Source organism: Rosa rugosa, chromosome 2 (genome assembly GCF_958449725.1).
Source record: "Rosa rugosa chromosome 2, drRosRugo1.1, whole genome shotgun sequence".
Lineage (NCBI taxonomy): Eukaryota > Viridiplantae > Streptophyta > Magnoliopsida > Rosales > Rosaceae > Rosa > Rosa rugosa.
This window is the reverse complement of record NC_084821.1, coordinates 4,929,391-4,990,338: the sequence shown is the minus strand read 5'-3', so window position 1 is coordinate 4,990,338 and position 60,948 is coordinate 4,929,391. Positions and strand designations below refer to the sequence as shown.

The 60,948-nt window shown below is 38.5% G+C and overlaps 3 protein-coding genes and 2 long non-coding RNA genes across 11 annotated transcripts; 2 read left to right on the top strand and 3 right to left on the bottom strand.

Annotated features, from left to right (window-relative positions):
• Positions 1-2,215: 2,215 nt before the first annotated feature.
• Positions 2,216-4,159, bottom strand: LOC133734492 (uncharacterized). The gene is made up of 2 exons (XR_009858346.1): positions 3,899-4,159; positions 2,216-2,624 (listed from the first exon to the last, which is right to left on the bottom strand). It is a non-coding gene; the product is annotated as an uncharacterized LOC133734492 (long non-coding RNA).
• An 803-nt stretch (positions 4,160-4,962) lies between these two features.
• LOC133732917 (uncharacterized) lies at positions 4,963-12,547 on the top strand. The gene is made up of 18 exons (XM_062160531.1): positions 4,963-5,100; positions 5,175-5,271; positions 5,371-5,424; positions 5,563-5,609; positions 5,690-5,723; positions 6,236-6,326; positions 6,754-6,845; positions 7,308-7,382; positions 7,816-7,907; positions 8,655-8,784; positions 9,702-9,791; positions 9,935-10,000; positions 10,282-10,373; positions 10,748-10,813; positions 10,914-10,977; positions 11,165-11,253; positions 11,445-11,571; positions 12,091-12,547. The coding sequence occupies exons 1-18, from the start codon at positions 5,039-5,041 to the stop codon at positions 12,133-12,135; spliced, it is 1,413 nt and encodes a 470-aa protein (XP_062016515.1). The 5' UTR covers positions 4,963-5,038; the 3' UTR covers positions 12,136-12,547.
• Positions 12,548-13,853: 1,306 nt separating this feature from the next.
• Positions 13,854-16,096, bottom strand: LOC133730110 (pentatricopeptide repeat-containing protein At3g22470, mitochondrial-like). The gene has a single exon (XM_062157778.1). The coding sequence runs from the start codon at positions 16,055-16,057 to the stop codon at positions 14,249-14,251; it is 1,809 nt and encodes a 602-aa protein (XP_062013762.1). The 5' UTR covers positions 16,058-16,096; the 3' UTR covers positions 13,854-14,248.
• Positions 16,097-28,767: 12,671 nt separating this feature from the next.
• LOC133730114 (uncharacterized) lies at positions 28,768-33,330 on the top strand. Of its 6 annotated transcripts, none has more exons than XR_009856602.1 (12): positions 28,768-29,227; positions 29,315-29,390; positions 29,554-29,661; positions 29,807-30,113; positions 30,626-30,806; positions 30,897-30,968; positions 31,211-31,321; positions 31,483-31,602; positions 31,759-31,902; positions 32,152-32,238; positions 32,695-32,889; positions 33,082-33,330. It is a non-coding gene; the product is annotated as an uncharacterized LOC133730114 (long non-coding RNA). The 6 variants fall into 6 exon arrangements; XR_009856604.1 differs by having other exon boundaries at positions 28,769-29,227; positions 30,626-30,744; positions 31,222-31,321; XR_009856601.1 differs by having other exon boundaries at positions 28,770-29,227; positions 30,626-30,744.
• A 5,706-nt stretch (positions 33,331-39,036) lies between these two features.
• Positions 39,037-43,205, bottom strand: LOC133730113 (pentatricopeptide repeat-containing protein At1g63330-like). 2 transcript variants are annotated; one of them, XM_062157779.1, is made up of 4 exons: positions 41,225-43,205; positions 40,645-40,794; positions 39,580-39,730; positions 39,037-39,344 (listed from the first exon to the last, which is right to left on the bottom strand). In XM_062157779.1, the coding sequence occupies exon 1, from the start codon at positions 43,097-43,099 to the stop codon at positions 41,324-41,326; it is 1,776 nt and encodes a 591-aa protein (XP_062013763.1). In that variant the 5' UTR covers positions 43,100-43,205; the 3' UTR covers positions 39,037-39,344; positions 39,580-39,730; positions 40,645-40,794; positions 41,225-41,323. The 2 variants fall into 2 exon arrangements, with proteins under 2 accessions (XP_062013763.1, XP_062013764.1); XM_062157780.1 differs by lacking the exon at positions 39,037-39,344 and having other exon boundaries at positions 39,439-39,730.
• Between the last annotated feature and the right edge of the window lie 17,743 nt (positions 43,206-60,948).

The window sequence follows — 60,948 nt, the reverse complement described above, 5'->3', positions numbered from 1 at the left end:
CAACTCAGCTCTTTGCATGGCCACCTCGGTTGCGAGAGTTGCTCCATCTTTGCGAAGACCTGCCATATCTGATGCTGTTTGCTTGGTATGATTCGCAAGAGCATCAATGATCTTTTTCTGCTGCTGACTCTGGGCATCTGCGATGCTTATAGCTTGAGCTTTTAATGTACTCTCAGTTTGCGACATCAGTTGCTTAGTTTCCATAGCTTGTTGGGAAATACGCTGGTTTATTTCGCGTAATATTCTATCTGTTTTCGCGTTCTCCCTTTTCAGATCAACAGCCATCTTCTTGCGATGGTTTTCAATGTTTTCTGAGATGATCGCGCATGCAACCTCGACGGTCACTCCCTCTGGAATAGGCTTCTCAACGAAATCCTCTGATTCTTCACCCTCCACCGTATTGGAGACAGGGGTAGCGACAGGCTCACTGGCCTGATTAGTGATGACAGTTTGATCCTCAGCAGCGGTCGAGTGACTCTCTCCCTGTTCAGTTGACATATCGGAGAATTGGGAACAAAGAGAGAATTTTTGAATGACTTGTTCTTCTGACAGACCACGACAATCCGCGCGAGGATGCGGTTTGTAACTGGAGGTCTTGTGTTTTGAGCAGTTAGCGTAGCCCTTTTTGTAAGGGTTTTCGCTTGACTTCCCAATGGCTAACGTTCACGAAGAGACACTTAGTTGGTCCCACTGGGCGTGCCAAAATGTTTGGCTCCAAAACCAGTTGGCTTGCAAACTGTCTCTTTTGAGCGAGTGATTGCGCAGGCGTGCCAGCACCGAGGGGTGCAGTCGTTGGGGCAGTCCCTTGACCTGACTTCTTCTTCAAGCGCTGTGGACGAGGAGAGCACCAACCTCGTCATAGGGTTCTTCTCTAGCCTTTCGGAAAAGGACTTTTGCCTTACGGATAAGGACTTTGGTTGTGGTCTCTTGCGTTCACCGAATCGATACTTAGTGTTCGTAGACTAAGCAGAGCAATCACTGGGAAGTTTGGAGAAAGCACGGGTTGCGCTAAAGCGTGACTTTAGCTTCGCTGGGTTGCGAGGGCGTTACCCTTGCTTCGCTGGCAGTAACGGTGGCGGTTGCGCTCGCAGTCGGCTCGCTGGGAGACCAGGACTGGAAGTACAGTCGCCGGGTTGGTCTGGTGATGCTGACAGTCGGCTCTGGGAGAGACTAGGACTGACGCACGGTCACCGGGTTTCAACAAGGTTGAAGGTTTGCTCCGGGGAGGCTTTGTAATCGCTAGGATTGATTGATATGAGAGAGGTCCTTAATTCGTCCTTGAAACCCGGTATATATACCTAGGGTTTTTGACTGCTCCTTGTTGTAGAAGGATTATTGATTGAAGTTTCCTAGTCAATCTCTGCTACTTGACTCCAATAAGGTTTCGTTTTCCTCATGGATTCCGGAATGGGCGAAGCTGTAACCCAAACCCCAGTAGACTTATTTTTGGGCCGCAGGTATCGGCCCACTGTGCTAGATCCACTAAAGGATATTGCCAAAATTACTTTTGGGCTCAAACAGCTGTAACACGAGCAACAAGGCAATGTTGTCTTGTCTGTGACACTGAGACAGTGAGTAATGATGCATTCTTGAAGCGATTGATAGAGTACTTTGAGGAGCATGGTGAGTATCTAAGTGCATCAGAGTATAGTAATGAATGAGCAACAGTACCTCGGCATCTACAAATTTGCTGTTTTTGGTGGCATAGCTCTGAGACCTCCCACTGCTTCTGCAGCAGAGGAAAATTTGTATTCTAATTAGAACAGATTCTATTCTTAAATCATATTTGTACCTAGTTTACTTTATCTTTTATTTTCTGTTCTCTAATTTTGATATGCTATACGTTTAGGGGCCACGTAGATAATAAAATTGCCTTGTCATTGGCGTTTAGATTGATCCTCACTTCCTCCTACAAGTTTCTTACGTGTCAACTCAGAACCAAGCAAAGATGAAGCAAAAAGATATTTTGATTCATTGTAAGGCGAATCAGAAGATTTCGTCTCTAACTACTGAGGGAAGAATGAACTAATCCTCTCCATCCTGAAGCCACTATAACTGATAAAAGATGAGTAAACTGGTCTCAACCAGCTCATACATGATCAGAAATGTGACCGAGGAGTTATGAAGTAGCAGTTGCCTCAAATCCCACTAAGCTAGTCTATTTTTATGCGACTAACAAGTTCCGAAATCTATCAAGTTTCTTCTCCTCAGTACAAACTACAAAAACAAACTTTATTATTTCTTCTCCTCAGTACAAACTATCAAGTTTCATCTAATCAGGATAAGACGATCAATTTAATAAGAATTTCATATTTCCCAACAGGTACATCCAACACAAATATCAGAAAAGAATTTAAGCTAACTAATCAACTTGTTCAAGTAACTGGTTGAATTAGTATCTCTCCTACTTTTACAGCAAACAAATAAAGTTCTCCTCCAGTTCCATATAATCCTTTTAAACAGGGGAAGTTCTGATTCAAGGGTCATGGATGCATCGTATATTTAGGGAATACCAGCGCTAGGATTGTATTCTGCACGGATGGCTCACTTTTAAAATATAACATGCATGGATGGCTCAAACTGGCAAGGGTTTTGCCTTCAGCAGACAGGAACTGTACCCTGACCTACATAAACAAAATGAAATTAGTCAAATAAAAATCATCCAATGGAAACAAAAATAGAGGACCATGATGAACAAAATTATAACTAGTATACATCCCACATATACAGAAAACAAGAAGGACCACAAAAAGTGAGAGATTAAAACCTCCCTCTAACTTTCAGATTCCTAGAACTCGAGTTTTTTGGTTTGCAATTCACATGGTATAAATGTAGAATGAACTAGCTTCCAATACCACATTATTTGTTTTTCCTTTAACTAGTGGCTTGAGGTCACACCATCCAGTTGAAAATGTGAGAAGAAGCAGTTGACATATTTACAGAGTCCAGAAGAGATTTAACTACGAAACTTTCTCTTGATTTAGTCCAGAGAAAAAAAAAAATCTTCACTGATTTGAAAAAAAAAATCTTATTAGATCCTTTCTTCCCACTGCTTCAACCTATCAACAACCTAACCACCCGATGTTGCAGCAAAAGATTTCATGATGATGGTAACTGGGGACTATATCTCCAAACCAGAGGCAGCATCACCATATTCTTTTGAAGAATCCATACTAATTACTCTCTGAGGGTGCCTACATAACATTGATTGACGACTGTGATACACCTTAGGTGTGTGCATGACTCAAAGATTTTGACTTTGATCACTTCACAAAAGGATGAAGGAAAAGAAACAAACCTATAAAAAGCCAGGACCAAAACCAGCTCGCTTCATGTTCTTTCCAAATGTAAACCACAAGCACGGACGGCTGCAGCATCAATCACACTTTTAGTAATAAAGCAGTCAAACAATTCTCAAAACAAAACAAAAATGGTGAAACCGATTCCACAAAGAGTCTGACCACTTAATCAAGTGGGTTAATGAGGCTTCCTATTCAATGATTCAATCCATTCCATGGACAAAAAGTATTGATTTTTTTTCAATTTCTTTTTACCAACTCCAGTCAATCGAATTTTGAGCAGGAATTCAAATCTGAAAACTAAACTAATTTCCATTTGCAACCAAAAATCAATACTTCCACATGAACAACCAAAATTAAGACAATGAAATCAGGACAAAAAGTATTGACCTTTTTTCAATTTCTTTTGGCCAACTCTATGTCCCAGGAAAATCAATACTTGCAAAAGAATACCAAAATTTCGACAATCAAATCGGAACACCAGCAATGAAATCATCAAAGAAAATATGATGGCTCCATGATTCACCAAACTGAAAAGAAAAAAGTAATTAAAAAAAAAAACCCTAAAATCGAGAGAGAGTAAAGTCTAAGAAAATTACTTTCAAGATAGACCAGTCTTATGATGATGAGGATGATTTCATTGCTGGTATATGGGAGGCTCTGAGGGAGGATAGAGAGTTGAGACGAGGGAGGAGGAATAACCCAAAGATTGAACGTGGAGTCTTGGTTGAGACTAAACTGGATTGGATAATGGGTTAAAAGAAAATGTTTTAATGGTTTGCTATTCTATCCATTAGATCAACTGAATTAAGATCCAACGGCTGGGATGGTTTGGTCCCGTTTTGTCCCTTTATTTTCGTCCCGCAGGTGAGCGGGCCTGTATTTTATCATGGCATTTAGAAAATTGTGAATGACTAATTCCAACAGTTCAGGATCGAAGGATCTTTGTGTCAAAGTAGAATTGTCTTTCCTTGATCATATTCACAAAGAAGTTAATACAGCATAATTTATTTTATTAATGTGCACGTTACTTAAATATTTTGTTATTTTTAATAGAAACGTTATTTACTGTATTGTAACTTGGAATGTTCAACTCCTAGTAAACAGTCTGATGCCAATCAACCAAATGTCCAACTGGTACTAGAAGTTGATGTGCACATATTTGAAGCCATGAAGGTTGACAAAGTAGCTAGACCAACTTCATTGCACTCAAGAGTTGCTCATCAAATCTTGCATCGGAGATGTACTGGATATTATGAAATTAACCATCGAAAAATTTTCGGTTTAACCTCCAAATGAAAGTATCCAATTCAAAGCACACGATAGCTGCAAGGTTTAGGTTTTTCTCAAGAAGAGATGAGATAATCTACAGACGTTTTGAATACTAAATAATGATTTTATTTTTTGAATATAACAACTTTGATTGGTAATTTTTTTATTAATAATGAATTTACTTGAAAATGTCTGAAAAATTGCCCAAATTTTAAGGTTATCTCTTAAATTGACAAAACAAAAAGAATTTGAAATTTCTCAAAAAAAAAAAAAAAATTGCAATGCAATCCAACACAAATTAAAAAGGGGAAATTTTATATAGGAGCATTCACGCTCCAAAGCGCGCGTTGATTGAACGAAGGCGGGAAAATCAAACCGCAACAATAAAAATGCAAACTTTAATCCCTAAACCCTAAATCCCCAAACGTTTTGCTCTGATACAAAATCGTCCCCAATTCTCATTTCTCATGGACAAATTCTTACTCCCTCTCAAACCCTCACCTCAACTTTCCACCAAACCCATTCGAAGGTAAGTACAAATCACGCGCCTTCCTTCAATTTTCACTTTGAAATTCCAAAACTGAAGTCTTTATTTTGTTTCAGGCGAAGATGGCATCGGAGCCTCATCGAATTGAACGGAAAGCTCGAACCCAAGTACCGGCATTCCGTCTCTGGTTTACTCATGCAATCCTATTCTGAGGTTCGTCACTTTTTCGGTTTTCCATTGATAGATTTTGTGAATTGGGAGCTGAATTCTGCAAGTGTGCCACTGATTTACTTGGTTTGATGTTTGATGCAGCTTAGGGCGTTTCGGCATTTGTACCACATCGACAGAAACCCGTGTCAAACCCATGTATGCATTGTTCCAAACCCAAGTTTTTTGATCAAATATTGTAACCACATTGTGTGTTTATCACATATTGTAGACCCAATCTTGTTATTACTAACAGTATTTCTGAAGTTTTATTCTTTTGTGGTGTTGGTTTGGTAGGTGAATCGGGTGGTGATTAATGGCGCTTACACACCCCCAAGTATAAAGTCAGTTATTTATTCTCATTGATGTTCATTTTGTTTCATATGTTGCGGAAAATATTGCTCATAGTGATTTTTTTTTTCAGGGAAGGAGTTTCTGCCCTGGATTTTGACAACAAGGTAAGTCCATGTTTTATGTTTGATATTTGCATTTCTGTGTGATTCCATCTATCAGAACTCGTTTAGATTGAACTTTTCCCTACTGGTGTTAGCTTTCTTAGATATAGTTATGCATTTGAAAGTGCATGGTGTCCCTTACAACCGGAGCTTGTACTATTCATTTGATTGCAGTGTTAGTTATTCGTAATTTCCAGCATATCTTTATCTCCAAGTGCCACTGATTTTCATGGACTTCTTTAACATTGACATACCGTCAAGATTCAAGTTACTCTGTTGTTATTTGGGGTGTTCTGAGAAAGATGGTTAATTCACCCTTAACTGAGAAGCTGTTTATATCCTTTCTAAAACCTTAATTTTCTGTGATTCAAATGAAACTTAGAGAGAATAGTCCCTATAACACTCATTCTACTGTTACTGTTCTATGTGTTTTGTTACTTTGTACTTTTCATTTTATCTTGTATTCTGACTTCCAACATTTTGTCATTTTTTCTCCTTTATAAACTTCATACTAGGGGATATACCTGGCATCTGTGACAAGATCGGGGTGCTTAACGGTGCATGATTTTGAAACTCTTTATTGCCAGAGTAATGAACCATTGCTACGTAAGTTCCTTCACTACAAATTATCCTTTTTTGGCATACCTTTGTAAAGATGGTCAGATATAACACCATTTAGGCTTTGCGACATGTTCAGAGTTTATTGAAAGGATGATGTGGATTTAGTCTGCTAAACATTGTACAAAATCCATGCACAAAACTAAGGGTTGCAATTTAAATGCATAACACATAGATTAGTACTCTGCGGGTTGTTCAGTAACTTCCTCTAATTACTTACTCAAACCAAACTTGAAGCTTGTATTTGTTGTTCAATGAAGGAAAACAGTACCATTTTGATTTGTAAAATAGAATTGTGCTTGGTTTTCCTCTAGTAGCGTATTCGGTTACTATTTCATTTCTGGTAGATTCAAATTCATCTTGTTCTTATTAAAACATCTTTTATATGTTCCTTTTGCCCTACACTTTCTGCTAGGTTTGGAAGAAGATGAAGCAAAACATGTGCTGCACCTTTCTTTACATCAACAACTAGACTTTGTCCGGTGGAATTGTGCCAACCAAGATGAGGTTTGAGTTCAATACAAGTTTTTCCATTTGTTTCAGATATAGTTAATCTAATAAATGCTGCTTAAGTGTGCTTAATTATTGGCAATTGTGAAATGTATAGATATAAAACCCGGCTGAATATTCTACTTTGCCACTCCTATATCTGTAATTTGTGTTCTCATGCTTAAGCATGCATGACTTTCATGCTATTAATTAATTTAAACTAATGATCAATGGGTTTACTACCCTGAATATGTGTTTATATTCTTGACTGAAATAGTTGTTCTCTTCTTTTTTTTTTCCTTCTTTTTTTTGAGCAAAAAAGAGTACTTTTGTAATTTCTTTTTTCTGCTGTTTAGATTGTAGAAACCCTTTGATCATGTTGGTTGATGCAGTGATGTTAAGATTAGTTTGTTTTATCTGATTTAGCTTTCTTTTTATCTCTTGTCTAACACCAATATTTGTCTAATTTGTTTCAATTAGGTTGTTTGCACATCTTTGAAAAGGAATGAAGTACTTATATTTGACATTAGTTATATATCTTCTACACCATCCGAAGTAAGTTTCTCTTCTTCTGTTATCATGCATGTTCTTTCAGTGTTGCACTCTATTATATTTTATGCACTGATTACCTCCACTGGGCATTCATTAGGCCATTGAGTCAATTTTCAATTGTGTTGTTAGATGCTTTCTTAGGTATTCATTGTACTTACAGGAATTTGACTTCAGAGTTATACAAACCCACACATGCACTCATTGACACATGGGCCAACACACACAAAAATCATACATGATTTGAATGAGGGAACCCAATTCCTGGATTTGCAGTTCTAGTCAAGTTAGAACCTTTCAACTTTATCTTACCATTTTTTTCTCTTTGACTAGTAAGTTGGCTGCACAATGGGACAATATTCTATGTCATATGGTAGTTATATATTTGTGTGAATTCTCATTGTATATGTTGATAATTTTTCCTCACTTTTTGATTCAGGTTTTAAGAACAAAACCCCGTCCTGCTATCTTTGGGTCTAATATTCAGAAAGGTCTTTCTGATATTGCCTTTACCTCTTGTGAAGACTCAAGGTTAGTGAATATAAGATGAACAATTTAATTCTATTATGTAATGGAATTATGAGAGACGTAGAAAATTCATCTGATTCATAGGGAAATGTACTTGGCCAGTAGGCCATATATTAGACTTGTTAACCAACCGGAAATAAGTATAGTTTGGTTGAGATGACCTCCATTTGTATAACATACATCTTTTCTTCAAATAGTCTCAAATAAATATCAACTGGCTTTTAGAAGCGGAGCAGGAACTGGTTGAAATGATGTATAACTCAACTTGTATCTTTATCTGATTCAATCATTAATCTAAAATCCAATTGAATGACATTTGATGTTCTTGGTGAGAAACATATTGAATAAATTCGTGTGCATACATGTTTTACTCTAATTCATTCATTCAATCATTACTATTAAATTATTCATTACTATTATCATCTTGTATTTTGACCTTCTAATTACCATGACATCAAGATATACCTTTGTTTTCCATGTCAATATTACCTCAGAAAATTGTTAGTTCTTTGCAAATAAAATGGATGCGGAGTATCTCAAAATAAAATTGTTTATTTTCCATGTCAATAACTCAATATTACCTCAAAATTTATTTGCAAACCAAAGGAGGAAGTGCATGAAATTCATGGCTGATGAGAATTATTGATCTTTCAACTTACACGCATGTTTTTGACCAAAAAAATAAACTTACACAAGTGTTGGTAACTGTGATATTTCTGATATTCCACTATCACTGTCTGTCCTTTTTAGGGTACTTGCTTCTGATACAGATGGTGTTATTCATATATGGGACAGAAGAACTAGTACTTTTCCTTGTCTTGAACTTACGGCAAATTCCCGTGGCAGCCTTAATAGTATCCAATTAAATGTGGAAAATCAGGTAATAATGCACATTCTTTCTATTTCACATGTATCTTTACAATTTTTGGGAACTTGAGATATTTAACATGTGGTCCTGCTTGTTTTCTTTGCTGTTATGAACATAGAATTTGATAGTATTTTCTCTCATGTTGATATTGTTTGTATGTAAATTATTCAGTAAATAGAACTGATCATGCTTAAAGAAGAACTATAAATGATGATTGACTCTTTCAATTTTGTATTCTGGTTACTTAAGTTAGCTCTGGGTTTAAGATCATGTAGTAAGAATTTATTAGAGAGTTGAGATGTTTGCTTCCAATCACCATTGTTCACCCGGTATGGTAGTTCTTTGTATATTTATCTATGATGTCAAATTTCAGGCCTAGGTCAGCAAGTCAGCAGTCTTGGGTTAAAACTAGTGTTTGTGAAGAAAATTAAAATGTTAGATCATCAACAAGCAGTAGCATGACAGTGGAAACTTGAAGGTTCTGAATGATAGAACTGGTGTTTATGAGCTCTTTAGTGCCCTGTATGAGATCATTTGCACATAGTTGCACAGATATAACACAAAAAAGACTCATGGATTATTTAAACTAACTAGGTGAACAACAAAGAAAATAATTTCCAAGTCCCAACTACAGCTCTTAAAATTGGAACTCAGGCTGAAATAGATGGAAGTATATGCTAAATAATAGGTAACAGTCTACAATGTCTAGTTTAACATCTGTACACATTCTATACTTTACTGATAGTAATTCATCAACCAAGTGATGTGTCTTCTGTCATGTCCTAATTTCTAACAACATCAAAGATATACTCAGAATTTTCAGTTAGTATAAACATTTTGTGTATTTGCCTGCTCTTATTTCCATAATCTGATTTCTCTTTTTCTGGTTATTACTCATGACTAAATATACATATACTTTTTTTCTTCAGATCATTTTTGGAGCTGGAAAGCATGGGGTGATCTATGCTTGGGATCTTCGTGGTGGAAGAACGTCTTCTTTCTTCAAGGGTTCTAAAGAGGTAAAACTGGGATCTTATTATGGTTACCTTATTTATTTGCTACTTCACACAATATTACAAAAAATGAGAATTAACACTGATCGAACAAATCCTAGTAGTAACTCATGATAGTTATAACTTCTGTTCTGTTGTTATTTGCATAGGTATCTCGTCCACCTCTAACCTCACTGAAGTTATCATCAACGTTGGAAAAAATTGGGCCTCTAAAGGTAATCACAGAAGTAAATAACTTGCATTAGTTGTTTCTGGAAAAGAAACAAGAGTGTTAGTCCTATTAAATTTTGTTTTTATGCGTATTGCCATGAAAGTTCTTCATGTTTGTGCTTATTCTCATATTGAAGATAAAAACCATTAACAAGGAATGTGAATAGTCAGGTCTATTGTACAGTTGTACAAGGCCTATTGTACATCCAGATCATGCGTTGCATACTATTTAACTTTTACAAAAACTAACTATTATTTTTCTGTGTTTTTTTTTATTACTATTTAGGAACAATCAGCCATTGTTTCTAAGGAAATACACTCCATTAATCTTGATCCATGTTGCCCACACCAATTGGCATTCCATCTTGATGACGGTTGGTAGGTCAGGGAATGAAGTTCTTTCATAAGTTATTATTTTTCCTGAAAAAGTGGTCAGGAGTTACTTAGTAATTTAATATGTATGTTAAGTCTGTTAAGTCACACTTCCAACTGTTTCCTGGTTAGGAGTACATACGCATATGTAGATATGAGCCAATCAGGAATACTAAGAAAAATACTTATGGTTTACGGTAAAAGCATGTGGAACATTAAAGAATAAGCTCGTGAAGAGGAATAACTGATCCAGAATATGAATATTGGACTTTGGCAAAGCAATCATGCCCATATGTCTGATTTTCCCATGAGAATATATATTGTCAGGACCTTTATTCTAACTTAAACTACACGTCTTGCTTGTGCCCCATCTCATGAAGGTCAGGCGTGCTGGATATTCATAATCTTGAAGTTACACATATTCATTGTCCTCCACCAGCTTGGTTGTAAGTAAAGTTGAATCCCTTCAATATTCTGTATTAACTTGGAAGTATTAGCAGCTTGGGTCTAGTAGCTACTTATATTCTGTTCCTTTTGTGGGAGTAGAAATGAATCTGTCGGGTCAGATCTATCATATTTGAGAAAACCTTCGTGGCTACCTACAAACTCTGTAAGGACTCTCACTTATATTCTCTTCGTTTGGTCCTCTTTTCATTATTCATTGTTCCATAACTAAATTGCATTTTGATTTTGTGCTTAATCATATGTTCGGACGAATGTTGGAACATTTAATGGTGCATATAATCTGTTTATCTATCCAAACTTAGTAGTTGGCTACTTCAATGTTTTCAACGCAGATATATGTGGTTGGATCATCAACTGACAACGGCATTCATATTTTGGATTTTTATCCAGATTCAAGCTCTCCTTGCCATGTGGACTACAAGTAAGACACATGTTAAACAACTTTGACGTTACTTTTAATTTATTACTGAATCTCCTGCAACTCTAAATTATTTATTTGGTTTGTGTCCACCTGATCCTCTGACATTTACTTTCACATATGTCTGCTCGTACACACGCAGCTATTACTGTTCTCTGCATTTCTTTTAAAATAAATTTGCTTTGATGTTGTAGTGAGGATGCACATCGTCTTTCTGGGGTAAAGGATCAAGATAAGCAAAACAGGTTTATTTCATTGTCTGAAGGAGTTACTGCATGTGCAGTTCATCCCCTCAACAGTACAATCATAACTGGAACTAAGGTTTGTACTCTTGGAAACTTTCTTCACTGTTTATATTTTAGATTCTGAATATATGTTAAAATTCTAATGACATTGCTTTACTGCAATGATAAACATGGACATGCATATTTGCGTTACTATATTTGGCCGGTTGGCTTGATTAGACGCATAAGAGTAACAAAATCCCAAGTAATGTCTAGTTGAATAAACATCTAACTATAACTGTCCATTTGGTTTGGTTAAAGATTTGTCGGACTCAATCATCCGAGTCAGTTTTTAGTGTTGCAAGTAGCAAGTCCCATTGATCAATGCCTGTACAGTCGGGAGAGCAAAGCAACACTGATAATTACAGAGACAGAACTGAAATGGAAATAGAAATGTGAAATATCTTGGTTTAGACATCGAAAGGGGTTACTAGAATGTGAACTAAAGATTTCCCAAACAATGTTTCAGATAAATATCATACACCCTCATGCAATGGCACTGATGAGCTTTATCACTAATGCATAAGGCCTAATTTTTAATCTATGATTGTTTCAGCATTCATCTTTGCTCATGGTTTCCCAAACGCACAAGTCATGTTAAGGGGACCAGCTGAAGCCTGCGGTCACTTCTGCACAGAAGCTATATGCAATATGAAGAACTTGCTACTCTATGTTCAACTGGGTTGATCAAATGAGCACATAAGCATCGGATGCAATTTATCTCATCCACTCTTGAGCATTGAAGGTCCATTATCAAATGATAAGTAATTTGTATAGGGTGTGTTTTTTAGTGGTAGTTAGGGTCATATCCAGAGGAAGATTAGAGGTCCTTTATTTGTTAGACCATTAATCTGTGGTCCAACTGAGCATTGTATAGGATTTTACGCGTGTTGTCTTAGGTATATGCTTCAGTTAGGGTATCTTGAGATTGGAGGAACATTGCAGATGATTTATTGTGGCATAAAAACGTGTTCACTCCATAATACCAATATCTTTGAGTAATAAATTCGCAACCGGACTGTAGGATAGTCCCATCTGAAGTCGTCCTCCATCTTTCTCCCTCAGATGATCTAAAGCCCTGAAAAACCAGAAGCAAGCAAAGCATTTGATTAACAAACATTGACTAACTATCATCTCTCAGAGTCCTAAAAATCACAAACAGTGCAGGGCATCAATACATGGTAGAAATCAAGTTTTTGCACATTCTAGGTCTTTATCCCATGATGAATGCTACCAACATTCTTAAATTTCTCAAATTACACTGTAAACCAATATGATGACTAACACAGAAAACTATTCACTTGATTAAAAGCATGTGATGGGGCCTCTGCAAATTGCGCAAAAACAATGGGGCCATCTTTCTGAATTAGGTTCATACCACCTTTGCATATGAGTACTCAGTCACCATTTTATTAAATATACATGCACAAACAGAGGGATTCAACAGTTCTCAACTGAAGCTTATAAAGAATCACAGATTAACAACACTTTCAGTTAGTTTCCCGACAGAATCTATCTCCACAAACTAAATCATCCTTGACCCTTTTTCTTTTCTGGGTCAGCACAAACTAGATGATCCTAAATACCCATAACTTCAGAACATCCAAATTTCTTTTCAAAAAGTCTGCAATTGGGCCAAGTATGAAGTTCTTGAATCAGGTCTTAATTCTTATAAGGTAACCAAGGATGGCAGACCTTAAATAAGTAGGTGCCAACCTCCAGCAAAAGGAACCAAAATACCTAACCAGAAATGGACAGTCAATACCCAATTCCAATCCTAATTTGGGGCCTGCTAGGCTGCTAGAGAATAAAGCCACATTATTGTTCAATGATGGTGAAGCAGTCAACTGAGAAAGTCTTTTCCTCTATTGACTAGAGGTTCTAGATCAGACTGACTACTAATCATACTATAATTTGGATCATACAATTGCCTAACATGATCAGCATGCTTAGCTTAACAGTATCACTCTTTTCAACAAAAGGCATAATCCAGAGCAGAGTAGCAGACCGCCTTGGAACATAAGTATTCTTGCTCTTGTTCACAAATCTGCATTCCAGCCTACAAACATGGTTGTGCAAACCATACTCCAGAAGCTCCATAATCGATTGAACATAAGCAAAGGCATTGATCGAGTAATATGCATACATGCAGTGGATGATAATAAAACAACCTGAAGCAATCATCAAGGAACCTAAACATCGCAAAAGGTAAGGGTTAGCCATATCTTTCCTAGCTGAGATTAGCAATAAATCTGGGCATATCCCAACATGCTCAAGTTAAAATATAGGCCTTTATTGAATAAAGAGTTTTCGGATGTTCGTTTTGCAAACTGATGTAAAAGTCATAGGTATTGGGACATATTTTACAATCAAACAAAAATGTGGAAGTCAATTGCCCTTTATGACATAGATATTAAACACAGATGAACTAGAAAAGAGAAATAATTGCAGTATCTGTTTTTGTTGTTGAAGGAGAAATACTTCTTCAGATATACTTACTGCCAGCAACTAAATATTCAGTACATCACGTGTGTACACACACATATATAATGAAATAGAAAACAAATGTGCTCAAAATTGGAGTGCAACAAGGAATTGATATTGCGTTTCAACGGTGGCCTTACAAACAGGATTCACAGAACATCAAAGGTTGCTAAACGAGCACGATTGCAGCAGTTTTGAATTTCCTAGTTACTTCAAATATTCAAATAACTTCAGACTGAATCTTTAAGCCATGCTAATAGTACAGGATCTACTGTATCCTTGGACAATAAATCAACAACCAAGTCCATAGTTGATGCATCTGCAGAGAAACCCCTCTCACGCATTTCTTGAATAAGTTCCGTAGCCCTTGATGTCTCATTGTTATCCATAAAACCTCGGATAATTGTGTTATAGGTACAGCCATCTGGAGAACAGCCTTTCTCCTTCATTTCTGTAAACAATTTTTCAGCTTCACTTAATAGGCCTCCTTTACAAAATCCAAGAATCATTATATTATACGTCCACACATCAGGTTGAGGATGCTTTGACGACAAACCAGAGAAGAGATCTATTGCAGAATCCATTTTCCCAGCTTTGCACAAACCTTCAATGATAGTATTGTAAACTACAATATCTAGTTCCAACTTGTTGCCTTCCATTCGTCTAAGTAATTCTAGTGCTGAAGAAAGTTGTTGGTTGTTACACAGGCCATTAACTAAAATATTATAAGTTCGAACATCTGGAAGTTGGCCACAACCTTGCATCTCAGAGAACAACTTTTCTGCCTCTTGTATTCTCCCTGCTTTGTAAAAACCATCAATAAGAGTGTTAAAAGTAATGGTGTTTGGAACAAGCTCCCAACAAGTCATTTCCTGAAAAACCTTATTGGCCTCATCAATCTTTTTCTGCTTACAGTATCCGTTTATCAATATGCTACAACTCCGAACATTAACCAAGGAGCCCTTGCTAACCATTAGATCAAAAACCTTTTTCGCCTCGTCCATTTCTCCTCGCAAACAGTAACCATCCATAAGGGAACTGTATGTAATCGTATTAGGTTCAATTCCTCTTTGAATCATCATGTCAACCACAGCTTTGGCTTCCACAACCATCCCTTCCTTACAAAGTGTATCAACCAAGACACTGAAGGTGACTACATCTGGAAAGATACCTTTACTCACCATTTCATTCAACAACCTTGTAGCTTGTTTCCAGTGACCTATATTGCAAACTCCTTGAATCAAAGAGTTGTAAGTAACAACGTCTGGAGCAATACCTCCACTAATCATTTCTGCGAAGAGGTTCAATGCTTCATTAATTAGTGTATCCTTGCACAGACTGTGGATGATGGTGTTATAGGAAACTGTGTTAGGCTCGCATCCTCCTCCTTCTTCCATCTTCCTGAGTAATTGAATTGCAGCTCTGTTGTTTCCGATCATGCAAAAGCCCTTTATTAGAGTGTTGAAAGTAAACGCATTGGGCTTACAATGACCCGCCTGCAGCATTTTGGTGAAAAGTCGTGCAGCCTCAGGCACTTGATTGTGGAGAACAAAGCCGTTGATTAGAGTGGAGAAGGTAATAACATCTGGTTGAAGACCCAATTTGAAGAACTGTCCTAAGACAGATAAGCTGAAGCCCATTTGATTCAAATGGCAATAGCAATTAATGATAATGTTAAGAGTGTAGTCATCAGGAACAATTCTACACAGAAGCATTTGCCTATTCAAAGTGATGACTGTTGAGTAATGTTTGAGTTTGGAAAGCTGAGTCAAGATTTGATTGAAAGGGATAACAGAAGAAGGCAGAGGATGCGAGTGAAGCATTTCATCGAACACCTTCAAGGCATCCTCAACATTGAGTCTATTTCCGAGATGGGTTTCTCTGGATTTGGTTGGGTTTGAGGATCGAGAATGAAAGAAAGCCAAGTAGTTGTTGGCAACGAAGAGACAGAGAGGAGTAGAGAGAAGAAATGGCATACATCTTGTGGTGCTGCTGCAATGAGAACAAGAAGAAGCAGTTGTTCGAATCATCTTCAGCATCTCTGGTTTTCTTAATTTCACAGAGAGAGAGAGAGAGAGAGAGAGAGAGTCAGTCGTAAAGATTTTTGGGATAAGAATCTTAAATTCTGCTGATGGGTGTTTCACCTAGAAGTAGGAGAACTAAGAGTGTGTTTGGATGAGGGAAAAAATGATGGAATTTATTTGAAAGTGAAGATTTCATAATTCCTAAAAGTCAATTCCCTCGTTTGGCATTATCAGATTGAAAATTTTAAATTTCTCTGTGGAAAAAAAACGAAGGAATTCGTTATTTAAATTCCTCACTTCAATTTCCACCAAAATAGGTGTCATTTACGAATTCCTTTGCTGTATTCAATTTTTATTTCCAAAAAAAGACTTTTTTCTATTTTATATTTTTATTTGTTTTAAACTTTCTTAATTTATTACACATTTCAAATCCTAAATTTTTTTTGAATCAAGGAGGAATTTTATAAAAGAGCTGCTCAATTGAGCTTGTTACAATCATAGGCTAGAACATCAAGGATGCATTCAGGCGCATCATGCAGCCATACAGAATCATGAGTTGCTTCAAATCCTATTGCAGCAAGACGGTGTGTAGCTTGATTGCAGTTTCTAGGAGTATGAATTAATTGAACTCCCTTGAGCTGATGCCAAACTTGTTTGATATCATCAACGATACCACCATTAGCTAACAAGCTGTGATTTTCAACATGAATTTCTGCAAGAGCTTCTGAGCAATCACTTTGCACAACCACATTTTGTTCTTGAAGGGAATGTAACAAGTCAAGCCCTTTACGGATTGCCAACATTTCACACTGTTTTGGAGATGCAGTATAGGGGATTGGACACGCAAAGGCTGTCTTGAACCTACCCTGATAGTCCCTGAGTACCCCACCTATGCCACCTTGATGTTGATCAGGAAGGAAAGCAGCATCCACGTTCAACGTGAGGCTTCCTTGTGCAGCAGGTTTCCAAGCTTTCTGCTGCATTCTGTTTGATTTGCTGTTAACAGCATGGGCACTAGTAAACTCCTCCAACCATGTAAGGCTGCTCAAAACCAAATCTTGAGCTGTTTGAGTTTTATCTTGCCATAAGGTATTGTTCCTGTTTCGCCAGACTCCATGAATGATCATTAACAATTTAGCAAACAAACCAGGTTGTAACTGCATTGCCATTTCCATCATCCACTCTTTAAAGTTAATCGATGGAAGGAGAGTGTGCTGCAAGTTAAAAGGAGGAGCAGATAAGATGGATTCAGTCATAGGGCACTTACAGAATAAGTGTGTCGTGTCTTCCACTCTGTGATTACATAACAAACATCTCACTTCACCTTGATAGCCCTTGAGAAGTAATCTTTCTCTGGTTGGCAGTAAATTATGGCATGCTCTCCATATGCACACTTTAACTTTTCCGGGAACTTTTGCTTTCCAAAGTCTTCTCCAAAGTTCCCGGAATGGATCTCCATTTGAGGTAGAGGTCAAAACATTTTGAAGGACTTGTTCACGAGCTATCCAATAAGCAGATTTAACTGAGTAAAAGCCTTTTTTCTCCATGCTCCAAATAAGTTCATCAGAGCATGTTCTTCTACTCAATGGAATACTCAATACTCTTGCAGCTAGATGTGAGGGAAAGACAGAGTGTACCAAAGCTGGAATCCACTCTCTGGTGGTTTCATTAATAAGGTCAGACACCCATTCTAATGTAGTGTTGACTGGTTTATGTAGGAAGGTTGGTGTAGTTACTGGCATCCACTTATCTGTCCATATGTGAACTTTCTTTCCATCCCCAATCTTCCACTGTACACCTGCCTGTAGAACAGCCCTGCCATTTAAGATACTTCTCCAAGAAAAGGATGGAGAATCACCCATCTCGGCCTCCCAAAAGGATGAGTGTGGAAAATACCTCGCTTTATACAAACGAGCAATTAGAGATTGAGGATTTGAAATGATTCTCCAACCTTGCTTTGCAAGCATAGCAAGATTATATGCATAAATATTTTTGAAACCCATCCCTCCTTCTTGCTTGGTCAAGCAAAGTCTTTCCCAGCTTCTCCAATGAATCTTCTTTTTTCCATCTGTATCTCCCCAGAAGAAAGATGCACACAATTGCTGGATATCATCACACAGCCCCTTGGGTAGGAGATAACAATTCATTGCATAAAGAGGCATGGTTTGTGCCACAGCCTTTATTAGAATCTCCTTTCCTGCACAACTTAAGATCTTCGCTTTCCAATTGACCAGTTTCTTGGTAAGCTTCTCTTTGATATACTCAAAGATTTCCGTCTTGGATTTGCTTACATGTAGAGGTAAACCAAGATACCTGTCATGTTTATCAACACGCTGCACATCAAGGATTGTGGCTAACAAATTTTGCTGTTCCATTGGAACATTTTGGCTAAATACGACACTGCTTTTTTGATAGTTAACTTTCTGACCAGAAGCTCTTTCATACACATTAAGAATTGCACGAAAGTTGTGACATTCTGCTTCATTTGTAGTCCCGAACAAGAGACTATCGTCTGCAAAAAATAAGTGATGAAGTGTAGGGGCTTGTGGACACATCGTGAGACCTTCAATCACATTATTTTGCACTGCTTGTGTAATCAAAGCAGACAAGCCTTCAGCACATAATATGAATAGGTAGGGTGATAAGGGATCACCCTGTCTAATGCCACGAGTAGGTATGACTGTGGATGTAGGCTCTCCCTGAATAAGAATAGCATAACTGACACTAGTAACACATGTCATAACCATATTGATCCATTGAGTGCAGAAACCCAATTTTGTTAACATTGCATGCAAGAAAGGCCATTCTAAACGATCATAAGCTTTACTAATGTCAAGCTTAAGAGAAAAGAAACCTGATTGTTGATTCCGCAGTTTATGCATAAAGTATGCAGCCTCTGTTGCTACTAGTGTATTATCAGAAATCAATCGGCCAGGAACATAAGCACTTTGCAGTGGTGAGATGATATCTGGTAAACACTGTTTCAATCTATTGGCAACAACCTTGGAGATTATTCGACATATCACATTACAGAGGGCAATGGGTCTGAAATGAGCTGCCTCCTTGGGATCTTTGATTTTTGGTATAAGACATAAGTATGTGAAGTTGGATTGCTCCCAAAATTCACCTTTTTCCAGCGAGTTACGAACTGCGTTACACACATCTAGGCTGACAATATCCCAATATTTTTGGTAAAAGAAAGGGGACATACCATCAGGTCCCGGACTCTTGGAGGGATTCATCTGGAAAAGAGCTTTTTTAATTTCTTCATCAGAGTAGGATTGCATGAGAGTGTCATTCATGTCTGCCGTCACTTTGGACGGTGTAGCTGCTATAACAGTTTGGATGGCCTCCTTATTACAGCTTTCTGAGCTGAAAACGCCTTGAAAATAAGTCAAGAGTAATCTCTTGATGTCATCAGGCTCGGTACTCCACTGACCATATTCATTATTAAGTCCTTTTACTATATTCTTGCTTTTCTGTTGCTAGCTCTTCTATGGAAGTACGCTGAATTTCGATCCCCATCTTTTAGCCATATAGCACGAGAGCGTTGCCTCCAGTACTTCTCTTGCTGAGTCAAGAGTTGGTTTTGTCTAACATGTAAAGTTCTTTGCTCCTCATATTGCTCAGGTGAGTATGGTGCTTTCATGATGTCTGTAAGCTTCTCTTGAATTACACGCAACTCCACTCGCTGTTTATCAAATTCCTTGATGTGCCAATCCATTAGTTCTCATCCCGTAGCCTTGATTTTGGTTCCTAGTTGTTGCAAAGCATTTCCAGTAATCGGTTATGCCCATTTTCGTTGAATGATGCTTCTGCAGTCAGAGTTTCCATGCCACAACTCCTCAAAACGAAAGAGTCTGGCAGTTTTCCTACGTTGGATCTTAATAGGGCTAACCTCTATTAGGAGAGGACAGTGATCAGATTCTGAGGGATCCATGGTAATAATCCTACTATATGGGAACCAACTTCGCCATTGAGCAGTTTGGAAACCATGATCTAAACGCTCTTTTGTGAACTTATTACTCCATGTGTATTTGCTACCCACATACCCCAGATCGATAAAACCATAGTTTGCCATTGTGCGTCGAAACTCCATCATCGGCGCCTGAGCCCTAGGAGGGCCTCCTGATTTGTCTGCCCGGGACATTATTTCATTGAAATCACCAGCTATTAGCCATGGCAAATTACACACCTCATTGGCTAGGGTTCTGATGAGAGACCAAGTCCGATTTCGATCTGCTCTAGCTGCAAAACCGTATATTCCAGTAAACCTCCACTGCTTCGCTTCTTCAGGTTTACCAATAACAACGTCGATATGATTCGCTGATTTGGATCTTAAGTCTGCATGAGTCTCATCATTCCATAGGAGAGCTAGGCCTTGCGACTCAGATTGATGTGGAAAGCAGATGTTATCCTTGAAACCTAGGCTTCTTGTGAGGCGGTCAATAAGCTCTTGTTTGGCAAGGGTTTCTGACAGGAAAATTAGAGATGGTTTGCGGGCTTGCACCATATTGATTAAGGCTCGTTGGGTCTCATTGTTGACAATTCCTATACAATTCCAGACGATGATCTTTCCTTGTAGCATAACTTGATCGTTGGGTGCTTCAAAGACGAAGCTTCACGGCGACGCAAGCAAGGCGGCGCTTAGGGTTTTCAGTCGGATATATAAAGCGACTTTATAAGTGCATGATCCAATGGGTTGCTCTGTATAAATCTGATTCTCAACATATAAAGGGAAATAAATCTTCAAATCCTAAATAGATGCAACCAAACAATAGAAATTGCAATTAATGGAATTTTAGATTGATGGAGTTAAAGATTCCATCATTTATAAATTCCTACGGATTTTATAATTTTCTCATCCAAACGAACCGTAAGAGAACTCAAAAACCAATCTAAATTATGCCGATTGATTAAGAAAATAATGCTTCATTATTTTTATAAATTTAATGGTGAAAATAATTATTTTAAAATTTACAACTGAATGTGATAGAGCATAGTTTATTTGGTCAGGTACTGATCACGTGAAGCTATAGCTGGTGTTTTAGAGAGAGAATTTGGGAGAACACTCAGAACAGTGAGAATAAAGTGTGCATAACATGGTACAAACCGGCCAAATCGACCAATAAATATGGTTTGGTTAAAGTTTTTTAACTTTAAAAATTGAAAATTGGTTCAATACCGAACCAAACCATTTATGAACTGAGTTGGTTTGGTTTCTCTTGTACTTAAACTGTGGAACCTGAACCGATCGGTATTTTGAAATATAAGAGAAAAAGTTTTTTCATATATACACATAATTGTTCAAGTAAAACCATAATTTGTGTTTGACCCAAACTCTAGGTTACTTGACCTAGTGGTAATAGGGTTTAATTAGAAGAATCTAGAGATTATCTTTCCTTGTATGATTCAGACTCTATGTATTGTAAACCTCTATATAAAGAGGCCCCTATTATCAATGAGAATACACAGCAAATTCCTCTCAATTTCAGTTTCTCTACAACACGTTATCAGCACGAAGCCCTAACCCTGAAACCCTAAATTCGTAGCCTTCAAATTCCAGATACCACCGCCGCTTACCTTGAAGATCCAATTTCCAGGAAGCCAGAACCGGCGGTGCCACCTCCAGAACCGGCCAGAAAATACCTGAACCGGCCCCTGGAAATCCCAGAAAACTTTCTGCCCGGTTCGAAGCTTTTCTCCCCGCCCACTGCTGCCATACTCCACCAGAAGCTTTAACCTAATCCCAGATTACCGGTACTGAAAAATCATCATCGGAACCGGCCTACAGATACCTGAACCGGTCACCTGAAGATCCATTGCTCTGAACCGCCGCCTGACCACCAACCCAGAAGAAAAGTCAACCCAGCAGACGCAACCCTAGGCCCAGAAATTGAGGTGCAGCCCACAGCCCAGAAACAATCCTCGGCCCAGAAGCACTGCAGGCCTTGAAGCCCACAGACGTCAGCCCAGGACCCGAGCCACGTCAGCAGCCACACCATCGTCCAGTCAGCACCCAGTCAGCGCTCAGTCAGCCTGCCACGTAAACACCCTCAGTCAACCGTCGGTCAACCACCGCCGGGGACTTTTTCCGGCAATTTTTCAAGGTAAACTTTTCTAAAAGTTCCCGTTTTTGAAGTTTTTATTACTTTTCTCTTCTTTTTCTCGGGGACTTCCAACATCCCTTCTTCTACCCCCCTTTCTTCTTCATAGGGGAGACCAATAGCCGAACTGTGGGGGTTCGTGCTTACTCTAAGCTTGGAGCTTGTAGAGTCCTCCAAACTTAGAGTTTGTTGAGAAGAAAAACGATCGACCACATACATCATTGTTTCGATCTAATCCAAAACCCCTCTTGGAATCGGATTTTCTTAGAAGTGACTATGCTCAGAAAATCCCTAATTTCTTGGAAGCGACTACGCTCAGAAATTTTATAGTTTTTCGTGGTAGCCTTTTTCGCTCCGAAACTAACCCTATTTTCTTGTTGTTTTTCAGGATGAGTAACCTGAACAAGTTGAGCTTCGCTCTACTAGAGACAACAGGCGCAGGATACCACAAGTGGGTCCGTGATGTGCACCAGCATCTTAAGGCTGATGGGATCCTGAGTACGATCCAAGAGCCAAGTCAGGACGTGCTTACTCCTCAACAAGCTGCTGCTTTTGAAGCAAATAGAGCTAAGAGAGAGGCGAATGAAGCTAAAGCCATCATTCTCATGACAAGGCACATGAATGATGCGCTTCAGAATGAGTACCTCAATGAGGAAGACCCAAGAAAACTATGGGTAGAACTCGAGCAGCATTTTGGCAACGTCCGTGATTCCCTGCTTCCAGACTTAGAAGTGAGATGGCATAACCTCTGCTTTTGTGATTTCAAGTCTATACTACTACAATTCAGAAGCACTTCGTATCAAGTCTATGATGGAATTTTGTGGACAGAAAATCACTGATACGATGTTGATCGAGAAGACTCTCTCCACCTTCCCCGTCTCTGCATTGATGATAGCCAAAAAACTATCGGATTGATGTCAATGCTAGACGCATCACAAGATTTCATGAGCTAATTGGTGCCATGAACGTAGCTGAAAAGCACGACAACATACTTGTGAAGAACTATAACTCTAGACTCGTGGGAACCAAGTCAATTCCGGAGTCTAATTATAGTCGCGCCTCCAAGGGAGGACGCAAGGAGCGAAACCCTAAGAATAGAGATAATTCTGGACGTTCTGGTCCATATTCTCGCCCCAAAGAGGAAGGAAACCGCCAAGATAAGCGTACACGAAACCGTGGAGGAAAACGTGTGAAGAGAGAGAGAGGCCAAGCCTCCGGTTATGGTGGTGACGCCACCAAAGGCAATAACCGTCCTCAAAGCGCTTCCAGAGCGCCTCGATCAAGGGAACCTGACCATAATGATGCTTGTCTTAGGTGTGGACTACCAGAACATTGGGCAAGGGCGTGTAAAGCATCCCAAAATGTTGCAAACGCATACAAGATGTATCGTGAAGCAAGGGAGGCAAATTACATGGAACAAGAAGATCAAGATGGCGATCTCGATCTAAGGGTGGAAGACTTCAAGGATCAAGACCCAGAAACTGGCGATTTTGATTAAATCTTTTTATTTTCCAAGAGATGTAGGCAATTGCCATATTATTTTTAGTAGATGCCAATGGTTTAATCTTTCTTCAAAGTAGGCGTACTCAATGTAAGTGTGATGTCTAGGAAGGTTTTGAGATAAGTGGTACTTAAGCGAGCTTTGCTCCACCGACATCTCTCTACTCACCTGGTCATATTTACATTGGAATTACCGAAAGGAGTTGGATGACCGCCATTGTTTTGCATTAGCTAGTCTATTGGATTAGATTTTCTTTGGTTAAAGAAACGATTATGTAATTCCATTTGGCTTATTAATAAAAGTTGAGTTCTTTTCTTTATGACCCCTTTTTTTAATTACGAGCTTTTGTTTTAGGAATTGATGAACTTCAATGTCTTGCGGATAGTGCGACTATGCACACCATTCTACGACATAGGCAATTATTCTTAGAGATGTTGCCTACATATTCCTCTGTGACTACGATGGCTGGGCCATCAGGTTTAGTTCAAGGACATGGAAATTTCCAATTCCTATTGCCAAATGGCACCTTGATTAAAGTCACTGAAGCTCTCTACGCTCCTAAGGCAAATCGAACCTTATTGAGTTTTAAAGATATAAGAGCCAACGGATTCCATGCGAAACCCATAATGAGAACGGAAAGGAGTTCCTTTGCATTACCTCTAATGATTGCGGACGAAAGCGCATCTTAAAGAAGCTTATGTGTCAATCTAGTGGACTTTATGTCACTACAATTCGACCTATTGAATCCAATAATGTCATAAGAGAAGATCTTTTGGATTCTGACACATATTGACTTTGGCATGACCGACTAGGGCACCCTGGTCGTGATATGATGCTCCGTATACTAAAGACTTCACACGGACATCCATTCTTCAGAGTGAGAAGAAGCAAGAATCGAAAATTGATTCCTCGACTTAGCAAGACCGCAACAATTGCAGCATCTGGAGCTGCAGCCGTCTTGGGGCGCCATAGGGCCGCCCAAATTCCATGTGATGACACCATCAATGGTGCCAACCATGAGCATGACGCCATGGTTGTTCCTCCCAATGTCCATGACGCCATAAACAACAATTCCCATGGCTCCACCACCATGATGGGAAATGTAGTCACACATTTTGCTTCTAATAGCGCTATAGATGCGCAGGCCCAACCAAAATCCTCATTGGTTGCTTCTAAGGCCCCTCGCTCTTTCTGCAAAGCCTGTTCATTCGGGAAATTAGGACCGAGACCAAAGGATCCCAAAATACTCATTCCGTTCTTACAGAGAATCCAAGGGGATATCTGTGGACCAATTCAACCATCATGCGGACCTTTTAAATACTTTATGGTATTGGTTGATGCGTCGACACGCTGGTCACATGTCGCGCTGTTGTCCACTCGAAATGCTCCTTATGCTAAACTCCTCACCCAGATTATCCGTCTACGGGCTCACTACCCTGACCATCCTATTAAGTCAATTCGACTTGATAATGCTGGGGAGTTTAATAGAAAACGTTCGATGATTATTGCATGTCACTGAGGATTGATGTAGTGCATCCAGTTCCCCATGTTCATACCCAAAATGGTCTCGCAGAAGCCGTTATCAAACGACTACAGATGATAGAACAGACATTGGTTATGCGCACCAATCTCCCTATTTCTGCTTGGGGATATGCAATATTGTATGCAGCGACGCTAATTCGTCTACGACCCACTGCAACCCAATCTTACTCTGCGTTACAGCTAGTGACTGGGTACGAGCCTGATATCTCGCACTTACGCATTTTTAGGTGTGCCATTTATGTGCCTATTACGCCGCCACAGCGTACTAAGATGGGTCCACAACGACGAATGGGCATTTATGTTGGATATGAATCTCCAACCATCGTCCGCTACCTTGAACCCTTGACAGGCGATCTCTTTATCGCTAGATTTTCGGATTGTCACTTTGATGAGACAGTCTTCCCATCGTTAGGAGGAGATAAGAACACAGATGTTCAAAAGGAACGACATGAATTGTCGTGGTCTGTCCCCACTATGTCTCATCTCGATCCCCATACCGCACAGTCCGAACTTGAAGTGCGACGAATAATCGAGTTCCAGAACATAGCAAACACTCTGCCTGATGCGTTTTCTGATGTTGCCAAAGTGACGAGATCACACATACCTGCTGCAAACGTGCCTGCAAGGATCGATGTCCCAAATATTGGACATCACGCCACTCCTCTCACACCAGGAGATGGCGCCATTGCCCAGCATGGCAATGATGTGGCGTCTATGGCCGCAGGTCCCGCAAGGAAGCGCGGTAGACCAATTGGTTCGAAGGATACTCGCCCTAGAAAGAGAGCGAATGAGGCACAAACAAATCCTTTGATCATCGATACTCAAAATCCGTCCCATGAGAATGTTCCGGATTATGGTTATGTTCAAGAGACATCATTGGGGGACGCCTCAACGTCAGAACCTATCCCTGAGAACGTAGAGATCTCTGTAAATTACACTAGTGTACATGGGACGTGGGAAAGAAACTCCATCATCATTGATGATGTATTCGCATATTCAGTGGAGCGTGAGATTATTGAGACCGATGACATCGAACCACGCTCCGTTGATGAATGCCAACGTGAGCTGATTGGCCAAAATGGAAAGATGCGATCCAGGTAGAACTTGATTCTCTAGCGAAAAGAAAGGTATTTGGCAATGTTGTACCAATACCGCCCAACACCAAACCAGTTGGTCACAAATGGGTATTCGTTAGAAAGCGTAATGAGAAAAACAAGATTGTAAGGTACAAAGCTCGCCTTGTGGCTCAAGGCTTCTCACAACGCCCTGGAATCGACTACGAGGAGACCTATTCTCCAGTAATGGACGTCATTACGTTCCGCTACCTTGTCAGTTTGGTAGTTTCCGAAAAACTGAACATGCAACTTATGGATGTGGTTACAGCGTATCTATATGGGGATCTAGATACGGAAATATACATGAAGGTCCCAGATGGACTTCAGTTACCTAAATCAAGTGGCTCTAAACCACGGAGCATGTTTGCGATTAGATTGAAACGCTCACTATATGGATTGAAACAATCCGGACGGATGTGGTATAACCGTCTAAGTGACTACTTGATTGGAAAGAGATATGTCAACAATGAACTATGCCCATGTGTGTTCATAAAAAGGACAAGTTCCGGATTTGCAATAGTAGCGGTTTATGTCGATGACATGAACATAATTGGCACCCTTAAAAAGTTAAGGGAAACCGCTGAACACTTGAAATCCGAGTTTGAAATGAAAGATCTTGGGAAAACACAGTTTTGCCTCGGTTTAGAACTTGAGCACCGTAGAGATGGTATCATGATTCATCAATCAGCTTATACCCAAAAGATGCTTAGGCGTTTCAACATTGACAAGATTAAGCCTTCAAGCACCCCAATGATCGTCCGTAGTCTTGATCCAAAGAAGGATCCATTTCGTCCAAAAGATGATGACGAAGAAGTGCTAGAGGCAGAAGTGCCCTATCTAAGTGCAATAGGCGCATTATTGTACTTAGCACAATGCACAAGACCGGACATCTCATTCGCTGTGAACTTGCTGGCTAGATATAGCTCTGCGCCAACACGACGCCATTGGACTGGTGTTAAAGATATCTTTCGATACCTAAGTGGTACGATCGATATGAGATTGTTCTATCCTTACAGAGAGACGATGGATTCGGACCCATCAACTCCCAGGGACGCCACACATGGTGGACTACGTTCCCTCTCCCCATCCCAAAACGATATAAGTGTTTTGGAAGGTTTTGCTGATGCTGGGTACCTCTCTGACCCACACAAAGGTTGCTCCCAAACTGGTTATGTTTTCACCTTGGGAAAGACCGCGATATCTTGGAGGTCTACAAAGCAGACCTTAATCGCTACCTCTTCGAATCATGCAGAGATTATTGCTCTTCACGAAGCAGTTCGTGAATGTATATGGCTTCGATCCATAGTTACGCATGTTCGAAGCAATTGTGGTCTGAAGTCTACCACAGATGAGCCAACAAGCATTTATGAGGATAATGCTGCTTGCATTGAACAAATGAAGCAAGGCTACATCAAAGGCGACAACACCAAGCACATATCGCCTAAATTCTTCTACAATCAGCAACAACAGAAGCTCCTCAAGATCAAAGTGAACCAGGTTCGATCTGAGGTCAATGTGGCAGACTTGTTTACCAAGTCATTGCCCAAATCCACGTTCGAGAAACATGTGGCAAGAATTGGCTTGTGGAAATTATCTAAACTCCCATAATCGTAGTCATCAGGGGGAGATGTCTACATGTTCGTCTCGAAGCGTGAAGGGTGTGTTGTGCTCTTTTTCCCCTTCGACCGAGGTTATTTTTGTCCCACTGGGTTTTTGTTACTCGGCAAGGTTTTTAGCGAGGCAACGAGAGAAGCACCGCGTTTGGGCAACATAAGGGGGAGTGTTCAAGTAAAACCCTAATTTGTGTTTGGCCCAAACTCTAGGTTACTTGACCTAGTGGTAATAGGGTTTAATTAGAAGAATCTAGAGATTATATTTCCTTGTATGATTCAGATTCTATGTATTGTAAACCTCTATATAAAGAGACCCCTATTATCAATGAGAATACACAGCAAATTCCTCTCAATTTCAGTTTCTCTACAACCACTACACCAATTTCGGAATCAGACAACACATATCAGACGACAGCAAACATTTTAACTGTCGTCTGAAATAATCAGACAACAGCAAGAAATATTCTGTCGTCTAAGTTTTTGAATCCAACAATAGTTTTTTCTTGGCTCTTGTGCAAAAGCATTTCAGACAATGGTTGATTTTTTTGATGTTGTCTGAATGAGTCAATTCAGACAACAGTTATTATGTGATGTTGTCCAAGGTTCATTTATACAATGGTTTATTTTTGCTGTTGTCTGATTATTTTCAGTCACACAACTGTTTTATTTTATTTTAGGTGTCTGTTGTCTGATATCTTTTAAGTCAATGCCTGGTGAAAGATGTTGTCTGATTGTTCTGATTCACACAATAGTTTTTTAGTTGTCTATTGTGCTACTCTCTTTCAGACAATGTATTGAAATTGATGTTGTCTGAGTTTTAGGTTTCAATATGTTGGGGCGCGCTGGTTAATTGACTCAAATTTTTAGCCAAATTCTAATTTCCCTCTATCCTAGAAACTGACGCCAAATTCTAATTTAACTCTCTAGAGTCCAGATCAACTCTCCATTCTTCTCTTCTTCTGTGTTTTTTTTTTTTTTTGCTTCTCAGTCTCCACCAAAAATAGAGAAAAAAAAAACCCAAACCCTCACCCCTGGCTTCGATTAACCATGCAAAAGCCAAGCCGGTGTCTTTTCCAGATTTGAATATATGCAAGTCGACTATAAGAACTGTTTACGGCTTCAATCTCTTCTCTTCGGAACCGAACTCGCCGCCGAGAGAAATGACTTCTCCTCCGCTCAGATCTGCAGTCTTCGTCCCACAGTCCCACTCGATCTCAGCTCGACCATGCTTTCGTCAGCCTCATTCTCTGCAAAGCCGTCTCCAAGCTCGGTGAGGCTCGTTGTCCGCGCATTTCTGATTCTGATTGGTACGCCTATTTCTCTTCCCCTCTCAGAGCTTCGATTTTTCTTCGAACCCTAGCTGTTTATGTTTTCAATCTTCCATTTCTTGTTAGAGTTGGGATTGAGATTCTGCTTCGTACATTTAAGCTGTCTCACAGAGAGTGCTACTTTTTGCTGCTCGATCTTAAGGTATGTAGTGGCTTTTTTTATTTATTTAAATTTGCATTTCGTGGATGATTGGTTTTGGTAATAGTGGTGGTGATAGGATTGGGGATAAGAATTAACTGTTCATGATCAGAAACTATATTCAATTAAATTTATGAATTGATTTTTTCTTTCTTTTGTTCATTAGTGCAATCTGCAAGAAGGGATGGAGGGAAATCCTTCTGCTAAAACCATGAAGAATGTTTCAAGAGGCATGGCTGTTCTTACAGTTTTGTTTACCATGGGCTTTCCAAAGGTACTTTGGCTGACTTTTAGTTTCTTTCACGATGTATTCTGTACGAGCATCTTTCTTGTCCTTTTTAGAATATATGTGAATAAAGCCTTGCAATGTCAAGCTGATGGCTTTGAACTTAATGGCACCGCGTGTTCCTTGAAACCAGAGTGGAGCATGAGTTCCAAGGTTCAATTCCCAAGAGCTGCGTGCATTGTCAATTTATGTTCTCAAAGCATCTTGCACTGCCCGTTGAATTCAACGAATTGGCTATGTGGCTGTTCATATCTAGATAAGTATATGAAATGTTTCAGTTGTTATAAATATTGTTCGGTTAATCTCTGTTGGAAGTTATGCTAATCAAATGTGTTGAATGCCAAAATATTCCCCAAGGCAGTTTCATCTTTCAATCGCATGGCGGTTAGTTCCACAAGGAGGGCGATCACCTCGTGAAAATTTTCCCTGAAAATATGCAGGTTTATACGCCAGGAATTATCCTAAAAATTGTTAAATGTTGTTGTTCCTTTCTTCGATTAGTTTGCTTTATTTTTCTGTATCTAGCCATCTTCTTGTGAAAATTTGCAGGTTTATACACCAGGAATTATCCTAAAAATCGTCAAATGTTGCTGTTCCTTTCTTCGATTAGTTTTCTTTGTTTTTCTGTATATTTAGCCGTCTTCTCGTGAAATTTTGCCCTGAAAATTTGCAGATTTATGCGCGAGGAATTATCCTAATTCTAAAAATTGTTAAATGTTGCTGTTCCTTTCGATTAGTTTGCTTTATTTTTCTGTATCTTTAATTACTAAATTTAAGGGTCTTGATTTTCAAATGAAAAAAGAAAAAAGAAAAAAAAAAATTGTTCTCTGTTTCTGGTTTATTATATATATGACTCAAATCAAGCCCTTCCTTGCAATGCTACAACTAGAATGATCCTATGTTCGTGTCTGGCATTCCATATGTGTAAAATGCTCTTTGGCCATTGCTGCAGGACATTCCACAGGATGAGAACTCCAAAGATCAGTTTCTAATTCAATCCAAGTCAGGGGTACCCAGGTTTTATGGAATAATGTGCAGAAATTGAAATCTGAGCCCGTGTACAAGAATTCTGTGAGTTAACATCCTACCTTAGTGGCCATTAATGTCTTTTCCCATAAATCTGACTGATTAATGTGAGTTAACATCCTACCTCAGTCAGATTTGTCTTATGTATATGCATTTGTATGCCAAGGGTTAATGGTCGTATCTGCTTCCTGTTACAGTTCGTGACCGAAAGCGATAGTCACATAATGGTCTGATACAACTCTTGAATTCTGTTGCATGCATTTTTAAAGGTTGTAGTGGTGTCCATTCTGGTATCTGTTCTATAATATTTCTCTGTTAAGTCACTTTGATAGTATTTTATTGGTGTCATAAGCTGCAACAATATCATTTTTTTTTTGTTTTTGTTTCCAATTAGTAACAATATCATGCAATGTACTAATTGATAAAGTCACCAGAATTTGATTAATTACTACATCATTGGAAACATTAGGCATTCATTCTGTGACCTGATTAATCTCATTTTCTTTTATAGGCTTGTGGTAGTGGTCGGAGTTTATCAGTTTGGAACCTTCCTGCTTCTGAATGCATTTAAAGGACTTCAACTCGTGCATATGTACAGGATGTAGTATTTGATGAAAATCAAGTAAGGTTCCCCCCCCCCTCTATTATAATTTGCTGCTATTGCTACTATCTAGTGTTATACAAAAATAGAGTAACTTTCTTCCATATTTCTCTGAAAGAAAATTCCATATTTGTATAGGCTTCATTTTACTCACTAGGCATTGTTGCTTTTCTCCTTCCCAGATATTAGTAGTTGGAGCAGAGCCTCTACTTAGCCGTTTTGAGATAAATGAGGCGATTCTTTCACAAATGCAATGTGCTCCTCCCCAGTCAGCCTTTTCTGTCTCATTACATACATCTGGGGTAAGAACTTGGCTTGATCTTGCACTTTTACTTAAACAATCTTTGTGCCTGCTCATGTTTCAAAATGTTGGTCACTGTGGTAAGATTACAAGAATACTTGTTAGTCATGAAAATTTGTTCTCTGGTCTCATGCCACTGCACCATTCTTCTGTTCAGGTTACAACAATAGGAGGTTATGGAGGAGTTGTGGATGTTATTTCCCAGTTCGGAAGCCATTTGTGCACGGTTGGCTGAAATGTGTTTAGATAGAGCTCACTCTTGTCTTCAGATATGGTGTGCTCGAAACCTGAAAGCAGCGGAGTAAGCCTAAAGAATATTGAAAACTTTCTTGCTCCGGTGTTGATTTGTTCTTAAGCCTAAAACAATGCTCTTGCTGTTAATGAACCTTGAGCTCTTCCTTGGAGTGGGCATCAAACCACCCAAGACATGTTTTATATAGTATTGCTGACTTCATACTATTAGTGACATGTTCAATAATTTTATCATGCTTACCCTAGTAATGTTATCATGCTAAGAAGTCTTCTTTCTTATTTTATTGAATTGTTCCAGGGTGTTCTTCTCTATGGACCCTCGGGAATAGAAAAGACATTGCTAGCCAGAGCAATTGCAAGCAACATAGATGCTAACTTTCTAAAGGTTAATTATTCATGTCTGTGGATTTTATACTGAGGTTTTACTTTTTATGCAACAGAGTGCTTATTATTTTTGTTTGCTCGTGTATACTATTTCATATGAGAGCTAAATATACATGTAGAATATATATTTAGCTGTGTGTTTGACGTAGAGTTATGCAGTGATTTGCAGGAAATGAATTGCTATGCAGTATGCAGTAAATGTTTGGATATTGATTAATTTTGATTATCAACATTCTTTTGTTTTGTTTGTTGTTCCAATTGAACTCTGTTTTTTTATGAAGTTGAGATTTTGATGATGATATTTGATTTCACAGAGTTCTGGAACAGTGTGCACTCAGATTTTTGTAATATTTCAAATTCAAGTATGGTTATATAAAAGACTATCTGATTTATTGTGTCCGCTCTGTTTGTTTTCTGAAATTGAACATAACTTTATATCTACTGGTTTTCGATGTAGTTATGGCACTTGATATGCGGTCCAGAAGAGCAAAGAGATTATTAGAAGAGCATGATGGTGAGAATTGTAAAGGTGAAGAAGAAGTGCAAGCAATGGACAATTGTCACAGACTTTGTCCGCTGATAGCTGAAACTGGAAATATTGGTTTTGCTATGCAAGCAATGCATCAGAGTAAATCAATGAAATCAAGAAATGGTAAGTAGATATTAAAAGTGAATGTATTTTAGTAGTAATGAATTGAAGCTGAATAATGTTGTTTGGTATATGCATTCTCCTTGATTGCTGACAAAATGTTGGAAATACTTGCCTAAAATATACTTGCAGCTGGTATATGGATTCTCCTTTATCATTAGTTTTTAATTGCAACATCTTTGCTATTGTTTGCAGATGAACCACTTATGGGAAATTTTGTATCAAACTGCTCAAGGCTTTGAACTGAGATGGTGGAAATGAAAGGCAATGTGCAGTCATTGGGAGATCAAGCTTGGAACACCCAGCAAGTTGTATTATTATTTATCATTATGTAAACCTTATGAAATTAGAAAGCTTGTTAAGCTAATGAAATGGATTAATGCTTTATGAAATTGCCTTTGTTGAATCTATTGGAATTTATTATGAAAGTTGCTTTTAGTAAAATATTAGAGTCACTTTCATACCACTCTCAACTGAGTAAAAACAATTGTCCAAGGGAGCTAATACAACTAAATGGATAGCATAAACTGTTGTTGGAGCCATTACAGCACAATAAGACTCTACATCGAAACCATTGTCCAATAAAAACTCAAACAACAGTTTTTTTCAGAAACACGCAGTATCAAATACAAACAGATAATGCTTTCTTCAGTAGTCTGTTGTCTTGTTTAAATCCAGTCCATAGAAAACAACTAGTTAGATGATGTACAACCTTCATTCAGACAACAGTTTATTTACAAGCTAATGTTTTCTCATTGTTCTTCACAAGTTTCTCTCTTCTAGCAGCTGTTGTCTGAAATTGATTTGCACAAGAGTTAAGATACTCATCGTTGTTGTTCTTTCTGGTGTTCAGTCAATAGTTATGTAAGTCGTTGCTGTTGTGCAAAATTTCCTCAGACGACAGTTATGTCCTATTGTTTGATTCACCCATCAGACGGCATTGAGATAGACAACAGCAACGTGCCTTATCAGACGACAGTGAAAAACTGTCGTCTGATTCATTTTTTGGTGTAGTGAACAATAATAAATATATTTTTATTTGTCCGGTTTGTTCTAAGTAAGTTCTAAATATTCAGTTATAACTTTATTCTCAAAGATATACTACCATATTGAATTCAAGGCTCAAAGGCCTATAACCTTAGTATATAATCACTACAATTTTTTTGATCCTCTCACATCACATCTCTGATCTCTCAATCTGTCATTCTTTGACCTATAATACCCTCATATTAAGCTAATACTGATGGCGAAGTCGTTAAATAAGTGAATCACTTTGAATATAATTTAAATTTTAGTTTTTGACCATATGTTTTGGATTTTAATTATTGAATTTGAAATTTATAATTTAACATAATTTCAATTATTGAGATTGAATTTTTACTATGATTTTTTTCATAAATAGCATGTTGATATTATATAGGTGAAAACTGCCTAACCGACCGAATTAACCAAACCATCTTTAATTGGATAGGATTGGGCGGATTAAGTTTTTTTTTTTTTAAATTTTTTTTTATGACCGGTTCTCCAAAATGCCTAAACCGCTCACTTTGGCATAGAGACGGTTTGGAGTCAAAACCGATCCAACCCAATCTGTGTGCAGCCCTATCTATATCTATAGAGAACTAAGAATAGAGGTATCTATTTATAGAAAATTTGTCACGCCCCTGATTTTTAACACAAATAAAAATCGATATATAACCCCATAATTATATATGCGTGATCGTTCAACCATCAATACCAAATACCTGAAAACTTTTTCCTCTTTAAACTACATACGTATTGATGCATTGAACCCACTATGTCAATATTGACCAGCCCACAGAGTCATATATTACATAAGCTTACGAATTAAATTGTCAACAACAAGATAAATCGCAAAAGCTCCTCAGAGTTTTCTACATAGCGGAAGTCATAACAATGGCAAAGCCAATCAAAATTTGCTTCCTACCTGTTCTGCTGCCAACAAGCTACCTCGGCTTCAGCCCGATTATCCTACCCTGCAGGAATAACCCCTACACCGTTGGAATGGTGCACCGGTTGTCACACAACAAACCCGGTAAGCTTTTGCAAGCCCGTATGAGTAACTCAAAACAACTCACACCAAAATCACGGGATAAAAGCCCGCACGTTTTCAATCAAGAACCCAATTCACGCTTTGATCTCTTAAAATACGAAATAAAGGAGAAACAACTCACACTTTAATTCCCATTCAAATCGAAATAAAAGAAAGCAACTCACACCTTGGTTCCTTTTAAAACGAAACATAGAAAACAACTCCCTCCTTGATTTCTATCAGTTGTACCAAAATCGTACCATAGAAAGCAACTCACACCTTGATTTCTATCAAATATAACATAGAAAACAACTCACACCTTGAATTCTATCAATCGTACCAAATCGTACCATAGAAAGCAACTCACACCTTGATTTATATCAAATATAACATAGAAAACAACTCACACCTTGAATTCTATCAATCGTACCAAATCGTACCATAGAAAGCAACTCACACCTTGATTTCTATCAAATATAACATAGAAAACAACTCACACCTTGAATTCTATCAATCGTACCAAATCGTACCATAGAAAGCAACTCACACCTTGATTTCTATCAAATATAACATAGAAAACAACTCACACCTTGAATTCTATCAATCGTACCAAATCGTACCATAGAAAGCAACTCACACCTTGATTTCTATCAAATCGTTAATAAGGAAAACAACTCACACCTTGTCCCCTTAAAAACCGTTAATAAGGAAGCAACTCACACCATGTTCCTTAAAAGCACGTAATCTCATGAGTTAGATATAACCAATTCCCGCTACCCCATGAATTACAATTGTGGCAGACAGACTAGAGCTCTAACTGAAACGTAACCACTCGTCCGGCCAAAGACGTGATTACCTGATATTCTGCCCAAGGTCATAGACCTTCGTTCCTCGGGCCGCACAGTCCCTTGGAGCAAATCATTAAGCAGTCGCACTGGACTCAAAATCATTACACAAATCTCAACGCTTTTGAAAACAATCGAAATCAACATTTCCATAATCATTGTTTTCTGAAAAGCCACAAAACAATAAAAAGCATCATTTCATGCATATTGTTTTCATACACAAATCTCAACGCTTTTCAAAACAAATCGAATCAACAATTCCAAATCATTTGTTTTCCAAAAGCCACAACCCAAAACAATAAAACGCATCATTCATGCCTATTGTTTTCATAAATCCACAAACCACCAAAACATGAATACATATGTATATATATATATATCCCAAAATATATATATGTACACACATAGTCATCCACTCAGAAATGCCGCTAATATCATCTATAGTTCATTTCGAAAGCAAATCAAAATCAACCAATTTAAATCCGTTCATAATTGAACCTTGTGAGATTACTCACCTCGAAACTCCCGCTGCGTCTTCAATACAGAACAAAGCAGCCAAATCACAATAGTCGTCCAAAGAATACTTCACCAAGTACCTACGGAAGTACAGCTCTGATTCAGTCAACGAATCACAAGGAATAACGTTCGAAACCTTAAATCGAACCAAAATTCCCAAGGTGACGCCAATCGAGGCGAAACCGCATCCGAGACCTCCCAAAGTCTCCGGAATACATCTACGATCGATACGTCCAAACCACAAGTCGATTGGACGCTCAGATCCTCACGGATCGAATAAATCCACCGGTATGAAACCGTAAAAATCATAACAATTTCATACGAACTCCAAAATATGTGTATTATATATCAAAACGCTCGTATCGACGAGTAGAAGACATATAATACCAGAAACAGTCCCATACATGGCCGGAACACCGCCGGAACGCCGCCACAGGCGGTGGCGCACCGCCGCCGGCCAAAACTCATTATTTCACAAAACTCCCAACATGAAAAATCTTCATCTGAGCATGCTTGTGGATTCTCATAACTAGCTCGAAGTCAGAAAACAAGCATAAAGGATCGAAAACTACCTCACAAGCCGTGAACAGTAATCCAAGCTGAGTTGAACCAAGTTTTACGTGAATCGATCCAAACAACCACCAAGGATCGATCAAGGAGGCTGCTCTGAGTTCCCCAAGCCCAGCTAGAAGCCCCGCCGACGTCGGAACAAGGATTTCTGACCGGGTCCAAAATCCTCAAACTGCACCGCCTTGCAGCGCCGCCGTGGAGGAGAATCGGCGCTAGAGGACTCCAGAGGGACGACCAGACGGAGGAGGCGATCCTATCTGGAAAGTTTCGTCGCCGGAGACCGCCGCAGTTCGCCGGAAAAACCGGGTCGGGTCGGCCGGGTCTGGGTCGGGTCAGATGGGTTTCTTCGATTCTGAAGGTGCAGCCGAGAGAGAAGAGAGAGAAAGGAAATGGTTTCCGGAAAAGGAAACAAATGAAAATAGTAAGTTTCCAACTTGGGAAACTTCTATTTATACCAAAATGGAAATTCCTTCCAATGGCCATAACTTTCTCATACGAACTCTGATTCTCGCGTTCCACATGTCCACGAACTCGTATCGACGCGCTCTACAACTTTCGTGAAGGAAGTTTTCGGAGAATCTCAACACTTCAAAAGTCAACCTTTGCAAACCCCCTAAAGTCATACTTTCCGAATAAAAATTCGTCCGAAACACTTCCGCTCCATCCACGAGCCACGAAACCATCCAATAACCACAATTTAAATTCCGGAAAACCCTCGGAAAATAAATACGAATTTCCCGGGCATCACAAAATTACAAGTACAATATCTTTGGGTACAAGTAGGAATATGCTAACGGTATAATGAAAATACCTAGCTCTCTGCTAGGGTTGGGAGAGCGCCGCTCTTGGCCTCTCTGCACCTTGCTCCATCATCGATGGAGCACCTTTTCGGCGTCGATACATTGCACACGGTTCACATTGTTTCTCCTAATTGTCTGTGGCTCGCATTATTGTCGGCGACGACTTCGTATTCTCAGGTTCTCTTTATTTTTGGCGATTCTTTTCAGTGGGGGAAGAGGCTGCACTACTTGGTTGGATTGGTACGACGACGAGAGTAACCCAACTCCGTCCAAGCAGGGCACGACTGAATTGGATTTGAACGATTCTGGTTTGGAGTGTTGTGGCTGGGGTTGTTGGCAAGACAGTGTGAATGGGGAGAGTTGTTGGTGCTTGGTACCGTTTTACATAGCTCTGTTTGGTGCTTCATCGGGTGTCTAACTGCATCCCTTAGTATCCTTACTTGGTTTTATTTTCGATGCCTTGTTGCATCTAGTATTGTAATTTTTCTTATTATCTTTAATAAAGTGGCTGACTATTACTCTAAAAAAGAAAAAAAAAAAAGGATTATGCTAACCGTATTACAATTAGGCCAACTAATCCTAAACCTATTTTGACTAAGCACACTATATCTTAATTTCCTGCAATGCTGCCCCTTGTGCTGTCTAAATATAACGTTGTAGACGTCGATAGTGCTCCTTATGCGTCGATAGTGCTCCTTATGTTGACTCATATAAAACCTTGCTGAGTAGTAAAAACCCAGTGGAACAAAAATAAGCTCGATTGAAGGGACAAAAGAGTATTACACACTTCACATTTTGAGAACGTAATGTTAGTATTAAAACTCCCCCTGATACTAATGTGTCCCTCTGATTGCTACAATTATAGAAGTTCAGATATTTTGTTCGGGAGTAGAGATGATTCTGTTGGGTCAGATCTATCGTACTTGAGAAAACCTTCATGGCTACCTACAAACTCCGTAAGGACTCTCACTTTTTAATTCCTTTTGTCCGCTTTTCATTATTCAATTGGTCCATAACTAAATTGCATTTTGATTTTGTGCTTAATCATATGGGTCCGAATGTTGGAACTAGTAATGGTAGCATATAACTTGTTTATCCATCCAAACTTAGTATTTGGCTACTTCAATGTTTTCTATGCAGATATATGTACGTGGTTGGATCATCAACTGATAACGGCATTCATACCTTAGCTTTCTATCCAGATTCAAGCTCTCCTAGGAGTCCTAGTCATGTAGACTACAAGTAAGACACTCGTTAGACACTTTGACGTTAGTTTTAATATATTACAAAATCTTCTGCAACTCTCTAGGTTATTTATTTGGTTTGTGTCCAAGATGAATTTGATTTCCCTCCTGATCCTCTGACATTTACTTCAATGTATTGTCTTCTTGTGAACGCGCAGCTATTACTGTTCTCTGTATTTCTACTCCCACAAAACTCTTTTTGAAGTTGCAACAAAGAAGGAAATATCACTCCTTTCTGTGAATGGAAAAACACGCGAGCACAACACATCTACTGCAGATGTACTTCCAAATTTACAATGTTACGCATTTGTGTACATATTACTACATTAGTAAAGTTGTCTACATTGAACCTGACTGACCCTAAAATTCTTTGATGCTGGCCCTCTCGTAAATCGATATGGTACTCTTTCCATCCGATAAGTCTGCCAATCTACCACATTGCCACAGCCAAATCAGATGTCAAACCAAATTAATACATTTAAGAAGGAGATGGACTGTAAAAATAACAGATGAAGAACTAAAAATTGGAAAAATGGACTTCAAGATTATGAAACATTCCGAAGAAAAAGACCTTCGCAGTGAATAAGAATTCAATTACAGAACACAAAACAAAACAAAACAAGTGTTCATCAATCTATAAAATTCAATTACATTAGAGACCATACCACATAAATAAGAATTCTAAGCAAGCCAAGGGCCCCAGCAAGCTGGTAATCCGTCCACTCAACAAGAAAGAGAAATAAATTTGCAACTGGACTGTAAGATAGTCTCATCTGAAGTCGTGCTCCATCTTTCTCCCTCGGATAATCTAAAGCCCTGAAAAACCAGAAGCAAGCAAAGCATTTGGTTTACAAACATTGACCAACTCTCATCTCTCAAAGTCCTATAGATCACACACAGTGAATAAAACCCAGGGCATCAATACATGGTAACTCTTTATCCCATGATGTATACTGCCAGAGATTCTTAAATTTCCCAGAAACCAATATGATGACTAACACAGAAACTTATGTCACTTGATTAAAAGCATGTGAAGGGGCGTCTGCAAACTGCAAAAAAGTACTGGGGCTATTTTCTGCCAAATTCCTAATTTTCATACCACCTTTGCATATGAGTACTCAATCACCATTTTATTTGATATACATGCACAAACATAGGGATTCAACAGTTCTCAACTGAAGCTTATCAAGAATCATAAATTAACCACACTTTCAGTTATTTTGTTTTCCCAACAGAATCTATCTCCACAAACTAAATCATCCTTGACCCTTTTTCTTTTCTGGGTCAAAACAAACTAGATGATCCTAAATACCCATAACTTCAGAACATCAAAACTCCCAAATTTCTTTTCAAAAAGTCTGCAATTGGGATAAGTATAAGGTTCTTGAATCAGAACTTCATTCTTATAACTAAGGATGGCAGACCTTAAATAAGTAGGTGCTAACCTCAGGCAAAAGGAACCAAAATACCTAACCAGAAAAGTTAATACCCAATTCCAATCCCTAATTTGGGGACTGCTAGAGAATAAAACCACATTATTGTTCAATGATGGTGAAAAGCAATCAACTGAGCAAGTCTTTTCCTTTCTTGACAAGAAGTTCTAGATCAGACTGGTTACTTCTCATACTATAAGTTTAATCATACAATTGCCTAACATAATCAGCACATATAGCTCAACAGTTCCATTCTTTTCAACAAAAGGCATAAACCAGAGCAGAGTAGCAGACTACCTTGGAACAGAAGTATTCTTGCTCTTGTTCACAATCTGCGTTCCAGCCTACAAACATGGTTGTGCAAACCATACTCCAGAAGCTCCATAATCGATTGAACATAAGCAGAGGCATTGATGGAGTAATATGTAGACATGCACCGGAAGATACCTAAACATCGCAAAAGGTAAGAGTTATACATATCTCCCCTAGCTAAAATTAGCAATAAATCTGGGGATATCCCAAAATGCTCAAGTTAAAAATATAGGCCTTTATTGAAACAGAGTTTCAGGATGTTCGTTTTGCAAACTGATGTAAAAGTCATAGGTATTGGGACATGCTTTACAATCAAACAAAAATGTGAAAGTCAATTGCCCTTTAAGACATAGATATTAAACACAGATGAACTAAAAAAAGAGGAATAACTGAATAGTCAATTTTCGTTGTTGAATGAGAAATACTTCTTCAGGTATACTTATTGCCAGCAACTAAATATTCAGCTATCACATGTGTACGCACACATATAGTGAAAGAGAAAACCAATGTGCTCAAATTTGGAGTGCAACAAGGAACCGATATTGTGTTTCGATGGTGGACTTACAAACTGCATTCACAGAAGTTCCAGGGTTGCTAAAGGAGCAGCACTGCAGCAGTTTCGAATTTCGTAGTGGTATTGATTCATTTCATATATTCATATATTTCAGACTGAATCTTTAAGCCATGCTTCTAATACAGGATCTACTGTATCCTTTGACAATAAATCAACAATCAAGTCCATAGTTGATGCATCCGCAGAGAAACCCCTCTCAAGCATTTCTTGAATAAGTCCTGTAGCCCTTGAGGTCTCATAGTTATTCATAAAACCTCGGATAATTGTGTTATAGGTACAGTCATCTGGAGAACAGCCTCTCTCCTTCATTTCTGTAAACAAATTTTCAGCTTCACTTAATAGGCCTCCTTTACAAAATCCAAGAATCATTATATTATACGTCCACACATCAGGTTGAAGATGATTTGATGACAAACCAGAGAAGACATCTATTGCAGAATCCATTTTCCCAGCTTTGCACAAACCTTCAATGATAGTAGTGTAAACTACAATATCTAGTTCCAACTTGTTGCCTTCCATTTCTCTAAGCAATTCTAGAGCTTTAGAAAGTTGTTGGTTGTTACACAGGCCATCAACTAAAATATTATAAGTTCGAACATCTGGAGGTTGGCCACAACCTTGCATATCAGAAAACAACTTTTCTGCATCTTGTGTTCTGCCTGCTTTGTAAAAACCATCAATAAGAGTGTTATAAGTAACGGTATCAGGAACAAGCTCCCAACAAGTCATTTCCTGAAAAACCTTATTGGCCTCATCGATCTTTTTCTGCTTACAGTATCCGTTTATCAATATGCTACAACTCTGAACATTAACCATGGAGCCCTTGCTAACCATTAGATCAAAAACTTTTTTCGCCTCGTCCATTTCTCCTCGCAAACAGTAACCGTCCATAAGTGAGTTGTAAGTAATGACATCAGGCTCGATATCTCTTTGAATCATCGTCTCAACCACAGTTTCGGCTTCCACAACCATCCCTTCCTTACAGAGTGTATCAACCAAGACATTGAAGGTGTGGATATCTGGAAAGATACCTTGACTCACCATTTCATTCAACAACGTTGTAGCTTGTTTCCACTGGCGTATATTGCAAACTCCTTGAATCAAAGAGGTGTAAGTAACAACATCCGGAGCAGTACCTCTAGTAATCATTTCTGAGAAGAGGTTCATTGCTTCATCAATTAGTGTATCCTTGCAGAGACTGTGGATGATGGTGTTATAGGAAACTGTGTTAGGCTCGCATCCTCCTTCTTCTTCCATCTTCCTGAGTAATTGAATTGCAGCTCTGTTGTTTCCTATCATGCAAAAGCCCTTTATTAGTGTGGTGAAAGTAAACACATTGGGCTTAGAATGACCTGCGCCTGCCTGCAGCATTTTGGTGAAAATTCGTGCAGCCTCAGGGACTTGATTGTTGAGAACAAAGCCGTTGATTAGAGTGGTGAAGGTGAAGACGTCTGGTTGAAGACCCAATTTGAAGAATTGCGCCAAGACAGATAAGCCAAACCCGACTTGATTCAAACGACAATAGCAATTAATGATAATATTTAGAGAATAAACATCAGGAGCAATTCCGATCAGACCCATCTGCCTATTCAAAGAGATGACTGCTGAATAATGTTTCAATGTGACAAGTTGACCCAAGATCTGAGTGAAAGGGATAACGCAAGGCAGAGGACGCGAGTGAAGCATATGATCGAACACCTTCAAGGCATCCTCAAGATTGGTGACTTTGGGCACTGAGGGTCGATTTCCTAGCTGGGTTTGTCTCGAATGAAACAAAGCCATGAAATTGTTGATGAGGGGAACAGCAACAAGATGAGTAGAGGGAAGACAAGAAGAAGAAGCACTTGTTCGAACCATCTTCAGCATCTCTGTTTTTCTTCGAATCTCGAATTCTTTTTGGATAGATGAATCTCAAATTCTGCTTGTAGGTGTTTTACCTAAAAAGAGGACAACTTTTATAAAGCAGGCCATAGTTGGTCGTTTTATTTTTTAGATTTAATGGTAGACATGGTAAAACACCGTGTCGTGCCGTGTTCGTGTCGTATTAAATTCGTTTTGTATATTTATCGTGAACGACGATAACAAACTATTAAGCTAACGGGTGGAGGCGTGGAGCATGCTAAAACCAAAACCAAACCATTAAATTTCATATTAACTGTTAAAACTCATCACGACTAGTTAAGAAAATAACTAAATGTTTGTTTATAACATTTTATAATCTTAGAGTAACATAAGAAGCACACATGAATCTTATACAATCCAGGTACATTTTTCTTTTGAAAGTTAAGAGTTGAGGTTGTTGTCATGAATATTGAGATATTGGTTAAAATGAATTTCAGAAATGCACTAGGGTTTCTAATGTATATTAGATAGAGAAACTCAAAATTTACAAAAATACCATTATGTTAATGGTTCTCATCGTGTTAAAGAATTAACACTAAACCGAGCCATTAAAATTCGTGTTCTTATCGTGAAGGTCCTATATGGAACCAATCCAATAAACCTCAAACTAAATCCTTATAATTTCATTCGTGTTCGTACGTATCGTGTGCAATTTGTCAAGTCTAGTTTATGATCCTCAAAAACAAATGAAGCAGCACCATAGTTAGATATAACTTCACACCCTCTTTTATGCAACCAACAATATTTTTGTAACTGTTGCTGCTAGGACAAGAATATTGTGTAATTAATGCTGATAAAGTATTATGCTAAAGAAATGATATTTTGTAACCACTGTAAATAAACATCTCTGTGACTATATAACACATTTTAACATAAATCCTAAGATCCAGGTCACGGGTTCGAGTCACCATGGGAATAGGAGTGAAATCATTTGATCCTCTTTAAATTTAAAAAAAAAAAACACATTTTAACATAAATAGAATGCATTAATTTAATTGAATCGATTGACCATAAAACCCATAGCAATGCACAGACATTATTTCTAATAGGGTCCTTGACCCAAAGCACCAAAATTGATCAAAATTAACCCACTTACCCCAACAACAGATTTTTATTCCCATTAACACAATTTAAACTAAATTGACATTTTTGCCCTCAACCTAATTAAAAAACTACATCCATGCCATTTAATTCCTCTCTCTCCTCTCTAACACCGGTCACGACTCACTCTCTCACGCTCAAGGACCAGATCAACCTCATCATCGTCGTCGCCGTCTTCGCTGTTGTCGCCGTCGTCGTCGTTTCCGGTCACCAAAACCAACCCTCCTTCACTTCTCTCTCCTCTCTCTCTCTCTCTCTCTCTCTCTCTCACACACACACACACACACACACACACAGATCCGATTGGGGAGCAGTATTGCCGTCACCTTCTTCTTCCTCAGCGGCGGAGCCACTCTCCACGGGCTGCTGACCTCCGCCGACACCGCCACGACGACGACGACGTTGATCTGGTGCGCCAATGGCAAAGGACAATGTTGATCTGGTGCCACCACCACGACGACGTTGACAATCTCCGATCCGATTGGGAATAGAGCGCAGGGTCAGGAGGTTATCTCCGGCGAAAGAGTTCGCCTCGATTCGACTGCAGCCCGCCGCAGATCAGAGATTGTCGACTGCAGCCTACCGCAGATCAGGGATACTCGCCTCTATTCGACTGCAGCCTCGGCGAACAACGAATTTGAAAACAAAAGAGATTTGAAGTTCTTATCTGAACTCCTTTGACTGTTCAGTTTGGTTTGAGAGACAAAAGGTTTCTGGAAAGAGTCTTGGATTTTAAATCGTTTTAGTTGGTTAGGCCCGGGAAAAGTTAAGTAGGGATTGTGCCTCCCTAGGGTGAAAGACCCAAAACCTGATCAGGATCCGCTTGTACGGGGTGTGTTCGGTGGCCTTAATACGAACAATGGGCTCTAAATGGAAAAAGGATGGATTTTCAAGGATTTCGTTGGGATTTAAGATGAGTTTTACTTGTCCCAACATATTTGAAGGTTTACCAGGACAGTTTTGGTTTTATGTTTACTCTTCTCTTCTGGTTCAGTTGTTTATGGAACTGTTTTAAGCTAGTTTGTGTCTTTGTTATAAAGATGAGCCTTATGTTATAACTTATATCAATTGTGTCATTGTTTTCTTTCCAAAGATTTTCAGCAGTAACTTTTAAGGTTTAATTCCATTAGCTTCTCCCTTTCTATGTGCATTCTAAATTAGAATCTTTGCTATACTAATCTTTTGTTGTACCTACTGAGCTTGTGAAGCTCATTCCCTATATTCTTGTTGTGGTTTTCAGGAAAGAAGTCCATGAGTGGACGTGGTAGTGAGATACCAGAATTGTCTTGAGCAGACAATGTTTGGAGCTTTGTTTTGCTTGTGAAGTGTGTGCTGGACCTTGCTTTTCTTGTTTAAATGATTGCTCCCTGGTGCTGGATGTTCCTCATTCCAGAATTTTGTTCTTTTTGTGTTTGCAATGTACATATGTTGTAAACGAAGTGTTAACCTGGAGCATTCTTTTGTAGTGGAAAACTTTGTAAGCAAGTTGCTCTTTTGAGCTTGTAAGATGAATTACTTTTCTCCCAGATTTTAGAAAAAAACTTTTTTTGAGAAGTGTTCCTTTGGAATTTTGTTAAAAGTCTTGTTCAGTGAAGGATTAGAAACTTGCTTTTACGTTAGAGTTTGAAACCTTCCAGTTTCCTTTTGTTTCTGTTGTGATCACAGATTTGTTCTTACTTCAAGCAAAAGAAAACAAAAAAAAGCCTTACTCTGATTTCAGTTTTTAACCTCCACTTTAGTCATGACTCAAGGTTGGGTCGTGACATGGTCCCCAATAATCTTATTATTGTCTTCTAATAATCATTTTTTTGCCCCCCAATAATCTTATTATTGCCTTCCAATGATCGTATTTTCGCCCCCCAATAATCTTATTATTGCCCAACCAAATCATAATAAACAAAACAATCACATATACTTCTTTAATCTCTCTCTCTCTCCTCTCTCTCTCTCTCTCTCTCTCTCCACCCTAGAGAACGCCGCTGGTGTACCTCTGTCCTGTCCGGCTGATCCTCAGCACTGGTGATGGCGTCTGGCCTAGCCGGTGCACGAGCTGTGCAGCCGGATGGGAGGTTGTTGGCTTATCTCAGGCCGGGAGGCTGGGACCGGGACGTGTTCGTCTTTCTCGGTTGGAGGAGTGGTAGGGGCGTGGTTGTGTAAGGAGAGCGGAGTCAAATCGGGCTGGGATCGGAGTCGGATCAGCATTGGGGCTGAGTTGTGGCAATGGGCGTTGGATCGTTGGATCGGTGGTTTGGGTGACGGCGGCGCTCGGAGGTTCAATTAGGATCCAGATGCTGTGCTCCGATTTTGGGGCTGGCTTGGGGTGGGACCCATGATGGTTGAGATCGTCTCTGATGGCGGTGGAGACTTGATGGAGGTGTTGGCCCGAAGCCAGTGGTGGGGTGCCGGAGCTGCCATGACAGAGAGAGAGAGAGAAGACCGTGCAGATCGGAATCGGAGGATGAGAGAGGGAGGAAGCGCAGATTGGAGGGATGAGAGAGAGAGAGAGAGATATATATATATATATATATATATATATATATATATATATATATATATATTGTTATAAATATTATATAAATGTGGTTGTCCACTGTAAATATTCATTAGTTATGTCCTTATGATGTAAACATTACTCCTATATAAAGGGGTCTAATGAGAATGAAATACACACTTCTACCTCCTCCTATATTCTGTTTCTCTCTTTTATCTCTCTCTTATTCTCTAGTTTATAACACGTTATCAGCACGAATTTTCTCTTATTTTTCTTCTTCTTCTTCTTCTTTGAACTCCATGATGATCCGCAAGCCTTATGGTGCAACATGTTAGCGTGAGTCAACGTAGTATATTTAGAATATTCTTGTTCTATTAGGAATGTACTTATTGTATGCAATTAGGAATGTAATTATCTCCTTAATTGTAATTAGCACTTACCTAGTTAGTATATTTAACCTTGGTGTATAAATACCTCATTGTGAGAAGAATAAAATTATCTCATTATTCTCTCAAATACGTTCTTATTCTCAAGTTGGTATCAGAGCAAAGATCCGTATTGGACTTTGTCTCTTTGTTCTCTCATTGCTCTCAATTCTCTCAATTTAATTTCTCTTAAATTTTCTTCTACCCAGTAATTGGGATTTGTTTGTCTGTGTTCTTGTGATTGAGAGTATTCACACCTTTAAACCTAGAATTTGGGTTTTAGGGTTTTTTCTTCAAGCCTCTACTGTTCGTTTTTTTGGCCTACTCAATTTCATCTTTTTATTCCGCTGTGCTCTATTACTGCAATGGGAGGACAAGGGTCAGGCAAGGATGATGATGTCGTTGTTCAAAAGGTGGAGGTATCTTTGAATCAAGACTCCTCTGGAGGTTTTGGTGGTGCTAAGTTGAATGGCACCAATTATCGTACTTGGAGGAAGATGATGACTGCCCATCTGTGTGGGCTTGACAAGATGGGATATGTGAATGGCACAATTGAAGCACCAGATGAGAAGGACCTAGGGTTCGGAAAGTGGGAGAACTCAAATGGGTCTGTGATGTCCATCCTCTACAAATCAATGACCGATGAGGTAGTTCAACTAATCATTGGATGCGAGACAGCTGCTGAGATATGGAAGACTTTGAAAGAGTTGTATCTCAATGATTCTGACTTTGCTCAGATTCATGAACTCCACACCAAGGCATTCAAGATGACTCAGAATGGACAACGTGTGTCCCTTTATTTTGCTGCTTTGAAGAACATCTGGTTGGAAATTGATCAGAGGCGCCCTAATAAGATGAAGAATGCTGATGATATCAAGCTGCACAATGAGGAGAAAGATTTGTTGCGGGTGCACATATTTCTGAATGGACTTGATTCCAAGCATGCTAGTGCAAAAGGTGAGTTGTTAAGGCTTGCTACTCCTCCTTCCCTTGATGGAGCCTTTGCCTATATTCGCAAGGATGAGGCTCAACTAGAGAGTGCTAAGGAAATTCACTCTGAATTGTCTAGTCTCACAGTTCAGTCTAATCCTACACCACCTAAATATGTGCCACCACATACTCAACAGTTGCGTCCTCAATCTAGCTTTACATCACCTACTGGCAATCGTCCTTTTTGCAACTACTGCAAACAACTAGGGCACATTAAAGCTAAATGTCACAAGCTGAATGGATATCCTGCATCTTGGGGAAAACCAGCACCTAATCAACAAGGACGTGCTACAGCTTATTTAGTCCAAAATCCTGATTACTATGGTGTGGAGGGGCGAGATCACACAACTGCTGCTAGTAATCCTTCCGTATCCATGGTTGGACGTGGTAAGATTGGTGTTGCTTTACATATTTCTGATTTTGTTGGGGAAGATACCTGGATCATTAATTCTGGGGCATCAGACCATATGACTTATGATAAATCCTATTTTACCCACTTGTCACCACCACCTGTGTCTAAAGTTACCAATGCAAATGGTGAAGCCTTCCCTGTGTTAGGAACTGGTTCGGTTAGACTTACACCTACATTAGAACTCCATAATGTCTTATATGTTCCTGCTTTATCTCACCACTTGATATCTGTACCACAATTAAATGCTGAAGCTAAGTGCTCTGTGACCTTTTTCCCTATGTATGTTGTGTTTCAGGATCTTCTTACCAGGGAGACTATTGGTCGGGGAGATCTGAGGGGGAGGTTGTTCCATCTGGACCAGATGTATGCAGGGGAGAAACCAGGGAAGATGGCCCCAGTCGCTTTGATTTCGAGTTCTGATCAGTTGAGTGAGCTATGGTTATGGCATCGTCGCTTAGGACATCCTTCATTTAGTAACATGAAAAAGTCTATGCCTTCTTTGTTTTTGGGCATTAATGATTCTTCTCTTAGATGTGAAACTTGTGTCTTGGCCAAGAGCCATCGTGTCAGTTATCCTTTAAGTATTTCTAATAAAAGTACTACCCCTTTTGAGTTGATTCATTCAGATGTTTGGGGACCTTCCCGTGATCCTACTCCTACTGGCATGTGTTGGTTTGTTTTATTTATTGATGATTGTACTAGAGTTTCCTGGGTGGTTTTACTTAAGTCTAAATCTGCTGTCTTCTCAGCTTTCCAAGCCTTTCAAGCCATGATTCAAACTCAATACAATGGTCAAATTAAGGTCTTTCGTTCAGATAATGGGGGGGGAGTACATGAGTCATGAGTTTCAGGATTATCTTCAGGCACAAGGCATTGTCCACCAAACAACTTGTCCACAAACACCTGAGCAAAATGGTGTGTCTGAGCGTAAAAACCGTCATCTCCTGGATGTTGCCCGCTCCATCCTCTTTAGTGCACATATGCCCAAGTATTTGTGGGGAGAAGCTGTTCTCACTGCTTCTCATCTTATCAATCGTATGCCTTCTAGTGTCCTTCAGGGCCAAATCCCATTTGAGGTACTCTCCACACATGTCTCCATTCCTTCTTTTCATAACCTACCTGCTAGAGTCTTTGGGTGTGTAGCCTTTGTTCATGTTCCCAAGAACCAACGCTCTAAGTTGGAGGCTCGTGCCTTAAAATGTGTCTTTGTCGGGTATGGGACTCATCAGAAAGGGTATAAGTGCTTTCATCCTCCCACAAAAAAGTTTTATGTTACTATGGATGTTACTTTCTTCGAGGATGCCTGCTATTTTTCTCCTACCGACACTTCTCTTCAGGGGGAGAAGTTTAGCTATTTTGAAGAGATGGTCAGTGGAAGCCAAGATGATGAAAAAGATGAAGAACGGGATGAAAAAGCTGAAGAACGATCGTTCGTTCCAATTGTTTCTGAAGAACGGTCGGTCGTTCCTGAAGGACAGTCAAGCATTCCTCTCATTCCTGAAGAACGTTCAATCGTTCCTATCGTTCCTGAAGAACGGTCGAGCGTTCCCTTCGTTCCTGTACCTCCTGAAGAACGGTCGAGCGTTCCTGTCGTTCCTGAAGAACGAGCTAGCATTCCTTTCGTTCCTTTCAATCAATTGAATGAAGAAGTTTCTACAACAACTCCCCTTCCTCCATCACCCCACTCCGACCAAGGTTCCCAAGGTTTTGAAGATCATTCTGAGGTAAATCCTGAACATGTGTCTAACCCTCTTAATATTGTTAATCATGATGAAGAGTCTGAACCTACCAAATACACTTTGCCTAATCGAGTCAATCGTGGTAAACCTTCAAAAAGATATGAACCCACCATTAGTGCCAAGTCAAAGTATCCCGTTGCCAATTATGTGTCAACCCATAGGTTATCTAAGTTATATGAATCTTTTGTGCACCAGATATCTTCTGTATCTGTTCCTAACAAAGTGCAGGAAGCTTTAAGAGATCCCAAGTGGTCTAAGGCAATGGAGGAAGAGATGGAAGCATTGCAGAAGAATAATACATGGGAGTTAGTACCACTTCCAAGTGGAAAGAAGACTGTGGGGTGCAGATGGATTTATACAGTGAAGCACAATGCAGATGGTTCAGTTAATAGATACAAGGCAAGATTAGTGGCCAACGGGTTCACACAGACTTATGGTGTGGACTATGATGAGACGTTTGCCCCTGTAGCGAAGATCAATACTATCAGGGTGTTATTGTCTTTGGCTGCAAACCTAGATTGGCCACTTCGGCAGTTTGATGTGAAGAATGCATTCCTTCATGGGGATTTAGCTGAAGAAGTTTACATGAGCCTTCCTCCTGGATATGAAACTACTACAAATATTGATGTAGTTTGCAGATTGAAAAAGTCCTTGTATGGTTTGAAGCAGTCACCTCGTGCATGGTTTGGGAGGTTCACTCAATCAATGCGCCGCTTTGGTTATAAACAAAGCAACTCAGATCACACTCTTTTTCTCAAGCGTCAGAAGGGTAAGATAACTGTGTTGATAATCTATGTGGATGATATGGTGATTACAGGAGATGATAATGATGAGATTAGAAAACTGCAACAGCAGTTGGCTTCTGAGTTTGAGATGAAAGATCTTGGAGACCTAAAGTATTTTCTGGGCATTGAGGTAGCAAGGGGGAGAAGTGGAATCTTCTTATGCCAACAGAAGTATGTTCTGGACCTCCTGACTGAAACAGGTTTGTTAGATTGCAGACCCATTGACACACCTATTGAGCAAAATCACAAGTTGGCAGAGTATCCTGATCAAGTTTCTACAGATAGGGCTAGATATCAAAGATTGGTTGGAAGATTAATTTACTTGTCTCATACCAGACCAAATGTAGCATATGCAGTCAGTGTAGTGAGTCAGTTCATGCACAACCCAAGTGAGGCTCATATGGATGCCGTTGTGAGAATTTTAAGATACTTAAAGACTGCACCAGGGAAAGGTCTAATGTTTTCTAAACATAATCACCTGGAGGTGAGTGGCTTTACTGATGCAGATTGGGCTGGTTGTATTACTGACCGAAGATCTACTTCAGGGTACTTTACATTTGTAGGAGGAAACCTGGTTACTTGGAGAAGTAAGAAGCAAAATGTGGTAGCAAGGTCTAGTGCTGAAGCAGAGTATAGAGGGATGGCTCATGGAGTTTGTGAACTACTATGGCTGCGTAATTTATTGCGTGACTTAGGGTTCAAACCTAAGCAAGCCATGAAGTTACACTGTGACAATAAGGCAACAATTGATATATCACAGAATCAGGTACAACATGATCGTACCAAGCATGTGGAAGTTGATAGACACTTTATTAAGGAGAAGCTAGACGCGAAGTTGATTGACTTTCCGTTTGTTCCAACTGAAGAGCAATTAGCAGATGTGTTGACTAAAGGAGTTTCCACCAAGTTATTCCATGACTCACTTGACAAGTTGGGCATCCGTGACTTGTATGCTCCAACTTGAGGGGGAGTGTTAGCGTAAGTCAACGTAGTATATTTAGAATATTCTTGTTCTATTAGGAATGTACTTATTGTATGCAATTAGGAATGTAATTATCTCCTTCATTGTAATTAGCACTTACCTAGTTAGTATATTTAACCTTGGTGTATAAATACCTCATTGTGAGAAGAATAAAATTATCTCATTATTCTCTCAAATACGTTCTTATTCTCAAGTCAACATAGTTGTTTATGACCAATGCTAATGATCTATGAGTTTTTCTTCTTTCTCTCCTAGATGAATATCAATTTTCTTTATGCGATCATTTACATATATTTGTATGTATCTTTTATACAATATAATTGTTGAAAATTTATATTTCATATTCGACTTTGAGAACCATTGTTCCAATAGTCAAGACTCGAGTCCGCTGACCGAGTAGTCTTAGAACCTATAGTTCTATAGACATCACACGAATGTTTTTCTCGTGTATTTCCTATGGGATCCATTGTTCATATTTATAAACTCTTCGAAACCTTTGTTTCGTATATGAATTTTTCATAGAACATACAGTTCTAATACTTATGGATCCTGATATATCTCGTCTTTTCTCTTTGTAGAAAGATGATGCATCTGACAAAATTGGACTTTGATCCTCTTAAAATTTCAGGCAAGAACTATTTGATGCTGAATTTCACCTTATGGCTAAAAGCCTTGGAAATGCCATCAAAGTTGACAATAAGTCATCTGTGCAAGATCCTGCCAAACCTATGATTTTCTTACGTTATCATCTTGATAAGATCCTAAAAGATGATTACCTTACGGTGAAAGATCCACTTGAGATTTGGCAAGCCTTGGCTGATCGATTTGCTCACCAGAAAACCATTGTTCTATCTAGAGCACAATATGAATGGACGCATTTTGCGCCTTCAGAACTTTAAATCTGTCACTGATTTTCAATTCCGCTATACATATGATTACCTCCCAACTAAAATTATGTGGAGAATCTGTCAGTGAAGATGACAAGCTCAAAGTCTCTAATTTTTTTTGCGGACAATGGAAAACATACTGATTACATGATCAGCGGCGGTTTTCTTGACACCGATAAATTTTAAGCCTATGTTTAGGCGTTTTTTTTGTCTCTATTTATTTTGTTTAGTCATTTTAAGCCTATGTTCTGGCACTGATTAAACGTAATTATGTTTTCTTATCTTCATATGTTTAATCACATTTATTATGTTTACATTACCTTTATTACAATTCTTTCATAACCGAATTTGTCATGAGAATTTGTTGCAAGAGTTACAATTATCATGATAATATTTTTAATTGCCATTATCTTGTAGTTATTGTTATTAATAACTCATTTTATTATCAATTTTATTACCATTCTCCGGTAATTATTGTTATAAGTAACTCATTCTATTACCATTATTCGATACTTATCATAGTTATTTATTTTATTCGATCATGATGTCTTATGATTATTTTTTGTCATATCTACCTCATATGATTATGTTGTTTGTGAAAAAATAACAAAATTATTTTTCCATCGTTGGGACTTGAACCCAGGTCTTTTTGGATGCGAACCAAATATCCTAACCAACTAGACTACAGCAAATTTATGATTATTTTGTTATAATGTTATATTAATGCATGTATCAATTATTGACTCTAAATGAGTACCCCTCTATTTTTGGCATATGGTACTCACATATTGGTATCAACAATATCAATTATATTTTCAACAAAATTGAGGTATGTATTTTCATGAGTTTGACAACTTCAATGTAATTTCCTCTTATTATCTTATCTGATAATTTAATATAAAATGGTCACTTTATAATGAGATCGAAACTACATGTTTCTTGATCCAATTACATGTGGACTTAAAATTCCTCCACTGATTGTTATACAATCAAATAGATCGAAACCTCTTGTTTCTTGATCTCCAATTATGTCAGGACATTTGTCCCTTCTCTTTATGAGTACATGTGGACCTCTGTTCACTCCACTTTTAGAACATGCTTCTAATTGTGAAGACTCAAACCAAATGTTTTGAGTATGAGGGTTATGGTTCCTAAATCTATTATTTTTCGAGTATATGCTTATGCCCATATGAACTACTGTCCCAGACTCGAAATTTGAGTATATAATTTTGACATTTGTTTTCTGTGTCAAACAATAATATGAACCACGTGTTCATTAATAAATTCAATTTGAACCATGAATATTCATGATAAATATAATGACAAACATAGTTGTCTTGCATGCATATAATGGAACTATGGACATGATCCATTGCAATTGTTGATAATTTTTCTCAATTGATGCTTCAAAAAGCTAAGGTAACAATCATCTCAAGAGCTGCAGATCTTGATTGATGGCTCCAACTAAGCTCGTATTATGTTACCTATATGGAATACCATTACATATATTGGTGATGAAATTTTCACCTAAATTAAGTTGTATTAATCAACTATAAGTATACTGTATACTATATCATAAATTAAAAATTTTCATTGAGCCAAATAAATTTATTTTGGCGTGACCAATGTGTCTTTATTTTATCTACTATGGCATGTAGACTCATCTACATACATACTTTACATTGTTGTATAATACAACAATAGTTGCATACCTTCCTAATAAGGGCATTATAATTTATCGCATAGTTGCGAGTTGTCACTATAATGGGACAATCCTCCCTCCATTAGGGGGAGAAATATCGTTTATAAAAAATGTGAATTGGTGTGAGATTTTATCTACCATATCTCATTTTAATTTTGAGAAAAAATCTCAATTCATTATCTTCTTGACCTAAAAATTGGTTTGGGCCCGCCACCCACCAATGAATTTTCAATCCAATATTTATGAACACATATTTTGTGTGGTCAAATCTGATAGTCTTCCCTCCGTTAGGGGGAGGAAAGACTAATGTAACGGCGCGAATTTATGTGGAATATATCCACCAAGTCCAATGTTTCAAGCTCCATATAAGGAAAGATTATACAAGCCCTATAACACTCTTCATGAGGTTATACAAAGATCCACATTCTTTAATTAATTTGTCCTTGAGAGACAACAAATACCCTAAAAGAGGCAAGGGTACCTGATATCAACAAAGCTTATTATAGCTAATGCATGCATATATTTTGAATGTGTGACAGATCTCTAATTGATGATCATTGATGATATCTCATCTGTTGTAGCTACTAAATATCATCAAGGGTTGTATACTACCACGTTTCATTGTGTCGACAAATTATACTATTGGCCAAATTGGAAAGAGGCAATTCCAATGAATTTGAAAATTGTAAACGTGATGATATATTTGGACTTTATAGCCCCTAAAATACAAGAGGGTGTTCATTCCAGTGAATTAAAATCACTATGACACAAGTCTCTTTATAGAGACATGGGCTTATCATTCTTCTCCAAGCGACAACTTTTCTATAAGTACAGTGTTATATTGACGAGAGACTTATGGCATGTTGTCTTGGCTAATATGAAGATATTAAAGGAAAATTGCTAAAATCAAATCCCCAAATCCTATGTGTCATTATAAGCATATTGCTTAATCAAATCCTTGACCGATTCATATTGCCAAAGGCAAGTCCATGAATGAATGAGCTTAAAGCTCACTCATGGAATCAAAAGTCTAAAGCTCATACATACTCATTCAATTATGGTCAAAGTGACTTATTGCCTCAATGAGTACTATGACAAGACTAAGAAATCGAATTCGAATCATACTCATAATGTTGCAACATATTCTAACTTTCGCGAAGTTATGAATTTATCTAGAGCTCATATTGAGCCTATATGAAATTATCAATTACACAAATTGATATTTATGTCTAAGTATGTCATACTTAAATTTCAATGCTCGGATAAAGGTAAATGTGTCAATTGTTGTTCATTTATATTGTTATTCTTTAACTAATATCTTTATCTATAATTTGAGCATATGAAATTGGTTATACTCTTATCTTGTCAGGTAAGATTCATTAAGAACATCATAGTTTTATTGGTAATGCCCTAACTTTTGCAGGAATTGCAATTCATGATGAGTCCCCTTTATGCAAAGCACACATAGTCTCACCTATGTGATCGACACACCATATCTAATATACATGGTGCATGTATTTTATTACATACATGACTGAAGCTTGCAACAATCAAGGGGAGATTCTCATCAGGGGAGGGGGAGCATTCAAAATTATGTTACCTAGGACATATGCGCGTTGTACTCTTTTTCTCCTCCGACCAGGGTTATTTTTGTCCCACTGGGTTTTTGTTACCTGGCAAGGTTTTCGACGAGGCAACATTAAGCGCGTCCAACACCATATCATTTAGTGGTGGACATCCAAGGGGGAGTGTTATAAATATTATATAAATGTGGTTGTCCACTGTAAATATTCATTAGTTATGTCCTTATGATGTAAACATTACTCCTATATAAAGGGGTCTAATGAGAATGAAATACACAGTTCTACCTCCTCTTATATTCTGTTTCTCTCTTTTATCTCTCTTATTCTCTAGTTTATAACACACACACACACACACTCATATATATATATATATATATATATATATATATATATATATATATATATACAGTCCGGCTACACTAAGGATGTCCTTAGTTTTTCTTAGGTACGAATTTCCAGTTTTCACCCACTTTCCGATCAAATTTTCACATCTTAACCGTTCAGTTTTTAGGTCCTAATGTATAGATCACCTCTGCAAAATTTCAGCCAAATTGGTGATCATTAAGGCATCCAAAACTGCAAATTACAACAATGTAAACGAACGGTTCCGGTTCGACAGATTCGGTTCGTTCGTGTAAATTGCAGTTTTGGACACCTTAACGATCACCAAATTGGCTGAAATTTTGCAGAGGTGATCCATACATTAGGACCTAAAAACTGAACGGTTAAGATGTGAAAATGTGATCGGAAAGTGGGTGAAAATAGTAAATCCGTTCCATAAGAAAAACTAAGGACATCCTTACCTGAGAAAAATCCTATATATATATATATATATATATATATATATATATATATATATATATATATAGGATTATATATATATATATATATATATGAGTGTAATTTATAAATTAAAATGAGGGCAATACTGTCAATAGATGTTAAATTGGGTAAATGAGGTTAAAAAACTCTTAGTGGAGTAAGTGGACAATTTTAAGCTGAAATTGGGTAAGTGGTCACGGCCCCTTTTTTTTATTCATGTGTTTTTTGTTTTAAATAAAAATAGAGGATTAGATAATATTAGCTCATCGTTGATAGTTTTCGCGAGAAGCGTCTACCTTGGTTTGATTAAATGAGCACATAAGCCTTGGAGGCATTTTATCTCATGATTCTCATCCACTCTTGAGCATTGAAGGTCTATCATCAAATGATAAGTAAATTGTATAGGGTGTGATTTTTAGTGGTAGTTAGGTTCATATCCACAGGAAGATTAGAGGTCCTTTATTTGTTACACCATTAGTCTGTGGTCTAACTGAACATTGCATAGAATTTACGGGTATTGTCTTAGGTATATGCTTCATTTAGGGTATCCTGAGATTGGAGCACTCCATACTACCTTTTTTTTTTTTTTTTTTTTTGAAACGGGGTTTGGAACCCAGTCATGCTGGGAGATTCAGCCCCACGCCCATATTATTATATAAGTTAGTTTGCTGCATCCGGGGGGGGGGGGAGGTTGATGTAATACCTAAACCCTGAGCAAGCATAGTTGCATTACAAACCCTCCATAACTACTGAATATGGCCTGAATGTATGGGGACGGGGAAGCCATGGGTCATACCAAATTGACATAGAAGAACCCGTACCAACTTGATAACGAACTCCCTTGCCCAAGAGTTCCTTTCCCTTCATTAGACTTCTCCAAGTTTAAGAGTCGCCGTGTTGTACATAGGTATTCAAGAAATCGCTATTGGGATAATATATTTTGCCTCCAAGGTCCTACTAATAAGAGAGTCTGGATGCCTCATCAATCTCCAACCTTGTTTGGCTAGGAGGGCCTGATTAAAAAGCTCCATGTTACGAAAACCCAGGCCACCCTCTTCTTTCGGAGAGCACATTTTATCCCATGCTAGCCAATGTATTTTCCTGCCCTTGTCTGAGTAGTCACCCCACCAAAACTCTGCGATGCAGCAATGCATTTCGTGAAAAATATGTTTCGGTAACTCAAAGCAACACATCACATATGTTGGCACAGATTGAACCACAGCTTTGATCATGACCTCTTTCCCTGCCACACTAAGAGTCTTTTCTTTCCCTATCTTGTTTTGGGTCTTCTCCATGATGTATTGAAAAGCCTCGGTTTTGGAGTAACTGACCTCAGTAGGAAGGCCAAGATATTTGTCATGCTTTTAACTCTATTGACGCCAAACACTGAAGCCAATTCCTCCTGAAAATTGTTAAACCTAAATTTACATATATATGCATTCCTCTAAATATTGAATTTAACTTGTTTTGAGTCTATTTTAACTTTCACTAGATCATTTTCTTATTTATCCAGGAATATTGCAAGAGTGAAGAGAAAATATCAATGTTGGGCTTCGAGGTGGAGAATTGGAGCTAGGAAGAATGACGGTCAAATGTGGAGCAAAATGTTAAATTCTAAATTCCGGCGAACCACCACAAATGGCGCACACCACCACTCACGGTGGTGCCATGTATTTTCCGGCCATATTCATGGAGGAACAAAGAGGATGAGTACCATAGCATCTATTCCATTACATCCATTCACCATCATTCTATCTTAACCAAATTCTGAACATTTTGGTTCCAATTCAACCAAACATTCCCTATTACCCAAAAGTTCACCATCATCATCACTTCAATATCTATCTATCATGTTTTAGGCTCAATCACTATCCCTCACTCATCATTTCCTACTCTAACATACACCATCACTCCCATACTCTTTTTTCTTGTTTTTGGGATCTATTACCACTCTCATACTCCACCTCTTTGCTTAATTCAAAAACCTAGCTGCTATCTTGACTTCTCGACACCATTTTCACATCTCTTTCTATCTATTTAAGCACTCATTCTTCACAAGAAAGAGACATCACCCACACCACCCCATTACATCTTCTTTCTCTCTCAATCTCCTCCACAAAACCTCCATCTCTACCTCCCAAAATCCAAACTCACAATATCCATACTCAACCTCCATCACCACCACCATTACTCTATCACTACCACTCAAAGTTAGCCAAAGGAGGATCATATCTTCATCACCATTTCATTTATTATCACCATCAAGAAGCTTATCATCCATCCATTCCACCATCAAGGAGCATTTAAGGAGAAGCTACCCATTGATTTGTCAAGCTTCAACTAGTTCATTCTTTCCTCAACTCTTTAATTTACCTTGATGAACTTTATAGATTTGATGTTCATTTGTATGATTATGAGTGAGTAGTTACATTGTTGGGGCTAGGGTTGAAAGCTCTAGCCAAACTTGTATGAATTGATGTTTTAATTGACATTTGATGTTATTTGTAATTTTCATCTTCATATGCTAATTCAAGAAGTGAATGCATTCATTCAAACTTAACTACTTTGAATGTGTTGTTAACCATCTCATGAAAAAATGTTTTGGGAGTAGTTAACCTTGAGCATTGATAGCATGATAGCATCCTCTATGTGCATATGAATGTTGTGAGTTAAAATCACCTAGATCTAAGATTGGTTTGCTTGCATGATTATCTAAACTCAAAGCTTTATGCATCTAGGAACAATGAATAATTGAGAGTTAACCGTAATATGATTTGTTCTTAAATAGTTAATTCTAGACTTATCCGGTTGGAATTGATAACATTAAAGGAGTTTAAACCTTTGTAGTCTTATCCGGATGCAAAGAGGGTAATTGGGAAATTAGAATAGCATAACTTTGTATTTGAACTTCAATACTTGCAAGGGAGGTTAGTGGTAGACAATCCAACCCCTAACTTCATCCATTATATTACTAACAATCTCACTACCACCACAATGCACATACTCACCATGAGCCTAGATTTCTTGTGAATTTAGGTTTGTGATTGTACATTTGCATATTCTAGCTCTCCTTATGTTAACACCCTAGCTAGTGAAAGGAATCCAATCCTCGTTAGTTCGACAACCTTTCTTAAATCCCTATACTGTTACTTGTACCCCTTATACTTGAAGGTAGCTATTTGGCTAACAAAAATCTAGGTCAACATTCTTAGAGAAAGAAATACAGCTTGTTTGGAAATTTACTTGTTGACCCGAAGCTTCTTCATAAGACCTTAAAATCTCTGTCAATCTACGACATTCTTCCATTTCTGCCTTCATAAAAATGAAAGAATATATAGTCCTAAAAAAAAAAATAAGTGATTGATTGATGGAGCCCCTGCAGCAATAGAAATCCCATGCAGCCGTTGGTCTGCTTCCGCATGTGCCAACATTCTCGACAACCCTTCCGCACATAGCAAGAAAAGATAGGGTGAAATTGAATCTCCTTGCCGCAAACCCCTTGAAGGAACAATGCGGCGACCCCTTGGTTCCCCATTCAGTAAGAAAGAGTAAGTTACTATTTTCACACACCCCATCACCCACTTGATCCAAGTCTGATGGAAACCCATACTGCTCATGACAGATTTGATAAACTCCCACTCCACTCTGTCGTAAGCCTTGCTCATGTCCAGCTTTAAAGCACCAAAACCTTGGGATCCTCCATATTGCATCTTCATAAAATGTGATATCTCAAATGCAAGCAAAGAATTATCTGAAATATGTCTTCCAGGAACAAACGCACATTGATTGGGTGCAATGATATTCTGTAGAGTAGGCTTTAACCTATTTGCTAGGACCTTGGAACCCAATTTGTAGATGACGTTGCAGAGGCTTATTGGCCGGAGTTGCTACATA

Bases quoted from the DNA above. Each gene is read 5' to 3' on its own strand.
- LOC133732917 (XM_062160531.1), top strand. From the start codon at position 5,039: ATGGACAAATTCTTACTCCCTCTCAAACCCTCACCTCAACTTTCCACC. The intron at 10,814-10,913 runs GTAAGTAAAGTT...TTGTGGGAGTAG, and splicing joins TGTCCTCCACCAGCTTGGTT to AAATGAATCTGTCGGGTCAG. The intron at 11,572-12,090 runs GTTTGTACTCTT...TGATTGTTTCAG, and splicing joins CAATCATAACTGGAACTAAG to CATTCATCTTTGCTCATGGT.
- LOC133730110 (XM_062157778.1), bottom strand. From the start codon at position 16,057: ATGCTGAAGATGATTCGAACAACTGCTTCTTCTTGTTCTCATTGCAGC.
- LOC133730113 (XM_062157779.1), bottom strand. From the start codon at position 43,099: ATGCTGAAGATGGTTCGAACAAGTGCTTCTTCTTCTTGTCTTCCCTCT.